Here is a 72,089-nt window from a genome sequence, read left to right as displayed (position 1 = left end):
CTGATGTGCCAAAGGACACTGAGATATGCTGAAGAACAGCAGCTTAAAAAGTGTGGATGGCCAAACTGATTGAGTTTTTCAAGGCAGCTGCAAATCATTATTTGAGATAATTCCCTTGCTCTATGTTTTTGTTATTGTCTTGGAGGCCCAAGAATTTACCAAGATGTTGGCTGTTGTGAACTCCTAGTAATTGTAATCATAAACTGAGATGCCACATGGCTCCAGACTTTTTCATAATTAAAGCAGAAGCTTTTTTAAGCTCCCTGGCATTTAATTGAACAGGTGAGAATATTGTTAAAAGTTCAAATAAAGTTTAAAGGTGTGTACTAATACTGGATTGTGTGTTAGTTTCCAATTCCTACCTTCATTGTTGGCCTTCAGACACATCAGGAGGGATGGGGTTTACATCTTAGGCACTATTGTGCTCCTTTCTTTGCTGGCTGGGGCCAAGGCTTGCAGCACAGTGGGCAATAGTATTGAAAGTATTTACATTTCTAAATCAGGTGTCTGAAAGCTCTGATATGAACTCTATAAGCAATGAGGTTTGTAGGGCTCTCCTACAGCTGCTGACTGGACACTAAAAGCAGTGGAGGTGATGACATCCATCCAGTTCATCACGTGTTTGTTGTGTCCATGAGTAGCTGAAAGTGTTAACCTAACTTTTGTTAACAAGCAGCATGGTGAGAGAAAAATACACTTGGGCTGTTAGCACTGTTCTCTGCAAAGTGCTTCTTAATCTCCAGAAATACTGGAAACTTGGCTTAATGGGATCATTTGATAGCAGAGCACTGAGGAGGAGAGGAGTTTTGAAGTCATACAGGTAAGTTACTTAATTGAAGGCAGTGGGGGAGAAGATTGTGAAGGCTGGTTCCTTTCTGTTAACACCAGTGAAAGGATGCAATTTCAAGACAAAGTGGGACCTAATTTGTCTCCATTTGCATGCAGTAACTTGATACAGCCTTTACAGGCCAAGAGGTTTGTAATTGTTGCTGCTAATTGGTTACCTTGGTGTAGAAAAAGGGGAACCTGCCAGTAACTGCATTAAAAATCAGAAGCTAGGGGATAGACCAGACTCTGTGTGGAAAAAAACTTCAGCTGGGCAAACTAAATATTTTGTTGCAGTACTGGTAAAGCCTTATTTTTGTTTTGTAAGTAACTGGTGTCTGTCTCAGCTTAATGTGATACAGGGGATGCTTTAGCCTATCTTAACTAACAACTTAAGTACTAAAATTTACAAAGTGAGCTTTTCAAACAATAACTTCAAGTCTGCAATCTTTCTTGTTTATCCAGGCACTGTAACAGCTGCTGTCTAAAATGAAGTTCTATAATGTGATGTACCAATATTGCCTCTGGTACTATGGCTGCTCAGTATCTTGTTTTCTACTAGAGCACAAGTAAACCCCAGCTGAAAGTGATAAACTTAACTTGGTGTTTGACTTCACTTGCTTGTCCTTCATACCATTAAAAAGTAATGTAGGTGAAAAACTTTTGTGTATACAATAATAGGATTTTACACAGGATCAAATGGGTTTTGGCAGTGGGTTGGGTTTTTTAAGTTGCTGAGTGCTAGCAGGCTGAAGTGTGGGGTAGGTGTAAATTTTATATTGGTCCAGAGGGCATGGGTAATACACCTGCTGACTCAGAAAAAAGACACCTACTCAGTCCAATTGCATTTGGTACACTTAAAATTACCTTAAAGCAGCAAATGTCTGGGAACTTCCCAGCGTTCCCATGTTGGTATCTGGGTTACTTCTGAACAGCCAGGTTTGACCAGCATTATTTCCTTCTTGGTGCCCACAGGCCTGCATAAAGGCACAGCACTACCACTGCCTCTGTTTGATTTTATTTTATATTGGGTTTCTAAAGACTGAGTGGGAATAAGGAAACACTGATCTACTGGCCCTACTTTCATTAAGCCTGACTATTTCTTCTCCACCAAGCTCCTTGCCTTATTTCTGACAAGCTGCATCAATTTATGGAGCAATCTCAGAATTTCCCATTGCTTTGACCACCAGCTGCTCTGCTTTACATCTGCTGCATCAATGGCTCATTCCAAGTAATGGCTTTTGATTTTGTTCCACTATATTCCTCTATAAAGCATTGTCTCCTCATGTGTAAATGTCAGCAGGGTACTGGGTGTTCTCCTCTGTTGTTGGGCATATTTTACTTCTGCCTGGCTATTTCAATAAATTCTTGTTGTGTTTGAATCAATAGCAGGCTATTGATGCTGCTGCTAACAGATTAATTGAGTGATCTCAAACATGTATCTCCAGTACAGGTGGCTGGCTGCCTTTAATGGAAGAATTGGAGGTGAGAGCTGGTCTCTCCAAATTGCTGAAGTGACAGGCATTATGCCCTGGGGAATAATTAGTGTCTTTATAGCAATAGTAATATTCAGTTCCTTGAATTTAATGAAAACTTTTCTACTGACCTCTGAAGGGTTTAGATTAGACTGTTGGGAGGGGACTTTTTAAAAAAATATTTTTCCCCAACTATTTTAAGTGACAACCAATTGAATTATTAAAAAAGCCTGCATGCAACTTACAAAATACCTGGCCAAATGCAAGGCCAAGTGTTTGACTGAGAGCCAAACGCAGGGATCTGGGTAATTTCCAGCATGGACCCTTGGGCCCGAGGAATGTGATTTTTCCATGACAGCTTGGACTTGCTGAGCAAGGCCCATGGGCCCTGCTAACCCAGTGGTGCTAAAACACCTTCCCTCCTTTTCATTTGCTCTCCATCTTCTGCTTTTCTTTGCACAAGACACATTACCCATCACTTTTCCTGCCAATTGCTGGTCTTTCAGAAGCAGGTGGGGTTTTTTGTGTAAAAAAGGAGAGATTTTGTGCCTTTATCCTCAACAGTCCTCATGGCCATTTCCAGTTACCCTTCAGTGCTATTTTTCTCCTCTCTTATCTCATCTATTACCATAAGAGGCATCACAGATGAACTTTTTTAAGGCCATTCCCCTTGCCAGTGGTTAGAGGAAGAACATCACAGCCCAGCCAAGGGCTGGCTCTGCATGTCTTGCATTCCAGGAGGATGATCCAACACCTGAGGGGGTCCCATCCTGACTCCTTCACACAGGAGCAGGGCTCTGAGATGCTCCCAGTCGCTGGCATGGGGGGATGGCAGGAGAGCTCAGTCCTTTCCCCTGCAGGTTCTCTCAGTGGATGTGCTGTGAGCAGCTCCCTGCTGGGCCTGGCACTCCTCAGACCCCTGTGGGGATCAGGCAGGATTTAACTGGTTAAACTAGTCAGGGAAAGGACTGGGACTTTTGGTGTCCCTCCTGGTGGGACATCTTTGGTAGCTCCCCACAGGATCTCAGCCTTTCTTGTGTGATCTCCGAACTCACTCAGAGCAAGCCCAGTCCTTGACTTTCTGTGCTTCACTTCAGCCCTCTGCCATGTAAACTGTGGACAGGAGTGTAAATATTTCACAGCTGTTTGCTGGACTGTGTTTGATTTGAGCAAACTGTGTTTGATATGCTCTGAGCATATATAACATTTTGTATTACAAATGTGCCTGAGACCTATCAATTTTTCTCCCCCCAATCCAAATATGTTTCTGAAATATCCATTAACTCACTGGCTCCAAGAAAGGAGAGGGGGCTCTCTTCTCTTAGATTTTTCTTGATATTTTTTTTTTTATTTTAAAACTATCATCTGAGGATGAGGAATTACAACTTCTATTAATTACCTCACCCAGCTCAGAATCTTCCTGAGGTGTACTGGAACTACTGAATTCCTGGAAAACTACTCAGCATCCTTTGGTGACAGGCAAAAGGATAAAAAGATGAACCCAAAGAGTGTAGAACACATAAAATTGGCAGATGGATAAGAAAGCTTAAATTATTTTGTGTTTCTATAAGGAAAAAAGTATTTCTTAAAAGTTGTCAGAGAAATTATCATCAATACTATAATACTATGTAAAAGACTTCAGAAAAGCGTATTTTTTTTTAAATTTAAAATCTCATGGTATAAATCTGGTACTTTTCCCTAAATCAGTAATTAAACAAATTTTATTTTCTTTCTTAGTATTTGGGGCTTGTAGGAAAATAAAAACAATGGAACTGTAGCAAAGATTATTTCTGAAGAGCTGCAACAAGATATGTGCAGTCCTGATGTGTGTTTGGGGTAAAAGTTCCATTTTCTTGTTATCCCTGAAGTTTGTGTCGCCTCTCCCTTGGCCACGCGGTGTCACTCTGGCACCTCGGTACCGGCAGCCAGGCAGGGGGCAGGGAAGAGCAGGAAAACTGCCTCAGATTCTCCTGGCTCCATGAAAAATTGAAGGGTATTTATTTTCTGGTAGGCAGCCAGGCTGAAAATAATATCTGAATTGAAAGCCTTTCATGAAACATCTGGGCAGTTAAATTTTGCAAACTTCAAAGATGTCCAGTACCGTACTGACATACTGATTTCTCTCTTTAGTGAAGAATCACTTAGGCTAATGCACAAAAGCCTCTGTAAAAACCATTTCATGCTGAAATTAATGATCAAAATGACAATGCTTAATAAAGCAACTACCACAGGAGTGCCAGTCAATATAGTTAAACTACAACAGGCTCATAATCAGTCTCTCAAATCGCTATCAATTGTCCACAGTGGCCAGTTTTGCAGTGATTTTTTTGAGGTCTGCATGCTTAATCTCCAGATTTTCCATTTTGGATTTGATACGTGTGTGCAAAATTGCGCCTGTGGTTTTCTTCTGCAGGCTGTCATTTTTGAAGTACCTTTCATAAGCTTGACTAGATTCTCTGCTGGTAAATAATAGTAATAATAATAATAAAATCACATTTATAGCAGTTGAGAAGCTGGTCCCCAACACTGATTTCAAATATAAGGTCTTATTTTTACTTGTTGATATGTGTTCCCCTAAATGCAAAAGCTAAAAGCAGAACTATGTCAAATACTTCCTAGATGACTTGATCTGCTCTTAGAGCCATGGGATTATACAGTCACATGCCTGGTAAAATTCACCCCAGTGCTGGTACATGAAGCATTAGGATTTTCTTCTCTCCTCTCAATGCACAGAGTGATGTACAGCTAAATAACCACCATAAGTTTATACTAATAATTCTGTTCACTGAGCTGCTTGAGGCAGAAATGCAAGTGCTAATGTGTAGGAGCTGTACTTTGATAGTTATTTTTGGGAATGAAAAAACACACTAATAATTTCCCAGTTCTCATTCAAGTGCTTATGATATGGTCTAGGTAAAATGGCATTTTTACACATAGTAAAAGATGATTAATAAATGTAAATACACAGCAGGTGCCCGTCTGCTATGCCATGTGGACCTGTCAGAGTACTTGTTCTGGTAAGTAGGGAAAAAATACTAAAGCAGCTGTTTTATACTACAGCATTTTCAAAGAGAAGTAAAAATCACACATAGCATACCCATTTCCATAAGTAACATTAATTTTATAGACAGAGATTGAGCACAAAGTAAAAGAAAGTCTTTAGCAGAATCTGTCATTGACTTAACTCTGAGAGTCCCCATACATCATTGTTCCATCCTGCAAAGCCCAGCCAGGGACTGACTGTGGTTTAACTCTTCCTGCACACCTCCAGCACCCCAGACTGTGCCCCTGTGCACCAGGAATGCCAAAGCTCATGGTCAGGAGGTTCAGCATGCCTTGCAGTGCAGCACACACACTGGGGGCTGCAGGAGAGGCACCAGCAAGCGCTGCAGTGCTTCAATCACCTGTGCTGGGGGAGCTTGACACAGCACTCAGCTTCCTCCTGAAAAGCTACAGGAAAGAAATCCATGGAAGATGCTATTTTTTTTCCTTTAAAATAATTAATTTTTAATTATTACTGTATTAATAATTTTTCCTTAAAAATTATTAAATGTATCCTAACTAGAGTCATAAGATGGCTATTGCCATGTGCAATTAAAACTAAACCCGTCCCCTTGAAGAAAAAGACTAGAGAAATAAGGTAGAGTTTAATTTGCTCTCATGTCAGTAAAAATAAGAAAAAAATAGCTCTAACATTACAGTTTGCTGCAATGAAAAAATTATACATAACATTTTATTCATCTATGTAAAATAATTTTTTCATGTAATGTTTTCTTAGTCAAGAACAACCCTGACTTAGGAAAAGACAAGTTTATGGATAACAAAAAGCGGTGCTTGTCCAGGTTTTCCCTTCTTCAAGCTTTGAACAAGTATCAACTGTTTTAATTAGCTCTCAACACCTTTATATTGTCACATGAACTGGGAGTACTCTGCACACATGGAACAGTTACTTTAAACAGGGACCATTTGCAAAGCAAATGATTGTGCTTGACAATCTCTCTGCAGCCAAGCAGCATTAAAAATGGTTTTGCTTTGGTTCCATTGCTTGTTTGATTTGATTTCTTTAATTTCTTAGGATAGGAGTAAATGGCCTTAAAATCCATTTGGTATTTTGCAATATGGAGAGTATCTCCCAGCTGATGAAGCCAAAAGGCTCAGCAGATTGCCTTTGTGTCTAGGGAGGATGGACATGGCTGGGAATTTGAACTTTGGTGTTTCCAGCCCCATTTCTGCAATGAGTTTTGTGGGAATGTGGCTGTTTGCCTGGGAGAAGCTAAAGCAAAGTTGCAGGTTCTGGGCCTTCCATTTGTAGATCTCAGATACCAATTTTCCTCCTGAATGCAATTATTACATTTGCAACACAACACTCGGCTGAAACTTCAAGAAAACTGGAAACAAGTGTTGCCTCCAGCAGAGAGCAAAATAAACACATTCCTGCAGTGTGTTTTTCCATGGCCAGACTCAAATTTCACATCAAACAAATCTAGCAAGTGACAGGTCACAACACATGCCTTTAAAATACCAGAGGAAGGAAAGCTTCTTCAGCAGCAACCAGATAAACAAAACCAAACCCCCAGAAATTTGAACAGCCTCAGAGCATGTTAAAGGCATACCCCAGGCAGTTTTCACTTCAGTAGCCAGCCCACAACCAGCACTAGTTATTCTGCAGTCATTCCTTGTGTTAGGACAGGGATTGTCCTGCTGTCTGGATCTTAAGCCCTGCACTGAAAGTATTCTGTTACTTCAGGCCTCCTGGGGGAAAAAACAACCAAAGCAAGCAGAACTAACATGCCACTGCATTACAATTGTGGCTTGCTAAGACTGAGGAGGAGCACACACAAGGAATAGGCTCACAGGCTTCCTTGATTTACCAAAGGCATGGCCAAAATGGAAAGGTTATTCTGGGACATGACATTACCTCAAGCAGCTGGCCTATACCAGGTGATATGTGCTGTTAGCCCATGACAAATGAGGGGTAATCCAAATTTAGGTCTTACAGAAAACATACTTAAAAAAACACCCCAAAACCAGTCATGTCTAAGTAACTGAGCATTCAGAAAGTTCTCTGACCAGCAGAAAAAATTCTCACCATCTGGCCCTACAATTTCAAAGTGACAGGCTTGATTTTGACAGTGCTTGACTTTGCCATTTTAATAAACTGGCTTCCAAAGGAAAGATTTTTCTGTTCAGTGAATTCTCTTATAAGGGCCCAGAAAGACTTTCACCTATTGAGGAGTTCAAGTATCTATTCAGATTTTACCCTTGGGACTGTGGAACAAGAGCATGGGACTCACACAGAAGAGTTTCAGGCCATGGGAGTTATCTGCAAGCTGGAGGAATTGGCAGTCATAAAGATTTGTCATTAAAGTAAGTGAAGGTTTATTATTATTACCTTATTGTTATTATTTTAATAATTTCTGGCTATAAAATAATGAGCTATGTGATCTCAATTGGCCCCATAAGACTTTCTGACCAGATAAATGAGTCAAAGTGAGACATCAATACTGGAGGTTTAATGTCCTGTGGCTATGTGGGATTATCAGTGTCTGCTCTCATTTAAAAGGCTTCTTGTTTCAGAGAAGTGGCTGCTGCACCAAGCCTGACAGAGCTCAAGAAGCATTTGGATAATATTCTTGGGCACTTTGTGTGGTTCTTTGGGGATGGTGCTGTGCAGGGCCAGCAGCTGGGCTTGATGACCCTTGTGCATCCCTTCCAACTCAGCATATTCTGTGATCTGTGATTATAAAGTCTCTAAGCCTCACAGAGGGACTGCAAGATAAATAGCCCCACTGTTATAGGGACTAGCTGTACTTGACTGTGGCTTGTCAGCCTGCATCTGAAGAACACAACCACTGCCTTGTGCAAAGCACCCCAAAAAATTCCACATCCCCACACCAGCCTCCTGCAAGGGCCCAGAGGGGAGGGTGTGAGGCTTGGCTCAGCTGTCCCCACCTGTGTGCAGGGACTGGTGCCCCAGAGCTCTCTGTTGATGGGAGCAGGTCCATCCCAGGGCCCTCCTGGGCCTGTCCCATGTCCAACAACCACACTGGGCTCAGGAGGTCACTGCCCCAAGCAGCAGTAACAGGGCTGGCAGGAGCAGGTGAAGGGAACACACCCACATCTCTTCTATAAAGCACCCGTCACTTTCCTGGCAGGAGGAATCTCCCCTACAGCAGGTAAAATTGCAGCACTAGGAGTGTTTACCTGAAGAGATTGGCAGAGCATCCCCAAGAGCTTCATCATGCTGAAGAACACACACTAATACACTGAGAAAAACATACTAATAACATCTGAGAGCTCCAGAGACTCTCTGGTGGACACATCCAAAGCATGTGAGTATCCCCGGTAATTTCTTCATACATTTAGTCACATGCACCTGTTCCCTGCAAACCCCCAGGCTGCCACCAAATGCAGGGTGTGTGACATGGGCAGGTACAGCATCAAAGAAAGGCTGCTCCAAGGGAGGGGTGAACCTCTCACTCCTGTGGGGGGTCAGGGAGCAGACACAGAGGAGTGTTTGCCTTCTGCTGTGCAAAGGACAACAACACTGAAACACTGAAATCCTTCCTCAGGCCTTGCTGCCCGATGGAGCCGAGGAAGAAAGGTTACATGTGAATCATTTCAGGAAAATTTCAGCTGCAGACTGAAAGTGAAGCCACAGCACACACAAAAGCATTAAACACCACTATCTTTCTCTCTGGATCAGCAGAATTCTCTAACCTTTCTTCCTCAAGATCCTCTGAGGAGATGCCCTCTTTGAGATCCAAGCTCCAGATTTCAGGCAGGGCTGTGGCAGATGACTCCACAACAGAAGAACACGTCAAAGTGCATGAGTAGGTTTACACTATGGTGTAAAAATATTTCTCATTAAAAATCTTTTCCTTCCAAAACAAAAGCAAGAAGGCATTATTGCACTTCGTAGACCACAATTTCAGCAGGAAAAGATGGATATAACAATTAAAACCTGTGCTGAACTTTGTAGGTTAAAGCCCACTGAAATAAAGCCCAGGGGAGGAGGAAGAGGAGGGGAGGGGCTGCAAAGGCTTCTGGGGAACAGGAGGGCTATAAAAACTGAAGGTGCTCATTCAGAGTTTGTTGCTGGTGGGCAAGAGAAGAGTGCTTAGAGCTAAAGGAAGGAGAAGGTAAATGTTTCACACTTGGGCTTAAATGGATCTTTTTATTCTATTATATATGAAGTGTAAACTGGAAAAGGAGATTTTTATATTCCAAAACCTATAGAGACCCTTTGCATGAAACCTCCCATCCCATGGCACTTCGATGGTTGCCTGCTCTCCGCAGTATAGGTCTGTTTGTTTAACCTGTATGTTTGCTTCTAGACTGAAGTAAGGGCTCCTTACAGCTTCCTCTGTCTAGTTCTGGCATCCAGGACCTCAGCTGGCTATGAGCCTTCTTCTGCTGGTTTCACTGGAGTTGGCTTGTGCTAGTTCATGACACTGCTGGATGCCTCTGGTAAGAAAACAGTTGTAAATTCCCATCATCTTTGGACTTCACTCACTGCTCCCTGCTGCTACACTACACTACTGTGCTAAAGAAAGAGGTGTTTAATTAAGGAATAAGTAGTAAAACATCTAATAACTGTAGGGATGAGCTGCCATGTGGGAGATCTTGACCACAAATCCCAGCTGGTCACTAATAGCAGGGCAAATGCTTTGCTCCAAACTCAGAGGGAATTGTTGTTTTAGCTTTATACAAGTATAAAGCTACAAGTAGGTGTGGGGCTCTGTGCAGCTGATGCACTTCCAATTAACTTCCAGAGTACTTTTCTATTACTCTCTCCCTATTCAGGGAGGTAATCCACCTACTTAAAAGAGGTGTTGTGGTGCTAAATTAAGTCATCTTAGTAATATGCTTTTATAGCACTGCCTGCTCTACCAAGGAAAAGTTAATGATCAGCTACTGCTATTGCTTGAGTTAAGCTCCCAGCAGCCCATTCAGATTTTAACTTACCTTCTTCAGATGATGTAATGCATTTTGTGTTTGATGTGATTTCCTCTTCTCCTGGCAATCCTCAAAACCCTTACAACAAGCAGGTAAGGGAGCCTCCTGTTTCTGAGGGAATATGATGCTCTTCACAACCAGCCACACAGCTCTGCTCTAGCTAGCAATGCAAAGACAGATTTGATGTGAGGCAGGCTCCAGCACCTACAATTCAGCAGAAAGCAGAGCCAAGAGGAAGCCATCTGTGCAGGTGGCACTCATCCAAAGGGAAGGGTGGGAAGGTTGTCCTGAGGACTCACCTGTGGCCCTGCCTAATGAGTTGCTCCAGTGCTTCCCTGCAGCTGGAGGTCAGAGGGTGATAGACAAGGGGGAGCACCTGGAGCTGAGTATGTGCATGAGGCTTGCAGAGATGATTCTGCATCTACTAGCAAGGCCTGGTTTCTTCTTCTGTTCCCTACCGTGGACACTTCAGCCTCCTCTAAATATTCTTTTCCCTTTTATTCCTACCAGTCCAAAATGCCAAGAAGTGTCACAGTACTGCCCAGCAGGATGCCAGTGAAGCAGGGCAAGGTCAGAAGGTGCTATCCTCCCTGAACTTTAAATCCTTTGAATCTGTCTTTAGGAAAAGCTGTGGGTTTTGTTAACCAGATTAGTTTAATGACAATAGGCTCCATATATACTCCATTGACAAATATAGGTGTTCTCTCTAAGGTTTGGGTCTCTGTTTAAAAATCCTGGTCCTAAGCCCCAACATGGCTCTAAGCTGAACCTGGGCACTTCCCAAAAGGCATTTGTGGCAGATCAAGTCATGTGCTGTGTTTATCAGCATATCTGGGAGAAGTGTGTTGCCTCTTCATCCTTTCACAAAAAGTAGTGAGGATGGGCAGTGTCTGATGGCTCTCACTGTGCCTTGTTCTGTCCTACCTGAGGTGCTGCACAAGCTCTCAGCCACTGATGGCATTTGCACAAAAACAAGTGTAACTTTAGCTCTGTTGTGAGCACACCCACAGCTTGTTGCCCACACCTTACAGTTTACAAAAACCTTGAGTTCCAAGAGGGAGAAGAATGTCTACTTTTGCCTTTAAAACTGAAGTGGTTCTTTCCTATCCATACAGAGCCTAAACTTTTGAATCTCTATGTAAGAAATACATGGAATAACATATGTAACTTAAACTAAGGGCACAAAGCCAGAAAACCCAAGGACAGCACCTCAGAGGGACAGCTGCAGTTTGCTGTTTAAAGGGTCCCCAGCCACTCTGGACAATAGTGAGAAGCTCCCACTACAGGGAAGGTGCCAGGCTCTACTGTGTCTGCTGGAGTTGAGAATTGAACTGGTGTGAAGTGGCAGAAGTCAGCAGGTCTGGAGTCTCATTTTTAGGTGAAAAATTGCACTGTGAAAGCAGAAAGCTACAGTAAAAAAAAAACCCACAGCACTGATCCACTAGCCAGGAAAGAACTCATCAGAGACACATAAATACAACTTCACACACTTCAATGTGTAAACCACTCAACAAAATAAATTATGCTATGCTGGCAAAGTAGTAAAAGGCCTTAAGAAAATTGAAAAAGCTTATAGCAATGAAGGATTATTCCCAGTGCAATAGAAGGAATGTGTATCACACTAAGTGATGGTGCTTTGTCTGTGAAAATCAGCCAAGTGAGGGAGCAGCAAGGCTGAGGGCAGGCTGGACACATATTTACCTTGGCTCTCTGCAGTCAGCAACAGGCTCAGGGCCATACTTAAGGCAAGACCTATCTCCCTCTTTCCCTACTATCACTGCTCACAGCAGGGATTTCTTTTGTTAATATGCTACTGTGCAACTCTAGAGTTGGAAACTGATTAATTCCCAACAGGCAGAAGGGATTCCTAGAGAGCAGGGCAGTGTAGGTGAGCCCAGGGATCAGAAGAGCTGAATCTACAGCATCACTTAGGGTGCTTGGTTAGGGCAAAATGATTCCAGATTATTTAAAATCCCTGGCAGACACTATTTGTGCTGTGGATCCTCATATGATTTAGCATCAAAAACCAGCATTCACGGAAGGTGAGAGCAGATTTCATCATTAGGAATATTGGGCAGGACCAGAACATGTCACTCCCAGGAGGTGGTGTAGCTCCTGTGCCCAGAGGGGTGTCTGCTTTGCAGTCCTTCACCCCACAGTCACTTCATGGATCTGACCTCCTCTTTGGCACAAAACAGTGCAGGAACACTACAACATTCCAGGAATGGATAGAAGGATAAATCCCTTTGCTTTCCCTCCTCCCCTTTCATGGACTGAACCTGTACTTGCCATGAGACAAGCGATGAGCTCCTGAACTGACACCCAGTAGAAGCCCAACCTGTACAAGCACAAGGGACTCTGCTGCAGCACAGGGAGGGGAACAGCAGGTTTGGCTCTTTGTAGTGAGGCAGGGGAGTCCTTAATCCCAATCTCAGCAACAGCCACAAGCAGATGACCAAAGGTCTGCTCTGCCCTGGTTCCTGCTTCTGACAGTGGCCAACAGCAGATGCTCCAGGAAATATAAAAAAAAGGTAGGCACAAAATTACATTTGGTAGTATATTCCAAACTTCCAATGCCTTGGCCTCAAGTTCTGAAGTAGAGGTGGTGATCTGTATTTGATAGGTTTCTTTTGGGAGCTGTGTAAGCTTCCAGCCTGTGTTCTCTGGCAAGAAATTTTGCAGCTCAGCTAACACTGGTGTGAAGAAGAGCTCTTGGTTGTGAATCTGCCTCATGCTAGTTTCATTTGATGCCATCCAACTTTCATGCTAATGGAATGCTTAGTTACTCCCTGAGAGCCTTTCCACCTTCCATAGGTTTGGGGTTCTCTGGTTTCCAGCTCAGGCTGCAGACAGCCCTCCATGCACTACAGATGCCTGATTTCTTGGCTGGCTGGAAGGGCTAACTCTTTGCTGGGAGACTGCTGGCTTCCTACAGCGTGCCAGTGCACAGAGACCTCAGAACTAATACAGACATGGTGCCAGTCTGCCCTCCCTGTGCCCACCTAAAGCCTTGTCAAGGAATGAGGATGCTCAGGAAATGCCAAGGGCCCGTGTCAAATGGTTTTGACTTGGTTAGTGCTTCACTCAGCTGATGCTAAACCAGAGGATGATGGTGTAGCTGAGTGCTGAAGGGACAAGGGGAAAATGTGGTGGCTGGGTTTTATTCACTAGCTATTGCAATTGAGGCAAAAAGGGAATCTAAAGAGATCTGTCATATGCTTATGTGTCCTTGAAAGAAAACAGCTGATGCAGAGTTACAGAGAGAGCATTGAGCCTGTAGCTTACACCTGACAGTCCACTGAGCATTGATTATGATCAGCTGTGCACCTGAAGGAGAGGAGAGACTCCCCTCTCCTCCCCAAGACCAGGGGCAGGTCTGGATCATTTGCATGACCCTGGCCAAACCATTTCTGTTTCAATTGTGCTGAACAATAGAGATACAAACCCTGAGAGCAGCCTGGTACAAATTTTGGATAAACCTCCAGGTGGTGCAAAGTGTGCTAGAGTGGTTGTGGGTGCTTGTGGGTGCTGGCCAGCCTGCCAAGGTGTGGCTTAGTGGATGGGCAGTAATTCCATTCAGTGCAGGTGGTGCAGTGAAAGCACACTGCAGTGCTGTGTGTTAACCTGCTGCCATCAGTGTCACCTGGATTTACTATTAGCAGTTACAACAATAGCATTAGAGGATCACGAGAACTTTCAATAGTGGAAGGTGATCAGCCAAAGGGCATGGAAAGAACCCTGCTGGATAGGGTTCTTAGGTAGGCTCCTTGCAAAGCAGCACATGGTTAGGTGGGAAGAACCTCCTTCTTGCATTGAATTCTTCATCCCAGCACTTCTGGAGCGAAGAGATGAGCACTACTGGGTCACACCAAGGATTTGTCTGTCCCTTACACTGAGTCTGACAGTGGCCAAAACCTGATGTCCAGAGAAACAAAGAACAGCATGACCAGGTAGCAACAGCTCTTCTGCAGACCCCCAGCTATTTGTTCAGCTTTGGAAATTGCTCAGTCAGGCATGTTTTTCTATACATTTATTAACTCCCAGTAAAGTTCTCATCCATGAACCTTTCCAGGTTACCTGGGAACTCAAAGCTCTTCACACCCCCAGTGTCATGAGGCAAGTTCTGCAGCTTGACTGCTCTGCATGGGAAGTCTGACAGGGACTGAAAAACAGCTTAGAAGGGCTGAAAGCACAGTAGGTAAGATTTCTGGATTTCTGTTCAGTGTCTGGGTACCAGATTTAAGGAAACAACTTTTTGAAGCCCAAGGGTAGAACGTGGTTCTAGGATGACGTTCTCTGGCCCAAGTCTCTGAGTTAATGGGCTGGGCAGGTGTGCAATGTCAAAACAAAGCCATGGATCCAGAAGAGCACAGCAAGGCCACTAAATCCTACCCCTACAGCTGCAGCGTCTGCCTTTTACAGATGTGTGGCACATGTGCTCCCTGTACCCCCACTCCGTGCAGGGCACAGAACACTTCCTGGAGCCCTACAGCACCTACTGTAGTGCCTTGCCAATTAGGTAGCAGAAAAAATTAAAGGTGAATAATTTCTTGGATTCTAACAAACTCCCAGGCACCAGCCTCCTTGCCCCTCTGTTCAGCTACAGAGGAGCAATCTCTTCTCTTAACAGGAAAATTCTGCCCAGCAATGCCTGCTCTGACCTTCAGTCACCTCCTCACCTTCAGACATACTGGAGGCCTAAGCAGAAAGGAAAGCAAGTCTTTAACCTAATTACCCAATTATCTTGAGGTAATCACCCAATAATCTTTGGATACAGTAATTTTTTATTTCTTATTCCTCCTATCTTCTTAACAAACAGCTTCCAGAAAACAAACCAAAGAAACAAACAGACCCACATAGCAGATAAAACACCCATTAAGGGCAGACATCAGTCTACAGCTCGTTACCTTTCCTACCCCAGGGAGCTGGGCAGGGCTGTGCAGCTGTGGGAGCTGCCAGAGCTGCACTGTGCTCAGCAGGCCAAAAATCACCTCTGCATGCTCAGACCTTGCTGTCCTTGGCAGCCAAAAGGAAGGGGGAGCAAAGCTGGGGAGGGCCTGCCTCAAGAGAACAGCCTGAGGGAGTCCTTGTGGGATGAGCAGCAAATGTGTGAGTGCTCACACCTGGCTGAGGCTGTTCCAGAGTGCTGTGGGATGGCTTACAGACTGCAGGACTGCTGACACTTGATCACATCCCCTGCAAGATGATGCAGCTCTTCCTGTGGCAGGGAGAGCTGTCCTGTTCCTGCAAGAGCAGAAGGGACTCACAGAGATTTCCCACCCCAGAGAGTCCCCAGGGACTCCTCAGAAACCCCCTGTCTTTAGACTGCTTGTGGGAAAAGGCACCATCATCTGATTTTCAACACATGATGAGATCTGCCCATTATTTAGAAACTCACCCTACACACTCCATAACTGAAAAATGTAAATGTGATACAAAGAGCACAGGGATCCACAAAATTTTACAAGTAGCTGTAATTAAGGACCCAAGAGAAATATGTAAGGAACTTTCTTTGTAATATGTAGTGCATAACTAATATTTAAAATACTGAGTGGTGGAGGCAATCACATCTGATCATGAAGTCAGAATGACCAGCTTATATTTAATAACTAAGATGGAAATTTAATCATATACTCATAAACTGCTAATTATAGGGGGTTTTTTATAGCCTGTGAGGATAATTTGAATACTCAGTTCTAATACCTGGAATGCCATGTAATCCTTATTATAGAGCCATAAATTGAAAAAAATATTAATCCCAGTGGGGACTAAAGAATCTCTTCTTTTTAATGTCAAAGGTAAGAAAATTTCTTATGAAAATCTTTACACGAAGTGCCATCCCTTGGCTGCTTATCTAAAACTTCAGATGAGTGTGAGGGTGGAGGGTGAGGGAGCTCTCCATGGCCTCAGACCTGTGCAATACAGAGGGATGGCACCCAGCTTGCTAATTCTGTCTAAAGGTGAAGCTGCTTTTCTTTAAAGTTGAAAATCAGAGCTGCTATCTCCAGGGCATATCCCCCTCCCAGTTTAGCATCTTCTGATGGTACCTGAAATACTCCATGCAGGCACACAGCTCATCCATCCCTCTGTTCAGTCACTCAGTCTCTGACTTTGGGTGTTTTGCAAATTTGTTAATTTATATTACTCTTATCTTGAAATCCCTAGACAGGCCAATGCCTGGCTGCCACAGAGCTTGATTGCAGTATCTGCTGCCACTTGGGAGGAAACTGGCTGGAGATCCTTCCTGTGTTGGGGTAAGGTCCTTGTTGCTCTGGAATATCCTTCAAGATGTTACAAAAACATACACAGACACAACATATACAAAACAGATCTATGATGTCCAGGACAGCTCTGCAGGCCAAAGGACACACTGTGAGGTACCAGAGTACAGGAAAGGACTTGATATGAGTTAGCAATGTACTGTAATGTTTTCACTGTTACCTGGGCCCCCCTGTGGGGGTGGGATGCAGGACCTGCCTCTTGGGAATGTTTGCTGCTGCAGAACATCCCAGTGATAGATGCTGTAGATATGGCCTGCTTACAAACCAGCTGGTGAGGCTGAACAATTATAAAGGAGCCATCACACAAGTCTGTTGTCCCATGCCAGGCTCACCCTGAATCACAGCTATACCTTTTCAGTTTGATCTTCTCTAGAGCTGGGATACATTAGCATAACCATTCTTGCATCTTCTAATGTTCAAATTTCCATCTTAGCCTCCTGCAGCCTTGATCCAAAAGCTTTTCATACTTATACCAGAAATGAAGGTTTTTATGTAAGCAGCAATGAGGGATTTGGTTTGCATATATAAATATACAACAGTCTCACTACTCTGGCTGCTAGTGCAAAGTGAATCCATGACACGGGTTGTGTTCTCTTAGCTAAAGGCAAAGGCATAAGTTAACTGACAATGAATTATCCTATTGTAGAGCCTTCAGGATGGGGATTATCACTGCTAACACACTGTCTTATCCTGCATGCAGTACACAGAGCTGACTTCTTTGGGAGATTTGGAACACAGGCAAATGATAATGTGGAAATTCATTAGGCAGCACCTCAAAGCCCCAAGTGTGTGTGTAGTATCTCATCCATTTCAATGGGAATCTTGCCTGCAGGAGAAGTAAACTCATGCAAATGCTGTTAGATCATTTTAATAGACCAAAAATCTAAGGGGATTCAGGAGTGGCAAGCATCCCCCTTAAAGACATCTCACTGCATAGTACGTACTTTGGAATCCAACCCAGAGTAAATTAATGTTGGCCTATCCAGTGACAAGAGTAGCAAGACTGTGATTTAAAAAAAGGGGACAGAATAGGGACAAAACTGTAGTTTCATCTGACAAAGCAAATCTCTTCACCAGACTTTAGGATTAAAGTCTGTTAAGAATTGAAATATGTCACCATCCCGGAGTTTGCGTACCAAAATTAATCCTATTTAGTACATTAGATCTTTATCTAAACCTCTTTGTCCAGAGGATGAGAGGTCTGACCCTGAGAGAAGGATTTCCAAATGCCTTCAGCTGCTCTATCAGTGCTTGTTATTTGAACATGGAAGAAAGAAATCACCCAGTTTTACAAATCAAACACTTCTAGGCATAAGCTGTTCTTGAGGGCTATCTGTAGGCAAGCTGCTGAAGAATTAGGGCAATAAATCACTGTGCTGCTTTTCCTTACTCCCTCTGTTAGAACCATGCTTTCAGTGCTCAGAAGGCATTTCCAGACTACTCTTTTCTACCAGGCAACCCTTCTTAACATAACAAATGTTATGTTAGCACATTTTTAGTGTTGTCTAGCTTACCTTTGCTTTGTTAACACATTTTTCGTGTTGTCTAGCTTACCTCTGCTCACTTTGAGGCCTGATCTGACTAAAGGACTGTGAAGATCTTCAGTGAATGAAATCAGGGGTTGTGGCTGAAGTCTGGCCACTCCCATCTTACACAACACCTGGCTATTTCTGGCTTTGGTGGGCTACTTGCAGGTAGGAAGCCACAGAAACTTTTCTGTTGTGGTGCAGAAAAACTTGCTGGCAGAAATTCTGTCTTAAAGAACAAATAGGAAAACATTGTTTCTAAGAGGTAAGATGAATGAGACTCCCCAGAAGCAAAGACTTCTTAATATTGGTCTTAATATTTCAAACAGAATACCCTGGAGAGCAATGCTTCTGATTTGCTCCTTCCTCCTATGCTACTGCTTTTATCATAAACAAGAGAAACATTTTTACACCTGACATCACCACTCTCTCTTTTGAGCCCATTACCATTTTTTACTAATGGTAAGTTCAAAGAACTAAAATTTTGCTTCCAAAAGTAAATTAAATATGTAACATTTTCATAAATTAGCACTTGAAAAGCAAACACTGTACTGAATGTACTTACTTTCAATGTCATTGCCATTGCTTTGTGATTTTTTTCAAAGCTCTTAACATGGCATTCTTTGCATGATATCTTGCAAAAATTGTCTAGAAAAGTACCAGCTTTACACATCTATCAATTAAATAAGCTGTATTCAGGAAGCTGAGGGTTTGCTAATAGGTAATGAGGAATTCTGTAAGATGGTTGACAACTAAGGCAGTGAGAAAGTGGGGAAAACAGTGTTTATACATATTTTAGAGCACACTGAAAACCTTACAGACATCCTGCTGTTTACCTACATTTTTCCTCCCTGTGTCTGTCATGACCAATTAGTTTCATGTCCCTTGGGTAATATCATGCTAATTAAATATTAGAAACCATGGGGAAAAGTGGCAAGAGGTTTGTTTTTCTTTTGCTGTGCAGTTTAACAGTAACTGACAAGCACCAACCTTCCAATATCATATGCAAACTGTAGGATTTTCTTGTGACATTCCCAACCATAAATCCTAATGTGCTATGCAAATATGCAAAATTTCAGTAAAATTCAATGAATGGCAGCACAACTGAATGCTTACAAGCAGCATTAAAAAGGGAAGGATGCAAGGCAAAATTAAGGAAGTTTCTTCAAAGAGCTAGGAGACAATTTGTAACTAAACAGTTTTATTTACTTTTTTTTCCAAAATAAAAAACACAAAATAACCACCAAGATTAAAGGCCATAGACAGCATTAACCAAATGAACCAGCCACTTGGTTATAGTAGCTGATAACTAGAATAACTGGATATTATTGCATATACCTCAGGTTCATTTATATATCCATTACAGTTTGGCAAGATTACAATCATACAGTAGCTTTGGTTGTGTAAAACCTAGTAGCAATACTTACTTAAAATGTGACTGCTTAACATTTTATGACAACAGCTATTATTCTGTCTTGACATACCTTCTCTCACTCCATGTTCTTGTCCACTTTGCCACTGACCCAGAATTAAGGAGACATATTTGCAACCATCGTTTATAGCCCTTCTTTATCACCACGTGGTGATGGATCTCAGAGGGGCAGGAATCTCTCCCTTGCTCTCCTCATGCAGGTTTGTAGAGCAGCCTCTCCTCCATGCTGGTGGCTCCCACCACCCAGCTGTGGCAGCCTCAGCCTGGCCATGAGTCCGTGCAGAATGCAAATATGTCGAGGTGTTTATGGCTTTCAGGCCAAAGCCTTCCTGACCTACAGTGCTGGGGGGTGACTGTACTGCCTTGCCTTTGGATACAGAGAAAAAACCACAAACAAACAGACAGCTTTTCACATTGGTGTGCTGAGCTGCCAGCACTGAACAGTATTAACAAACCTAATACACATTACTACCTTGGTTACAGAGTTGTGCCTGAGACACTGCACAGGATTGCATGTGTATGTTCTACAGTCTATGTATTTTAGTTTTGGTCTTTTAAAAAAATGCTCTCATCCTTATGTAATCCTAGTGTAACACTGCAGCTTTAGAGTAATGGTTGATAAAAAGTCATAAACACACAGGCTATTTGGAAACACTGGAAGCTTTTGCTTGTCCTGCACCACTTGTGCAGAATTCCTGCCTTTCTGTCATCAGTCTGCCCCCAGCATTCTGGGAACATTTGCTTCCACAGGAAATATATCACCTACTTAAAAATAACCTAAAATTCTCAGTTCTACCTGGGAAAGCTATAAAATAATTTGGATCAAACTGAAGTAATCTTGTTTGTGAAGACCCTTCTTCACTTACAAAATGCTGGAACACTAGATAACTAGATCTACTTGTTTGTGCAGCCCTTTCATTTGCTTGCACTGAAGCAAAAAGGAATTCAGCATGAGGATCGGCTGCATGGTGAAGATCCTGCAGAACAAGGTAACTGCCATGCAGTAATTCAAATGCAAGCAGTGTGACTGCTTTTTGCATTCAGATCCATACTTGTATAAGGATATAAATTAATAAGCCCTTCTAAATGATTTTAGAAATATCCTCTTTGATCTAGACATATAAAACCTCTGAATACTTAGAATCACTAGATTTCACATGGCCCACATATTCATAATTATTTGCACTTACATGGCAAATATTAGAAATACATTTGCCTGCAGTTGAACAGGTAATTATACTGTCTATTATTCAGCTGAGCAAAGATCAAGCACTCTATATCTTGCAGTTATTGGATCTTATTCTAACCCTTTGCTTTAGAAAGAGGAAATAACCATCTAATTATATTACCAGTGCACAGTACTTAGTTTGAAAAAGACAACCTATAGTAGACAGCTAGATTTTTTTCCTAAGATGACTTTTTATGAGATACTCTAAAAGCAGTCTCTTATGACTGAAGATTGTCTATTTCACTGTACTCGCATAGTAAAAATAGTTAAAATCTAATTACAAAGCTGCTACATGGTTATTTTGTGGTCTGTAAAACAAAACAGTATCCAGAATTTTATCTGAACAAAATACACCAGACAGTATAAAAATATTTCCCAACTGGAGATTGACATATTAATGCTGGATTTGGTTTTTTTGTATAAAAAGTAATGTAATAATGGTTGACATTTATCTGCTTACCAGTCAAAAATATACATATGACTTCAAGGAGCTGTTCCAGGCTCATTTTCAGTGAGCTTGTGCTTTTGACCCTAGAAGTAATAAATGCACAAGTGGAACACAGTTTCCTGAAAACCTGAACTTTATCTTATTTCTAACAATAAGAGTAACTTCTGGCTATGGATTTCCACTTATTTGCTTTGTTCAGGCAACTACAGCAGAGGAATTCCAGAAGCACCACTTCCGCTTTGAATGATGTTTGTTCAGTGCAACATCTTCCTTTTCCCTCTCCTTTTTAACTCGCTGGTAGTGATCTTCTTCCTTCAAATACCACACGGGCGGCCACCGATGCCTCTCAAAATATTCTTGATTATCTGATGGAAAAAAACCAATTAAAAATCCCCAAAGATGCCAGTAAGATACACAAATGCCAGAAATGTCTTGCAAAAAGCTATGCAGGTAATCATTGATACATTTTCTATGCTGGCTTGCTTATCAAGGATTCACCCAGTTTCCTCAAATGCCTTATGTGTGAAAAGACTTTGAAAGTGGTTACACACAAGAGGCATTGGTTCACCAAAGCTATAAAAAAGCAAGGCCTTTATAGAGTGTATTTTTCATTGCAGAGCCTGAAAAGAGCTCTGTTCCTTTTAGCATCACTGAATTAGGTAAAGAACATGATGCTTGCCCAGCAATCAGGCTAATGATTATGACCTTTCTTTGCAGATAAGAATTTATGAATGCTGTTCAAGATAGCACAGAGGCTCAGTCTCATGGCTTAGCTACATGAGTTCATCTTTGTCTTTATGTTTAATCAACTGGGTGGGGAGAAAGAAGGGGAAACTTGATGAAAACTGGCAGGGAAGTTGCCCATACCTGAAGATTTAGCTTTGATTTCCTTGCGGAACTTGGAGCAAACGCTGTTGTAATTGGTGCAGATGTAGTGCAAGCACCAAGCTGCCAGCTGGTTAGCATTGTGAAACTGTGAAGAAAAACAAAGAGCTCATTCCATTTCCTGGGGTTATCATTCATTTTGCAGCCCCTATTAACAACTAAAGCTAGAATGGTCCCAGCAGATGGTACCTGGCTGTACTGTCCCAGGTGATCATTCTGACTGCCAGCTCTGATCTCAGAGTATAAACATGAGCGAGGTGCTGGCCACAGAGGATATTCTAACAGCATAAGAGATATTGCTTCTGTCTCCAACCAGGAGAAGGAAATACAAGAAAGATTTCTCTTCTTAAGATAAAAATGAAATGAAGTGAGCTGCTTTCTCTTGGGAGGGGCTCAGTTCTGGTTTTGCAACAAGATTACAGGTATTGTACAGAGGGTCTCAAAAACAGCTGCAGGGTATCTTGCATGGTGGCCAGTGTTCTAGTGCTACTTTTGTGCAGTGTTTTAGTGCTACTTCAAGCTAAGCTGCAGCTGACTCATTGTTAGTGTGAAATCAGGAATAATAAAATTTAAACAATATTTCAGCTTGTTCCACTGTAGCTGAGAGTCTGCTGCATTTTGGGAAACAGTTGTGCAGTTTAGCTGTGAGCTAAGAGCTCTCTCTTTTAATTATTTATAGGACTCAAGAAATACTGAAATGCACTTGAACATAAAGATTTGCACATACACTGAACTATCAGGTGATTGACTTTAAGTAGCCAGTTTAAGGATTCAAGAAATCTTTTCTTTGCAGTACAGGTCTAAATATATCTCCAAGAACTGAATTGAAAGGAATGCAAGAATCAATCCCCATTACAAAGCTGACCAGCTTAATTACATTGCTTTTCATGTTAGTTAGTGCACCATGGTCATGAGAACATGGAGCTTGGAAGTTCCACAATCAACACAAAGTAAAATATATATTTGGATGACAACTCCTCTGAGGTTACTTAAAGGGATATTTTACCTTTGAACTAATGAAAAAAAACCTCCTTTAAAATAGACAACAGAGCTAAGTTTTTATTGTCAGTCAGTCTCAGAAGTGCAGGCTCTGAGCCACTTGGAAGCAATGCTCAGAACCAGTAGGGAGCTAAAAGCAAGTCCAGCAGCTGACCAGAATCTCTCCAGAAGGCTGTGAACACTGACCTGTGCCAGTTCCAAATAGGAGAGGACTTCTCCATCTATTGCAACGCCGCTCATGGAGGCCTTTGTCAGCTCTTGCACGGCATGCTGCTCTGTTAGGGGAGAAAGCTCATCACTCACAGGGCAAGCAGCCACACTGCAAGGTCACACCATGGTCACAAGGAACCCAGGCAGCATGTGCTCCCTCCTCCTGGTGGCAACCAGCATTATGCAGGGGCCATGTTCACACAGGTATCCTTAGCAAGCTGAGGTCTGGGCAAGCCAAATCCTGACCTTTAGAGCTGTGGCTGAAATGTGGCTCATAACCACTTATGGAAGCACAAAGTTCAGCAGCCACTGGTCTTTCTCTGGCATGGGTGCAATATTCAATTTAAATTAGAAATATGGATCAGCTGTCTCCTTTCAGTCATACAAAGTTTTTAATCAACAGTGCCACTGAATTATTTATTAATGAGTATTCACACAGCACAGATAGAGAAAAGGTCACTTCAAGCCCTCTTTAAGTTTTCAGATTGGCTGTTCCTAGGGATTCAGATGAAGGCTGACCAGCCCCCCCTCAACAATCACCTCAGTTCAAGATTCTCCTTAACCCCTTCCTAGAATCTTAAAAGTCTGAGTGTTTTTTGGGAAACATTGGCAGTTGGTTTGATTCTGCTGGGTTTAGTTGTTGGCAGTAGCCTTTGGACTCAAAATTATTTCACCAAGAATTACATGGAATGAAATATTCGTAATAATGAATGTATGTTTATACTGCAGTTACCTTAAAAACTACCCAAAACTTAAGCCAAAGTGTGCAAATAAAATCTGGCAATAAAGATTTGGTCTATCAGAAGCAGTAAAGACAACAGACACAGTCCTGATGCACAGCTGAAGGACAGCCAGGGTTTGGTATTTGATTAAATTTTGCCTAAATGTAGTCCTGTAGGTAGGTGTAGCTTTGTTTCAGCTTTCTCTGAGTTTTGGTCTTGGTCATGTCTCCAGAACAATGCCAAATTACTGACACAGAGAGAGACAAATTAAACACAACACTACCCAAACAATCCCAGAGGGTGGGGTTGTGTATGGATTTATTTTTAAAACTGTAGTGGTATTCCAACCTGTATTTTTTCTTTAAATATGGGATTGAAAAGGTTTTCTTCCTGAAATGAGGGTCGAATCCCCATGGATATACCAAAATAGCCAATTCTCATCTAGTGAAAAGGGACCTAGACAGCATTTCTAAAAACATGATCATCTAGGTAAGTTTTGAATTGGCTAGGTAAGTTTTGAATTGGCTCAGTTACTCTCCTTGAACACAAATATAAAGTGGAGCACTTCATTCATTACTTAATGGAAAACCCAACATCCTTCCTGGTTTTAGGTAAATTATCAACAACAGAATGGATATTACAATCCACAGACATTATCCTCAATGCTAAAGAGAAGGTTTACTCTTTCTGTTTTTAAAGCACAGAAAACTTCAGTGTTCTGAGCTGGATTATCACGAAACTAAAAAAGGCAAGAGAGAGGCAAATACATTTCTCTGTGTGAAAATATCAATTTGCATTACAATACCCCTCTCAGAAAAAAAAAATTCTCTGACATTTGAGAAAATGTGATGTGTTCCAAAAACCATTAAAGCAAATTTCAGCTGTTGCAGAAGATACTGGCCAAAAAATTGTTACCTGCTAGAGCAATCAGGTGAGGAAGGCAAAACCTATTTGCCAATGCAATTAACTCAAGGGTGTCCAGTTCCTGACTGGAGGACAGTTGCTTGGTATACAAGTAATCTAAAACTGCTTGCATGGAGGTCTTGTTTATGTTGGGCAGAGCTACCTGGAAAAGATATTTAAGAAGAGAATTAGTAATTATTAAGGGATTTTCAGATAGCAGCTACATTTCACTTCTCTCACTTTGCCTGTCTCCTTTTTCTCTTCAAGGCATTTCAGAAATGCAGAGAAAACATTTTTCAAAGCAGAAATTTCCCATTCAAGTTCAAGACTGCCAACAGGTAAGCACTGCTCCAGAGTCAGATCCTTTGCCAGGTTATATCCAAGCTGGAATTGGATCCACATCAAACAGTGACTCTGTTCAATGCTCTCCAGCCTGCAAATTGACAGCTACACATAACAGCCACTGAGCACTTCCCATGCCAAACCTCCCTTGGTGGACTCCTTGAGGAATGCAGTCTATCTGCTCCTGGCAAGGGATTTCCTCTGGATTTTGAGAATAACAGAAAACAAAGGATAACAGTAAAACCACCCCTCTGTCTTTTGGGAAATAACCAAATTGTCCAGGTAAACAAGGTTGAGAAGGAACTGAGAACTGAAGAAATGAGGAAAAAAAAAGTAAGCCCTGTCTGCCCCACACATGTAGTGAGTGTAACCAGCATGGAATGAAGCTGCCAGGACTAGGATAAAAATTGTCTAATTTCTCATGCTAAAGCATAAACCTTTCATGCATATCAGCCACTCTGGGAAACAGCTCAGTTCTCCAAGTGAGAGCAGCTAGCTGTGAAACTCATTCATTATTGATATATTTTTGTTAATGCAGAGAACTGTAAATTTAATGAATGAGTTTATAAAATTTGCCCCAAATACATAAAAGGTAGTATGTAAAAATAGATGGGTTTTATTATTTCTAAACCATTCAATTAATATCTACCTATATTTTAAAACTTCCAAAAGGATTACTGAATGCTTTAAACTCTACAAAATGGAAGCTAAATATTTTAAATTGGAATGATGAGCTAAGACTGTGAAGCTAATAATTAAAAATAGGCTGGTAGAAAATAAATGCACATTCTTCATTGCCAAATGCTGCATACTAGAATCAAATGATTTGTTTTTATTGAACCACTTGTTGAGTGTGCCTCTGGGAAAGGAATTATGTTTACAGCTGTATTAGAAGAAGCCAGAAAAATCTAAGTAGAAAAATATCTATCAGGATATTAAACACAAAAAACTTTAACACTTCATATGAGCATAACTGGAAAGTAACAAGAAAAACAAACAAAAACAACTGGGTATGGCACAAGAAAAAATATTAGCAACATGTCTGGAATTTGAAAAACAGACCATGAAGGCATGAAATGACCATGAAAATACAGGGTTTCTTCTGCAAAATCTTATTCAAAGCATTGAGATCTTTTGAACTGTATTGCATACCTGCTTTAGTCCAGAGGACAAGATGATGCATTATGGAATCTAGGCTGAGTTTCTACTAAAGTTAGTAGAATTTCTCCTAAAATTAGCTCAGTTTCTACTGTGAAAACAGCTTCCTTTTCTAGTTTAACACTCATATGTCTTTAACCCTTTTTTATCTTTAATTTCTTTATCAATGTCCCTACCCCAAGTATTCTTTGTAGTGATTTTGATTTTATAAATATATATTCACAAAATCTAAAAAAATATTTTAAAGAAATTCACAAATTCCTACTTAATTTCCTTCCCCACATTTAATATTTGACAGGACTTTGTGTTTAAACACAGTCCAGTGCTGGAGGAAGACTAGTGCATTGGAGAAAGTATGTTGTGTCCTGGGCAGTCTTATTTAATGCCTTAAGAAGAAAAGAACCCCAGGTTTGCAAAGAAGAATAAATCCCTGATTTTAGGGATTGTTGCAACCTTTCAAATAAATGATGCTTCCATCATCCTAAATCCATCAGACATTGTAAACAAAAGAGACAAAAATAGGCAAATACCTCACTGTTGGAGCTTTCAATAAATGATCCTCCAAACATAGCAGACATCCACTCACAGCTGCAGATCAGCAGTGGCTTGTGGGCCTTGATGCTTCCATCGTCCAATTTAAATGTCACATCTGCCAAGGGAACAAAGGCACAGCAGGGCTGCAAGTCTGTGCTTAGGGTGCAACCTGTTCTCAAGAATGTGTTTCACCTGCATGCTGTTAACCAAGGACTTCCTTCATGTCCCATGACCTCCACCTCAAAAATAACTCTTACATTTTAAATAGTTAATAAAAAGCTTTAATTGTAAAGGGGGATATTGAATGTTCAACATTTCTGGTAATTGGGTTTCTTATTTAAAAGCTGTGAGTAGATTTTGAGAAATGAGACTACAGAATCCCAGGCTGGAACAGTTGGCCTGGGTAACACCACAATTTTGGGGTCATCCCTCCTCTCAGAACAATGTAAGCTGTCACACTGTTTGAAGTCTATGAAGTGACAGTAACATGGATGAGAAAAAAAAAATAGTTCTCTTCCTGCTTAAGCATGTATTTACTTACCAGAAAATGTGCCTTTGCAAAGGCACTCTTTTATCCGATTAGCTTTCCTGACATGAAATGCTTTAGTAATCTCTTGATTCATGAAGGCTTCTTTATTCATAATATTCTCCACCATCATTCTCAAGTCAAAGACTTCCAAGATTTCAGCAATCTGAGCCAGTCTGGTGAGGTCTTTTTCATTTTCATCCAGTTGGCCTGTGTATAAAAACTGCAAAACAGTTTTAAAAGGTGCAGCCTGCACAGAGGAATCCATTTTTACCACAGTTACAGGACACGTCCTCTTTGAGACAGGATTCACTTGCATTTCCTTGTGCACACTAACAAACCCCTTACCCCAGCAGGACAGAGATCTTGCTGCAGAGTTTGTTTCACCACATTCAGATTCAAGCACGTTTAAAGACTCACTACTTTCTGGTGGGGGAATTTTAACATCAAGAGATTTCAGGGATGCCTCGTCACTGTCACTGTTTGTCTCAAGGTGACTTGTCAGAACATCCTTACTTGTATTTTCTTTATTACACTGTGTTTCATCCAAGTATGGACTTTCCTCACATTCCATTAAGAACAGGTCATAAAACTTTGAAGAGGAGGTAGCTAGGTAAATCTTGTGAGCAAAAATGCAGTCCTGCTCCTGAAGAACAAACATGACATCTGCACACAGCGGGCTGTCCAATAAATATCCAGCTTCATTCATGCTCAGCGTGGGACACTCAGGAATTTTGATAACTGGAGGAGGGGCTTTTGGAGGTAGGAATGGAGCCTGAAGCAAAGGTTTTTGGACCTTCTTCAAATGAGATTTCCAGAATTGCAGGTGTCTTCTGGAGATCAGGGCAGCTCTAATTGCATTGTCAAACACATCTTTAATTCCAAACTGGTCAAATACACTGGTTTCATAGTAGGGTATCCCGAGTTCCTTGGCAACCTCTCTCCCTCTCTCTGGTGGCAAAATGTCTCCCCTTTTTATTGGCCTAGGGTAAACAAAAAATGAACCTTGTCACACAAAGTTACACTAGAAAGCGTGGAATTTTACCAAATATTTTTTTAAAATTCAGCACTAAATCTGACATAACTATCATTCAAATGAAACAAAATATAAAACTAAGTGTACAAAGCCCTTCGGAAATCTACAATCATGACTCCACGAAGTTTTACAATAGCACATACTTCTATTTACATTTAAGTTTGGTGGTGTCTTTGCAATGTTACTAAACATATGTAGAAATCATTTAGGCAAAATGGAGCTGCCTCTTACTTAAAGTGAAATTTACAATAAAAAAATTTGATAGGATACTCGAGAGCTTTCATTATTTAAAATCCTTCTACCACCCCTTACTACTCAGATATTCTGTCACAACCATCATTTAAACAGAAATGGAAATTCTCATGACATAAAAAATGCCAGAAATACAGCTAAATATGAAATGGAAATATTCCTTAAGCTCATGCTTTTTAAAGAAAATCATAGTATCCTACAACAAAAGAGTAACAACACCCACTGCAAGAGATAGGCTTGTTTTGGCTGCAGGAGTATTATGTGGGAACTCATGAATTTCCAGAGCAGCTCTAGTACATGATACAGGGTAAACAAACCAGTAAAAAGTCTGGGCTAGGATCCATTTTCCCAGCAAAAAAAAAAAAAAAATCATCTCCCCAGAAGACACGACCCAAGAGTGTGTTCAGTGAGCCCACCATATTGGGCAGACAGGAGCTGGCACAGATGGAACACGCCCCAGACAACAGCTTGCTGAGTGCCAGCTAACAAATAACCAGTTCAGGAGGCAGGAGCCTGTGCCAGACACACAGAGCTCTGACTCAAACTTACTAATGGTGAAATCAGGGAGCAGGATTAGGGCAGAAGAGCAGTTTTGGAAAAACACAATTTCCTTTTAAAGAGTCAATCAAAAAGCCCACCCCACCCTCACAACAAAGAAATGTTTAATGAACAAACAGACCTATAAAAATCATATTGCTAAGTCAAGAGTTTGACTGCAATGCAATGCAAAGTTTTCTAAGGGCCCACAAAATATTAATTCAATCTCTTTACGGAAATTTGTTACAATACAGTCATTAATTACACAATCATGGATATTATTTCCGTGAATCTGGTCTCATTCAAATTCCCATAAAAGGAATAAATTAGAAGCAAGCCAGTTATTGTGGGACTGTTGTTGCCAAATATGTGAATGGTTGTATTTTGTATCTGGGAGAGACAAAGCTTCTCTAGAACAACCACCAAACTCTCTTTTAATCTCAGAACTTTTAGAAGTTTAATTTGCAACCATTTCATTTTCTGCTATGATCTAGGATTACATTTAGCAAAAAAAAAAACCCTGAGAATTAAGAAAATTTGAGTAGAATCTGCCAGTTTAAAATAGTACCTGACAATAGTGAGAGGGTAGGACAGGATACATATGTTCATGAGAAAAATACCTAAGAAAACATTCAATAATCATTACCATCTCTACCTTACCATAGTGTTCTGCCACCCAAACATGTTTAGATAGCCAATGTGCAAAACTTTTTTGGGAAACTTAATAACTGTGTGTGTTAAAGAAATAACCAACTCAGACAACAGAATTTAAAAAAGAAGGAAGCACATATATTCTCATTGCCAAAAAAAAGGAAACTAGGCTCTCCAGTTTCTCTTGTGCAAGTGTTGTACCTGACTACCAAGGTGATTTTTTTTTTAAATTCTCATTTTTGTTTAAACTTTACCTTGCCAGAGGCCGTCTGGCTCTGTTAACAGCCTCGAGGTCGGCGTAGCGGAGATCCAGCTGGCAGCCCACCAGGATGACAGGTGTGCGAGGACAGAAGTGCTTGATTTCTTGATACCACATTGTTTTCACATGATTCAGGGAATTAGGATTAGCAATTGAAAAGCACAGAACAACAACATCAGACCTAGAAGGGAACAAGAAAATACCTGATTAAAAACCCACAAATGATTTTTGCTGCAGTTTCACCTATTTCCATTACTCTGCTCTGCTCTTTGACAAACGTGCTGACACCCAGATGTCAGAGTAGATGTTGTTGGTGCAAAGGTGTGAGAGAAGCTACACATTTCACCACAAAAGCATGGGAGCACAAAGCCACATACCCAGGAAGCACTGCCCCTCCATGCTGAGATGATCCCAGCACGTGGGAGCGGAGCTCTAAGAAGAGAGGTAGGGCTTTCCATTCTCTACTTTTACACAGCAGTTACTCACAGGCTGCCACTGCTCCAGAAACAATTCTGCTGACTGGACACCTAAACTGCAGTTCAAAGGTCATTGGTGCTTAGGAATTAGAGAGGAGCTGTGCAAAACTTCAGAAGAGCCACGCAGACAGACAGATCACTTGTGAACTTGGCATGGAGAAATACCTTTACTGCACTGTTTGAAGTACTGAGGAGGTTGCTTTTGCAATGTGCTTTGCACAGCAATTCCGCAATGTCTTTAATAAATAACCTGTTAGAAGGGCAAACTACTGCAGAACGACCACTTCTACAATATCAGCAAAAATAAACATTACAGTGAAAATAAGGTCAGTAAACTGTACAATAGGACAGTGGCCTAAATTAGACTAAGCATGGCAATATTTGCAGGCTTTTAAAGGTTTCTGAAAACAGAAACTACTTCACTAAATGAACTTGCTATATAAATTATAAGGATTAAGGTTGACAGTTCATCCACTGAACCACAGCCTAACTCTTGTCAGAGCTGGCACCCAAAGGCAGAGAAATGATTGAATGCTTGTCTCAGGGCATATCTAACTAGGGGCAATTTCATTATTTATAAACAAGCAGTTCTCAAGCTCTTGGGTCTTATGGGGAAAAAAACAGAAAGAAAAGAAAGAAAAAAAAAGTTGATTTAAACTCATAAGAAAAATTGGGGAGAAGGGACATTTTGAGGAAGCTACAGAATTGTCAGCAGGATAAGCTCGGCAATGCCATCTCTATCTCAGTTCTATTATTCTTTAATTTAGCACCAATATGTTGTATCTGCAGTTTGTGTCATGTACAGAGCATCAGCAGCAGTGAATTTTAACATTCACCTTTTAAATAATGAAATACCTCCTCAGTAGTGCTGCTTTCTACATTTCACTGAGGGCATAGATATATCCAGCTATTTCTAAAGATAGCTGCACACAATATGGAGGCTGCTGTGAGCATCAATTTAATGCAAGAGAAATGCTCCTGCTCCAAATTTCTGTCTTATATAAACTGCAACACATCTGTCATATCCAGGAACAAGGCCTTTTCAAACTGGAAAGTTCTCTAGTAAATAGGGAAGGGCTAAGCAGCCAACACAATGGTCTGCTGCACAGCTGAGGCAAACATGCTTTAAACTCAAACTTGCTCTATTCAAGGTCAGGTAGGAGTAAAACCTAAACTCCAGCAGACATTTGCTCAGATCCCAGACAGAGCAATCAATGTACAGCTAAAGTACAAAAAACTCTGTGTTACATGTACTCTAATAGGGTCAATTGTTGTTTAATTCAAGGCCATCATAACTGCTGGAGTGGCAAGCACTGGCTGCCTGGCTGCTCCTAACTACAGCTAAGCATCTTACAGAGACAGCCTGTCAGCATCCTGCAGAAATTAATACCTAAGCCCAGTAATTGCAGTCACGAGGACCCAACCCTCCTGACCTTACAAGCCACAAGACACACATCACATCTCCCAGCAAACCAAAAGGAAACAACTCCAGCAGGTGTTCACAGGCAGGACACACCAGTCCCCAGGTGCACAGGGCTGGGCACAGCCTGTGCTCAGGAGGGAGCCAGGAGTGAGCTGTGTCCCTGGGCAGGGCAGGCTGCCCCAGCACAGCCCTGCATGTCTTACAGCCCTTGCCAAGGCAGTATCATGTTTTTGCCACCGTGGTCCTTGAGCAGCTCTTGCCTCTGACCTTTGCTGGGAAACTGTAAAACAGAGAGGAGCAAAGCTGGGTTCTTCCAGAACTCACTGCACTGCACTAACAGGACACTGTCCCCTTACTGCTTTCCACATGGAAAGAATAACAGAGTAAAGAGGTAAAAAAAAGTGACTTGCAAATTATTTAACTTGTATTTATCCTATTATTTATCCTGTATTTATCCTATTATTTATCCTTTCCCCATCAAACAAAGATTCCTGAGAGTTCTGCTCTGGACAGAGAGAAATTAATGGTTCTGTGCCAGGAACAGGACGGATGGGAAAGCACTGGGTAGTGGCAGAGTTCACACACTGAACCAGCACCACAGCTGCCTCTGCTAGCTCACAAAATACAGCCACTCCATCATCATAAATTAAGTTTTCATTCAAGTCATAAGCACAATTTGCACTCAGTACCAACTGGAGACAGAAATGGATGAGGAAGATTAACCAGCTACATAGAACTGTGAGCATTTCAGAAAAGGTGTCCTTTGGAAACTTTAATTAAAGTACCTACAATTCCTATTAATGTCAAAGGCACATTTACAACTTGCTAACACTGCAGTATAAAGTTTGGTTCGACATTTGTTCATAAAAAAGCAGACCCTGTCAGGTTAAAATATGCATGAATATTTCCTAAACATTAAAAATTTACCAATGTTATTTTAATATTCTCAGGGAATGTAAAAGGGTATGATTTTTTCAAATGCCTATTCTACTGCTGTTTTTGTGCAGTTACTTTTTGTGTTGGTTACCCAGAGAATGAGAAAGAAGAAAAAAGAAGTAAACCTGATTTGTCCTTTCTCTCTGCAGCAACATATTCACAAATACAAGCTGCACTTATTCTAAAAACAAATTTCATAGCCATTTCCCAGTAAAATTCAGGAATAATTCAAGAAACATTTTTATAAACCTGAACACCAAGAAGTGCTTTATAGAATCATTGAACAGTTTGGGTTGGAACAGACCTTAAAGACCAACATTTTCCACCCCCCTGCCATGGAAAACCAGGAAACCCAGACTGAGATCCTGAGACCCTGGGAGTGGAAAACAGCACAAGAAATCCACCTAATACCTATTCACAAAGAAATAATTCACTAAGATCAAGATTTTGACAAAAAGTAGCTTCCCACACTTATCATTTCCAAAAGATTTTGATGTTGCCTTGCAGCCTTTCAGTGTAGAGCCCAAATGCCACCTTTCCACCCAGTCTCTGACTTAGGAAGGCAAGGCAAAATATGAAATTATGCAATACCACAAATAACAACTGCCACTTACTTTTTTACTCCTTAAGGAAGGATTAAAGCATTGGAAGTGTCCTTCTATTATAGATAAATTATGTATACATCAAGTTGAGCCTCAGGCTCACTAACAGCCCCATTTGGCACACACCTTTCTAAAGAAGGAAGGATTCCTAACAGAAATTCCATAGCAACCTCTTTCTACTCACAGTATGGAACCATGGTGGGATGCAGAGGAGAGAAGCAGGTCTGCATTAATTTCAGTGGCCCAAGTATATAAAGCCTTTACTTCCCTATCAGCTGAATGAAAGAGCCTCAAATGTTCACACAGGTAACAGAAGAAGAAAAAAAACAGTGCATACACATAGCCTATCAAAATAAAGTTATTGCAGAAAGCTGTCTATGTGACCCTCTCTCATTATCACAGTCTTTCTTGGGCCTAAGTCATACTCAAAAGAGAAAAAAATCATGACAAATATACATATATGTTGTAAAAATGGTTTTTCACAGTTCTTCATGATCATATGATGAACCTAAATGGTTATAAACTACTGTAAAGTAGAAGGGGAGGCTCACAAATTTGGGTAGCTGAAGATGATTTGAAGATACTGCCTATTGCTTTTTTGTGGCAGAAAATGTGACAAGAGGAAGCAGCAGAGCTGAAGACACCTGAAATAACTGGATTCCCCATCAGCTGAGCCCCTGCTAGTGAGCAAGAGACTGCCCTGTGTCTGTTCAGTACCTCTGCTCTAGAGAGACATCTCTGAGGACCACTTCCATCCCAGGCCAGCAATGGCTTGAGAGGCACAGGGAATGTGTGAGCTTTCATTCACAAGGCACTTCTGAAACCCCAGACCTTCTCTGGAGAAAGGAGGGGAGCTGCTGGCCCAGCCTCAGTTCAGGCACCAGCTGCTCCATGACAGAGGGCACTGATCTAACTAAAGGCAGACCAACTCTGTGAAGCCACAAACCTCATCCTAATCTCACTGAATTTGATGAATGCAAGTACCATTTTATATCAAAGCTACCTTGGTTTTGTTCTTACAGAAACAGGATCATCATTGTCCCTTGAGGAAAAAAAATTAGACAGAGGTTGGTGGAAGTCTTCAGATATCAGTGATAAAGCTCTGTTCTCATGGACTCCTTTCAGCAGCATTCCAAAGCTGTATTTTTAGGGATTCAATTACATTGGAGTAACTGGTAAAGGGAATTGTAATCACACAGAAAGCTGAATGCATGTGTTCCTCTGCATGCATACAATACCCACAAGGCTTACAAAATCCATTCACAAGAGAGGAAATATTCTAAACCTATTTTAAGAGACTCTCTCAGCAGTCTAACAGCAAGACTCATTCACATTTGTAAGTCATGAGGAAAAAGCTGTTTTCTGTCCATGCTGCATGAACAGATTTTGTTTGGTCTACAGCTCATATTTAAGTTGCAAGTAAATAAGTCATCCTGGCTGAATTAGCTAACAACCCCCATTCACGGTATTGAGAATAAATATTTGATTGAATTAACTCTTTGCAGGTTTGTGCTTATGTTTACACATACTAGAGCTGCATGTTAAAAACCCCCAGGATACAGAGGCTATTTATCAAATTAGCTAAACATGTTCACCTGAGGGAGGAAAAAAAAAAAAAAAAAAGAAAGGATGCAAAAAGGGAGAAAAATAACTACAAGCCAGCTTCTAGGATTAGCTTGAACATGATGATATGTTGACAGTCTCATTCAAAACCAGATTGGACAAGAGAATGGGAGATAGTGAATCCTGACAAGTTGAAATGTAAATTAAGATGTTTTGTCTTTACACTTGCCTCCCAGAGAAACTGCTACAGAATAACAACTCGGGCTTTAAATGAAGTTCACACCTCATCTGCAGACTTAGAGAATACAATAGCACCCAGGGTAGGTTGTTATTAAACAAAGAGGTGGCTGGGAGCTGGAAATCAATACACTAAATCATAACCAAGGCATTATCATTTTACAGCATTTTGGGATGATTGTGCACCAGATGAAACCCTACAGGAGATTATTAATAATTGGCTGTTTGGCATCACATACTCCTTAAGCTGAACTGAACAGGATATTTCCAAAACTAAAGCACACACTTTAGTCTAAGCGGGTGAAAAATGTCATTCTGCAAACTGCAGCAAATATTTCCACAAGTCTCTGCAGCCACATCCCCCTCACTCCCTTAAGCTGTCAGGAACTGTTTCCCAAAGCTCCCAGAGGAGTGTGATTATTAAACTAAACACCACAGAGCAGAATGCAAGCTGATCTCACTCTCCATACTCCCATTAAGGGATGGCAGAGAAACATTAACTATTCCATCCCCAGTGGCATTCAAATGTTTCTCTAGTCCTGTCACACAAAAATAGTGGAAAATAGATTCCTTTTCCCCTCCTTTCATGTTTCTATCTGTGAAAAATAAAGTTAAGAAGGATTTATCTGTGCTACAAGCCCGATTAACTGTTCACCCAGTCATCTATAGCATAATCTATTTATGTAACATTTTCTAGAACTGTATGGAGCAAACTTTTCCAAGGAGCAGCAGGCGAGTTAATGACTTGCTGGTTCTTGTTACACAGGTTTAGGACAATTAGAGGTCTTGGCTGAATGTTTGCTGGAGTAAGCCTTCCCCTGCATGAGGTACAGAATTTTTTTAAGAGAACCAAAGGATTATATTATTATATGATCCTTCAGACAATCAAAACACAGGGCACTTGCAGGTGTAACCTTGAACAGTTTTCCATGAAATTGGCCTTTCACTGAATTGCAAGACTTGACACAGCTGACTAGACTACAGCTCAATGTATAGACGTGATTTAAAATAAATTCCTAGAAATATGAACATTCAGCATTGAAAAACTAGTTTTAAAATGCCAGCCCAGATGAAATACTAAACAGCCTGCTTTGACTGCAGCATTAACATTCTTAAAACAAGCAAGTACCTAAGTGCTTACAATCACAACATTTTAAAACTGAAATTCTATTTATAAAGTATTTCTGTAGAGCTTCCAGTTACTTTCTTCATTAATAGACTTGCAGAAAAACCACTAACAGGAGAGCAGGCTTCCAGAACAGCCTTTTAAAGCTAATTAGGATACAGCAAACCTCATTCTACACAAGTTCAGTTCTGCAAACCTCACAAATGAATCACTGTGTTCATATGCTTAATCCTCGAGATCTCAAGTTATTCACGTCCTCCTTGGCGTTTGCAGGATTAGAATCTAAGTATGTTGTTTCCTCCCTCTCCCATCCTGTCAGTAAATGTGGGATCAGGGTTCAGAACATGCCTGATTCTGCTCTCCTAATCTCCAGTAATCTTCTCAGTGACACAGTATCTGTTGCAGAATATCGGGAGGCCACATCAAAGCAGAGCAGTGAGTGGAAACATGAAGTTACATCCAAATTTATCAATGCAGGCTCCACGTGCTGCCAAAAGGTAAAAAGGTATCCATGGACATCTTCCAGTAGCACTAAATATTAAGGTAAACATTACCTTAAAGTCTGTAACTTCTCTCACAGAGATTATTTACAAATGGTACAGGTTGTGCAGCCCAGATGTGTTGTTGTTTCCCAACAGAAAATTCCAGGTAATTCATGACTGTGAAAACTCAACTAACAGTGCTGTACACAAAGGAGTGTTGTACAAACATACAGAGTTCTGAAACCTGAAAATTTAATGGGTGGATTCAACCAGCAGAACCCTCTCCAGCATTTCTAAGAGGTAGAGAATAGAAAAGACCATCCTCCTTCAAAGTCACTTGTGTCATCAGGCAGCACAGAGAGAAGAAAAACAGCAAGACAGTACAGTTTGGCCACATGCAATAGAAAGCTGGGGCTGACACTCTACAAAGGGCATTCATTCCCAGCTGGAAAAAAAATGTGTCTGTCTGTGAAGGTCTGATCAACTGCAGTGACTGAAGCAGATATGAAAAGGTTATGAAAAAGTTCAACAAGGTGAAAAAAATGTGTGAGGACTGAGACCTCTCAAAAGTGAGTTATGAAAATACATGTCCAAAACCCACCTTCAGCTCAGTATTTGCCTAATACAGCTGTTCTGCTGTCTGTACTGCCACAAGGTCAGATCTAATTAAACAAACCAGAAAGACTATCACTGGCTTCAGTCCTTGCTGAAACTATGCTGAACTTTTACAAACATATGTTTATACACGCACATATATAATACACACTGGAAAAATCTAGATCACATTCATTTAAATATATATTTATTATACATGTATTTTTGGAATTTCCAGGGTTAACTGATTCACTAACAGACATTTTATATTCATAGAAGGAAAACCTTAGCTTTAATTAAGGATATACAGAAGAGCCTCATCTTTCATGAATCTAGCTCTGCTCTCAAGAGGTTAGCTGCCCATTCAACATCACAGGTTTTAATAAAATAAATATTTCATTGAGTGAGAGTGATATTTCCCAACATCTCTCCTTGTTTGTTGCTTGTTAGGCAATTATATCAAACACTGCTTGTACAGGCAGAGAATGCTCATATTCAATTTTCTGAAGCTACGATCTTATTTTGGAGAATGTACTTTAAAATTCAAAATAGGACAACAGTTGTTGACAGAGCTTAGCAGGCTGTTCAAGGAAATGTAGCATAGTAAAACTATGCTGCTTTTTAAATATTTATATCTTTTTAATCCTTACAGCAGATAATCCTCTTTGCAGTGCGCAGGAGCATGAATACCCGTGATTGCTAAGTCCTTGCTTTTCAAAATTTAGATTTGCAATTTATTTCCACCAAGTTTGAATGCAAGTATTTCTTAAAATTTTACTTGGATCAATTTACCTTCCATAAGCAAAGCGCCTGTCTTTGTGGTGGTCCCCAAAAGTGTCCCACAGCCTGAGAGAAACACTCACTTCATCCACAACATCTCTTGAGCGTTCAAGGACCTAGAAGAGAACACACAAAACATTCTCTTTCCCTCCATCAGACAGTTACTTTGTAATTCACCCCATCAAAAGGTCCAAAACATACTAGGTCAAGGGTCTACCTCATGCAGTTTTTACCAAAAGATGTATCTTATAAATCAGGCAGAATATTTATATCCCTAAAAACAGGTTTGATAAAGAAATTACTTTAGAACGAGAGGTGTATCAGAGCATGGCTGCAGTAGAGGTCACTCATAAAATACTTGTGAGCTCATTGCTGCATCCTGGCAGGGTGGGGCTTGCCAAGAAACAGCAGCAGCACCTCGCAGCATGTGCTGCACACCTCGCACACCTGCAGCCCTTACCTCCTGGCAGACACGGTACTGATCGATGGCCCAGACGGTCGGGACGTGCGTGGCCAGCAGCTGATACTGAGTCAAGGTTGTGTTGCAGGCTCTGGCACAGATCAGACGAGTCTTTCCCACTGCGTTATCTCCAACCACCACACACTTGATAGTTTCAACGTTGGGTCTTTCGTAGTCCATGTCAATGTCCATTTACCAAAAACTGGAACAAGAGAGTTAAAGTCGTTTTCTACTTCTGTGTGAAAACAGTGCTGTTTAGAATCAGAGCCTTTTACTTCCTCTTCTTGAGAGATGCCTGGAGACAACAAACTCTTAAGGAAAAGTGTGTGGTGAACTGTCCCAAAGTAGGCCAGCCAGTCCTTTAAATACTGCTCAGTTATGCAAATACACAACTATTTGGACCGCAGTGCCTTTATGCTGCTCACATGCTATTTTCACTTTGGTTTCTGTAAACACAAGCCTGTTTGCAGAAGATAGATCTTGGTGAAACAAGGACAGCTAGCATAAACTTACCTCTTGCTAATACTTTTTATGCCAGGAGGAAAAAAAGCCTGGGCATCAGTGGGTTTAACCTGAAGGATACCAGTATAAACCTGCCTTCTGCAGTCCTGCCCATTCAGGATTTGATTTAGGGCTGCCCAGACAATATTGCTAACAGCAACTCACACAGATGGCTTTAGCACACAATAAAACTTGTACGACAACTCCAGAGACTGTTCACTACAAAACCACAATTCCCATTACACCCTGCATGTATCACACATTCTTCATTGTCCAAGGAAAAGTTTTTACAGATCATGGACTAACATGAAACCAAAGAGCCAAGCAGGAACTTGCAAATATACTTCTCTATACATAGAAATTCTTTTTGATGTAAAATGGAAAGTGAAGAGAAGAAGTTTTTTGAAGATACTGTCCTCATGGAAAGATATTATTGAAAGTATTTTCTTAAATATTCTATGGCAATGTATTGAACAAATGCCTGGATACAAAGGCAAGCTGGAAAAAATGGATATTTGAAAGACTAAAACCAACTCAAGCATGTTTGCTACAGTCTGTCATTTTCATATGTGGGATCATAGTTTGATATATCTGAATTTGATTTTCTAATGTCTAGCAGTCTGCTGAGCAATCTGGACTCTGCCAGGGAATTGTAATTAAGGAGGGAGTACAGGGAAAATGCAAGTCACAAACCTTTTCAGGAAGGCTTGCCTAATAATTATTTCAGCAAGGAACCTACAGCACTTTAATTGACAAAACACAGGTCATCATCTGGAGTGGTGGTGTCCTCTTTTCTGAGAAGAAAGCACTACAGATAAAGAAATCCAATGACTTATTTTAATGCCGTTTTTAATATTCACATCTCATTCACACTTAGATATAGACTATATATTAGCTGTCAGGCTGTTTAAAATAACAGATTCAAGCTATTTTGGTGCCCATTTTTCACTGTCAGAGGCACTATGTTCTTATTTAAGTAAAAATCATGTTTAGTAACTACTAGTCAAACACTGATTTTAACCGTATTCTTTTTCATTATTTAAACTGATGTACACCAAGAAAGAAAAGTCTTTGTAAGAACTCAAGGTTACCCATTTAGATAAAATTTTGACTATGGGCTATGTGCTAATAACTATAATGGCTAAGGCACATTTGTAATCTTCATTTATGTGTGGAGGGAGGAGTTAGGGACGACACAGATAAGGTGCAAGAGTGATTTTTGCCACTACTGTGTCACACTGATGTTTCTACAGACACTGAATGCTTCTGGAAATGCTGCAGCACAGACCCTCAAAATAAGAATACATTTTGAAGTTATCCTACCCGGGACTGAAACAGCCCAGACACTTGGCACCCTGGCCCAAGTGCATGGTTGCACAAGCAGAGCTCTGCAATGTGCCAGATGCAGAGCAGAGAACACTCTTTGGACACACACAAACACACAAAGAGCACTGGGCACACGTGAGCCCTCAGCACCTCATGACTCCAGCACCGAGGTTTGGGCTGGTGAGGACACAAACATGTTAGAGACAGCCTCCATCCATTCACCTGGCCTGTAACCTGCATCCTGAGAGGTTCCTGCCCTGGAGGTAGAGCACTCCAGAGGCTCCCAGTTCCCTCCTGTGATCCAGCCCCAGCTGCCTGCTGGATGGAAGCTCCATGAGGCTGGTACCTGGGATGGCCACGGGCTCTGTCCCCTCTCTGTGATTCCAAACACGGGAGGAGAACCCAGAGCTAACTCCTTGTTCCTCCTCAGTCACAATATGAGTAAAAGTACAAAAAAACCCTCTTTTTTGTCTCCACGCTACAGAGAACATGGCACGTTCATACACCACAGCCTCACAGGCAGGGCCCCAAATGAGTAGCAAAACCCCGAGAGCTTTCAGCACGTGATCTTAAAAAGTTTCAAGTCTGAGAATAAACAGCAACCCCCTTGACATATTATGTGGGGGTATTAAATTACTTCATATTTTATTCATGCATGGACTAGACATCACAGATGGAATGTGGAAATGTTTACAAGGCTAGAAAGCAAAATGAAGGAGCATGGCTAGCCAGTGTGTCTGGTTGGTTTTAAACTACCAAGCAGAGATGCCAAATCAATTTTTCTTCCAACCCAATATTCCATTAAAAAGCTGTTACAGAGATTAGCTGTCGTATTATATAACAATTTGATTTAAAAATTCTTCCAAAGTTCTTAAATGGTAGTTCTACATAAAATGTTCTGCTTCAGTCAGTCACAAAATATGTATTAAGTACAAAGTCTGGAATCTTAAAAAATTACCAAGAGGATAACAAAGGCAGCTTAAAATTAACAGGCAAATCTAAAGAAAAGTAACTAGATAAATCAATGCAAGTATCTGAGAATCCTAGAAAAGGATCACATGAAAAAAAATTAAAATTACTAGGGTTTTAATTTTCCAATATACCTAATAACCTAATTAAAGCAAAGTTATCACAGGACTCAGTCGCAGCATGCCTGAATGCCCTGCCATAGATCAATGGCAATCTAATGAAGATATTTTTAGCATGACTCAATACTGCACAGGACACAGATTAAAATAAACTGGCAATAAAAACAAAAGTAGAGCTCTGTGGCTATGTTAAGGAAAGTTCTTAAATATCCTCCAGTATCTATAATGTAACTATGTGTTAAAAATCCAGACCATTTTAATATTCTTCACTAGTTTCCAGGAAGGGATTAAAGCAGAAATAGCTCCTGAAGAGACTGACAGACAGAAGCCCGGACAGATATTTAGACACCTCAAGTAAAACCAGATGCTAACAACAAATTCCAGTATAAACAATTAGCAAAACAAGTTGATTAAATGCTTACAAATGTAGCCAGATGCCTTCTGGCTACTGGAATGATTAAAGCCAGGAATACATGCAAGATCTAAAGAACACAGACACAGTTAGTTTTTTTAAGGTAGCCTCTAGGTTAAGCTGGTGCTAAACCTATTATATAATCACACTGATTAAAAATGCTGAACATGTATTTACAAAACTAGAATTAAAAAAAAAAAAAAAAAAGACAACTAGATTTGAGCTCTGAAAGTCTGGTAATATCCAGGAAGACCAACTAGAACTGAAACTGAACTGGTTAGACAAGAACAAAGCAGCATATATGAAGATTTAGATAAAGGCATAACATTCTAAGATCAATGAAAAACTTGCTAAAACCAACCTACACCCAGAAACAGCTCAGTTTACTAGAAAAACATAGCAGGGTAAAACTATGAGGAAAGTTACTGGAAGTGTGACCAGTCTCAGAAAGGGCACTGGCAAAAAAGCTAGATAAAGACAGAAAGGCCAGCAAAGAACCTACCAGAGAAGTCTGATCAGAAATCACGGTTTCCAAAAGAAAGGAGCACAAAATTCAGCTGCTTAAACCAGTTCTAAAGAAAGATGAGCAGATGGATGGAAATGGAAAAAAGATACCCGTAAGAATAACACAGGATCTCAAAAATCTCTTAGGATGTTCTATTTTTACATTGTCACCTGTGATTGTTTGCAGATGAAGAGAAGACAGAGGCAGCCAAAAAAGCAGGAGATGTGAGCAGACTCAAGATCTAACATAAAGCCATTTAATTCATTCACTTGATTAGCAGTTAAATATTCCAAATAAAGCTGATTTATTTCCAAAGAAATATAAGGCTACTGTTCTGAACCACAGCTTTCAGATGGTTATAGTTGCCAATTTCTTTTTTTCTTGCCTCACCTCCAATTGCCATGGGGTGCTTGGTTTTTCATTTAGTTTTTCCTCATTGCTAAATGAGTTGTTACTATAATCACCATAAAACGGTTGTGGTTGCCATAGCATGTGAGTTGGTCAGCCTCAATAATGAAACACTCCCTTTCTGGAGAAATTTTCCAAAAGATCTGCAGAAGCACATCACCTGATTATCAAGTCCACTGGTACACAAACACAACAGACACACACAATCCCTCTAACTCTCTGTATCAGTGTAGATGTATCAATACACAATAGATAACCAGATCATAACCATGAACTTGTTTTAAGAATGCAGCTTATATATAAAGTTATGATTACATTTTTCTCTGCTAGAAACAAGGTGGATGAAGATCCAAACCCAATAGCGAGTTGCCTGTGGAGAATCAGGAATCCACCCCTGTGGATCTCTAAATGTCCACTTGAAATGTCCAGATGTCTAAAATCCTCACTTGGCATATACAAAACGTAACCAAGATTTTTTTTTCAAAGAACAGTAGCTAATTATCCAACCCTTTTCTCTTCAGCACAAACAAATCACAAAGAGTGTCTACATTAATCAGTGATTATGGGGTGATCCTGGAGCCATTCACTTCTTAGCTGTGTACTTACAGGACCCCTCAAAGCAAGCATTTTACTTAGCTCTTCTGCTAAGAGCAAACTCTTCAGATGACAGCTCAGAATGACAGCATATAAGAACCTTGCCTGCTCAGTGGAGTTTTACTTCAAGCTATTCCATGAAAAAAAAAATTAATAATTTCAACCTGTGTCAAGTAATCTGACCAAACATGCAAACCAGGAACTCCTTCAAACAAAGGGGGTGCCCAACCACAATTAAAATGTCACCATTTTACTAAAGAAATATAATGGAAAGAGACACCAAAGTCTAACATGACTTAATATGAATGGTGGGCATTGGAATTATCTGAAAAACTAAAGCTACCAGTAAGTCAATAAGATAATCAACAATTATCCCCAAAAACCACACTTCCCTGAAACTATATGAAGTGCATTTGTAGCTCCTCCATATTTCAATCTATTCTGGAGATGTATTTTTTAGTATAGCTTTGCAGTGACTCTTTCAGAGAGCTATTAGGCAATAACATGTCAAAAAGAATATAAAAAAATTTACAAGACCGTGCAACACTTTTGCCTCCATCCCCAAGTTGCAAAATTACTGCTTGCAACCATGGAAACTGGAAAAGGAGATACAAAATGCCAAGTCCTTCAGGCACTGCAATCACTACCTTGCAGTGCAGAATCCCAAGGCACCAGCACGCTGGCAGGGACCAATGTGCACATGAGCCAGAAGAAGTGTGTGAAATGTTCCTTCTCAATATAAAACCCACCATGTGGTGTTTCAGAATCTTCAGTGGATTAACACAGATATGCCAGGGGACAAAGCAGGAGGAACTCAGTGTTCACCTGTGCAAGAGTGTAGAATTCACAGACAGCTCTGATTTGGGGAAAGGTTAAGGGCCAGAAGGCTGTTTTGTGGTTTGCCTCAATTTAATCAATGCATTTAGGGCACCACCAAGTATATTTGGGAAGTTAATCACAACATGGAATCAAGCAACAGATAAACTACCAGCAGTTGAAAGAGCATCACAAAACATTTTTTACAAGGTGTACATTAATATTAGTATTTTACTAAATCATAGGAGGCCTGTAGGGGACACTAGTTTCAAAAGGAAAACTATTCCTGGTCAGCATCAAAGAACTAGCTGGGCACAAAGGGTAGTAAGACACAAGGTGGGATCAGATCACTAGGCCACCAGGGGACAAAGGTGGGCATGATGCATATCAGGGTGGATTCTTGTCCAGGATGAAGCAGCATTACCCTTTTGCCATTATTTAAAGTTCTGGCAGTTTACATGGAAAGACTGAAGAGACAACCTCAGAAGGAAGAAATTCAGGATTAACTCTGGAATTTATCACCTACTTGCCCTACCTGGCCCATCAGCAGAAGAAAACAGATATACCAATGACTGGGGAAGGAGAAAAACCCTTACATTGTAAAGCTGACCTGATTGAAAATGTGAGACCCTGGGCTCTCCCATGGGTGGGAAGAGAAGGGCAGCTGATGGAAACGTTTCACTGCACAAGGTGATAAATGAGACAACCCTGGCTGTTGCTGCCACAAGAGCACAGCTCAACAGAACCACCTTTATCTTCCACACTGGCAGAACCTGGTTCTACCCTTTTTCTTCTGTCCTGGGATAGCTTAGGGCAAGTGTCAACAAAGAAATAAATCCCTCAAAATGCTGCTAAAATTTGCTACAGCTGGAGAAGTTAAACACTGAGGCTGTCATCAAGAGAGACTCTATTTGGCTTGCCTGAACCAACTTCTTGCATGTCAGCTTTTGATCAATAAGCATCAGATTCATTTCTGGATGCTGCCTCTTACTTTGTAAAGACAGAAGTTTTCAGAAGCTTCCATTCAGCTGCCATAATCCTCAAGTTCTATCCCTCACGTTTTAAAGGGAGGAAAAATTGACCATGGCTTCACACAGAAATGAAAGGAGCAGCCCCTAATGTCGATGTAAAGTTGAAGACAGAACAGATGTCTCTAAGATTGCTAGGGAACTTCTCAATAAAATGATCACCACAACCCTCACAGAAATTGCAGACAGGGAATAATAATTCCTGGTTTGCTGCATCAGATGCCTGTCATTCTGCTCTTTCTCTGCCTGCATGACTCCAGATTTGTTTACATCTGTTAATTATTAGGATCCTCTGTCAAGTCCAACTTACCTCTGTGATGACACAAAAACTTCTGATCAGTAAGAATGAGCATTTCCTCAGATGCCCAAAAATCAGAGATACTAGTAAAACACAAATTCTTCCCCCATAACAATGTGTAAAACAGACTGCCCTCTGCTGAGGGCAGACAGCTCAATAGCTGAGAATGAAAACATTCAATTTTAGGTACAATGACAGATTCTTCTGAGCCTCCTCAAAAAAAAAAAAAAAAAAAAAAATTGCACCTCACAAGGACCAATTTTTGTGTTATACACACTCAGTCTATCAGACCAAATAGAGACCCAAATGAGAGTTCAGCATTAGACTTGAGCTACGTCAAGTATCTGGTAAGTTCTTCAGGAAGACCTGAAGGGCAGAAATCAACAAGCTGATTACACTGAGCAGCTTACATATTATTTTGACCTGTGACATACCTTGGGATATCCTCTGAGATGAGATCAGTGCCCTAGAAATTAACCCACATGGCAGGTGAAGGACATTTAACCATTTCAGAAACCTCATGTGTGGGAATCTGGGATGAGATTTTTACGTGGTGGCAGAGCCTGCAGCACTGCCATTCCTCCCTTTACCAGTTTTCCAGACACTACTACACAAGGCAGTCCCTTGTGCCTCCTTTTGCTTCTCCTTTCTTGGTGTGCACAGAGATGTGGAAAACAGTGCCCATAGTGGACCTACTCCTGGAAAGGGGGAACATCCCTACAGCTGGCACATCACCAATTTAAGGCTGGCACTTCAGCTTTGCCTGTGCATCTTGTGAGGATTCCAGATATACCTGGCTACAACTGACTGTTCATTCCACTCACCAGAGATAATCCCAGCAGACACAAGGGACTAGGCAGTGACCAAGATCTGGCATTGCTGTGGGTCATAATCTGTCACATCATCACAAACTGAAATTAACTGTGGCTGATGTGAATAAAAGTGGCTGAGAACCAAGTACCTGAAGAATGGACAATACCCATTGATGCTGATAACCATCACCAAACAGCTGGCACTTTTTAAAGCAGCCACCCATAAAATCCTCAGATCAGTCCTCCTTCTGCAACAGAAAATTATGCCGTAAGAGCTGAAAAAGGGTACACTGCTAACAGCATGTTAATTCAGCTGAAGAATACATTTTTTTAAGCAAATATTCCATGGTTTGGTTCACATCAGGTGCAGCCAGAGTGCATAAACTGAATTTTGACAGGGAATGTGTGCCACCCACCAGTGACAAGCACTCGGTCCATGGGACCAGATTAAAGGCAGTCTGAAGTACTGCCCTCCGTCCCTGAGCAGTGTGCAGTGTGGACACTGGGTCCTCAGCACCAATATTTTCATTCACAAATCCCCTGCTACTGCACCACATGATGCATCAGTGTAGCTAGAGCATCAGGTGCTCTGATTCCCTCTTTGGTACTTGGATTAACATAACTGGGTAAAGCTGCAGCTGAATCCTTAATGACTGTTGTGCCCAAGAGTACCTGGGATAACATATAAAACTCAAAGCTTAAAGGGAGATGGGTCCCTGGAAAAGTCTCACTCAGTACCAGGTTTCATCATAATAAACTCCATGAAATGCCTGATTTTGCTCTTATGTAATGAAGATGCTTGTGCAGTATTAAACTACTGCTACTTTAGCAGAGGTTGTTAGTGACTGTACACACACATGAAAGAGGTGCTGACACTGTAGCTGTTCCCAAGCAGAGCTCCCAAAAGTACTGAAAGAATAACAACAATCACCACCAAATAAGGGATTCTCACAACTTTTGTTCATTTCTGTAGGGAAAATGTTTATCAGGCTTCACTAGAGCTACAAACACAGAATATTCCAGAGACACTGGTGACCTTCTAGCACAGAGAGCTGTTGAATTCACTTTCTGTACTTGTTCTCATTCCAAAAGATAGAATCAGGCTCTTGCTTTTTGAACTTTATGTAACATTTCTCATGCATTCTCTTCTTTGTTAATCAGTGATCTTAGAAAGACATTATATGTGCTTTTATTCATTCCCAGACAATATTACCACTAGGAAACTACCAAAGGAGAGCGAGACCTCATAATGACAGCAAGAAAAACCCACCCAAGGACCTAAACACTCACTGGAACAGCAAACATTTCAGGATGGCAGACTTCAGGTAAATGTTATTTTCAGATCATGGGTCAAGTTCTGCACTTATGTCTCAAATGCAAATCCAACAACATTAATGGAGCAGTGCAGGAGACACAGAGATGGAGGGTTTACTTGTGATGTCTAGTGCCACACAGAGCAAAGAAAAAAAATAATTTAAAAAGAAGAAAGAAATTGCTGTCTTATGTTTCATGTGAGACAGAAAGGAGAGAAAAACAGAAAAGTAGAATAGTGTTGGATGGGAGGCAGAGGGAATCCATATTTTTATTTCATGACCTGTCTGTAATGCCAAAGAGCCCCAGCTATGACCACACACACTGCAGGTGACCAATTATAGCTCATGCACCACTCACTCCTTCAGCACAAAGTTTTGAGCTCTTTTATGGAAACCCAATCAGTGATCCAAGGATACAATCACCCTGTCTCTTAGCTGCTCTGCAAGTCTGCTGCATGCAGCAAGGACACCTGAGCATTTCCTTTTCCCCTCCCCAAGCACATACTTTGCTCTACAATGTTTGTACACTTTTCTGGCAGGAAGGAAGGGAGCAAGGGAGGAACATGTCAAACACCTGTTGCTCCTTTGCTTCTCCTCTTCTGTCCTTTCGTCCCCTTCAGCACAGGGTAACATCTGGATAAAGGACTTAGGTATTTTTCCAGCAAATAAAATGTATTAACAAAGAATCAAACATCAGGATTTACTGGTCAAGTGATCAGTTCTTCCTCTCAGCCTAATGCTTTACAGTATTTATGAAGCTTGGAGTTTTAAAAGGGCAGGAGTTTTAGAAAGCTTCCCAGAGCTAAAATTGATGTTTATTTCTTCTTGGATAAAAATACTTCTGTGTATCTGAGCCTGCCCCAGATCTTATGCTCATTAAGTATTATGTCACTTAGATAAAGAATCCTAGTAGAAATACTGAAATCACTTTTTTTTTCTTTAATAGTGTGTAGATGCACTGTATATCTGAGACATAGAATCAGGTGTGCAAATGCAACATACACAGAAAGAAAAGCATAACCTAATGGAAGAGGACCTCAGAAAAATACTGAAAAGAAATGAAGCCATTCTGTTTCCATGAGGTGTGACTCCTGTTTCTGAAATACAGCCCGTACTGAAATATTACTACTTACACTGAGCAGTCATGACAACTCTTCAGCATGATCCTATTGATGGTGGGTTTCTCCCCACATGCATTATTTTTGCCTAGAAAGACCAGCAGCTGAAGGACTCCCCTTAAGCACACTGGAAAAGCTAATTTCCACCTCAGCTTCCAGTAGAGCTCAAGCTATTACAGCTCAAGCTGAACATTTGGCTTCAAGTCAGCTGTGTGTCCTGAAATAGTACACAAACTGAGGATGAACAAAGTCATTGAGACTATTCTGGCATCACTTCCTTGCTCTTGCTGTGACCATATGCAGAACCTCAAGGGCTTTCTTTTATTATTATAATTTTTTTAACAAGTATATTGTTGCCTTCAGAGTAGTGTCTTGACCAATGGACGGCAACTCCTCCACCTAGTCTGCCTCGGTACATCCAGTGACTGATTTCTCTTTGCTCTAGATGTCAGATGCCACAATACCTACTAAAGGTAGACTACACAGACTAAAAGTCTACTACTGTTTGTCTCTACAGCCCCTTTCTATGGCCCACAGAAAGGTCCCGACATAAACACCTGATAATCTGTGCCACAAGAGCCCTCAACAGCCTCCTGCTGTTGTCACAGCAGCTCACAGTAGCCTCCACAGACAAAGCAGGGGAAAGAATGGGGAGGGGAAAAAGATATCCCTCGGGTTTTCACTAAGTGACACTCAGAGGTACCAAGCGCCAGGAGGTTTGTGCTTCCCGTGCACATCACACCCGTCTATTTTTGCCTTGCACCTCGTGGCCTCTCTGCAAAAGGAAGCCAGGCAGATCTGCTTCACCAAGGACTCGGCCCTCTCTGTCCTCGGAGGAGGGGAGGATGCCACCACCTCCTGCTCTCTCCCGACGAGCCGGGAGAGCACCTGCGGGCAAACGGGACGCGCGGGCGCCGCCCCCCGCCCCCTGCGGACCCGCGGCGGCCCCTGCCCGCACACCGGCACTCGGAGCACGATCGCGCCCGGGCGACGCGGCACCTACCCGGGAGGGCGGGCTGGCTACGGCGGGGCTGCCCGGCCCCGCGGGGGTGGCGCCGCCGCCGCGCCCCCTTCCCGCTGCTCCTCACGGCGGCGGGGCCGCGCCCGGAGCCGCCGCGCCTCGGCGGGGAGGCGGCATCGCCCCCGCTGCTGCTCCGCCCGACCGGCCCGGCCCGGCCCGGCCCGGCCTGCGGCGCTGCCTGGGGCGGCGGAGCCGTGACGTGCCAGCCCCCGGTCTATCTTTAGCGCGGCGATTGGATTTCATTCATGAAACCGCGGCCGCGCGTAAAGGGGCGGAGGATGGAGCCGCCCCCGCATCCCGCCCGACGGAGCGAGCCACGGCCCGCAGCGGGGATGGCGGGGAGCATCCTGCCCCACGGCCCGCAGCGGGGATGGCGGGGAGCATCCTGCCCCACGGCCCGCAGCGGGGATGGCGGGGAGCATCCCACCCCTGCCCCACGGCCCGCAGCCGGGATCACCGAGCGCATCCCACCCCTGCCCCACGGCCCGCAGCCGAGATTACCGGGAGCATCCCGTCCCTGCCCCACGGCCCGCAGCCGGGATCACCGGGAGCATCCCGTCCCTGCCCCACGGCCCGCAGCCGGGATCACCGGGAGCATCCCGCCCCTGCCCCACGGCCCGCAGCCGGGATCACCGGGAGCATTCCACCCCTGCCCCACGGCCCGCAGCCGGGATCACCGGGAGCATCCCGCCCCTGCCCCACGGCCCGCAGCCGGGATCACCGGGAGCATCCCGCTCCTGCCCCACGGCCCGCAGCGGGGATCACCGGGAGCATCCCGTCCCTGCCCCACGGCCCTCAGCCGGGATCACCGGGAACATCCCGCTCCTGCCCCACCGGCCGCAGCCGGGATCACCGGGAGCATCCCGTCCCTGCCCCACGGCCCGCAGCCGGGATCACCGGGAACATCCCGCTCCTGCCCTGCCCGCAGCGGGGATCACCGGGAGCATCCCACCCCTGCCCCACGGGCCGCAGCCGGGATCACCGGGAGCATCCCGCTCCTGCCCTGCCCGCAGCCGGGATCACCGGGAGCATCCCGTCCCTGCCCGCAGCTCAGGCTTTCTGCCATGGCCTCGTACGGTAAAGCTCGGACACGAAACAACTTGAAATCAAAGCAACACCCCGCACAAGCAGACGTCTTTATACGTATACACTGTAAATACTGTTAATACAGTCACAGTGCAAAGGTCCTGAAAGCCTCCCTGGATGATGCCCAAAGTTGGGTATGTGATTTCTTACTGCAGGTGCTGCTGATAGCTTTTGAAATCACTTCTCTCCAGTCTCACTAGTTTTTGAAGCCTTCATGTAAAATACATACATCACAACTAAACCACAACCTCCCTTTGTCTTACAGTGACAATCTAGACTTGAAAGCAGCAGTGAAAGCAGCTCCAAGCCCCTGTGTGTTACATTCCACACCTGGCCCCCTGCTAAAATTGCAGTCTCTGGCTCTGTGTTTACCACTTGACATCAACAAATCTGTCACTAACCAGTAAGAGGCATGGGCACAATTGCACAGCTAAGGACAGTTTTTGACATAGCTGTGACTATTCAAAAAGTAGTCACTATTCAAAAAATACTCTCTTACAGCAACCTAGTCTCACACATTGCACAGTCTCGTAGCATTAAAACCATAATTTGTTAGAAAACATTATAAAGTTGTTTAAAACCCCACTTACAAGAATACTTATCCGTACCAGTAACAGGTTAACAGTATCCAAATGCATTTGGTTATACTCAATTACTTACATTTTTCAAATACCCAGAAGCCAAACTTACATTAACCAGGTCAGACTGCAACAATTTTCAGTTGAGTACATCTATGTCAGGACAAATTACAGTTTGCAACTTCCTATAAAAGGAGGCTATTAGGGGCAGGAGAACAACAGGAATCACGGCAAATATTATTTTCCTAGCTTTGCACAGTTTGGATGGATGAAAACAAATGCACCAGAAAGTAAAAGAACTCTCACTCAGACATCTACTTACAAGCAAAGAAATATCAGGTTGATAATGCAGGCAACAAAAAGTAAAAATAAAAGTAAACAGATTTAAAATGTGTGGTTTGATTACCTTCTGGTTTTTAAGTTTCAAGTTCTATGGGATTTTTTTCTTCTCCACAAATGAGAGTTAAATTTTTTCATTCTGTGCAAGAACAACAACCCCATGTATTCACTTGTCTCTCAGATACACAGTTTTTAGGAAAACACAAAAACTTCATGTTCATCCCACTCAATTCAGGAGGTTGGGCAAAGCATTGTTATATAAAAGGCATTCCTTTGACTGAACTGTTTCAGTATGTCAATTTTTAATACCTTATTGGTACCTACAGTCTAAATGATCACTTTTTTTTCCTACAGTCTAAATGATCACTTCCTGGAGAAAAATCAGAGCTAGAACCCATGTCTCTGTAAAAAATACCTAGACTATTACTGCTGCAAACAGTGATGCTAATGTGAGAACAGGTAAGTTAGCATCATGTCAGAGAAAACTGACACAAAGCAACCAGACTTGCCATGATACTGACTCAAGAAGTGTTGGACTGCAATTCAAAAAAAATTCCAAACCAAGCTAATAAAAATCCCACAAACCTTTAGATCTGATTCCCAGCTCTTTACAGAGCTTTTCTACAGGGAAAAAAAAAAAAAAAAAAAAAAAAAAAAAAAAAAGGGAAGAGGACAGGAAGAAAGTGTTATTTTTAGTGCACAATAGTAAATTTAGCAAAATACAGCAATGACAAAGATTAGTCAGGTGGTTAAAATGGGAGAAAGAGAAAGAGGGCATTGCTTTTGATGGGGATAAAGAAATGGTCTCAAGTTTCTCTCTTTTTCCCTGTTTCATCAAAGGGTGATAAAGGCTTCTACTGCTGTGGAAATAGGTACATGCTACTATATAATTTCTATTTTAATGACTATCTACAGCAATTTTTACCACTCAGTGCTTTCCTACCACAAATGTAAAACTTCTTACATAATTCAGATTGCAGCTTTTCTAGTATAAAATAAAGTATAAAATAAAACTCCAGGACAACCAGAAATTCTCTGTTCTCTGAGACATAATCCTGTAGGGAAGCATATTTACATTCTCCCCAACTTTTAAAACAAACAGTTTAGTTTTGACCATAAACTTGACTGACACATTGAGAAGTGGTTGGAATGCATCTCTAATAGGGTGTGGAGCAACTGACAGCTTCTAGGCTTTGGTACAAGAAAGCACAGTAATAAACCACAAATATTCCCACTGACTTTGCATAAGCATTAAAAATACATGAATGGTAAAGTTTTACTCATTTGGATGTTCAAGTATTCCAGGTAGCCAGCTTGGATTTTTCATTTTCATTTGTTTGTTTTCAGGGAGGAATAACAGCTAGAGGGAAAGGGAGAAGGGAATAAGCTCTGTCTTTGCAAGCAATCCTAAAGGACATGGCATTGGACCACGGCAGCATTTAACTAGAGTCTGCTTTTGCCAAGTCAATACAGCTTTCCAAAACATGTTTATGGGCTGCCAAGCGAGCTCCGTCACTGCAGCAGTTATGTGCCTTAAACACTATCTCACAACTGAGAGAACAACTGGATAAAAAAACCTAAAATAATAATTTAAAAATGTATTAACTCCCATGGAGAATTCTACTTAGAATTATCTTAGTTTTGCTAAATTATAAAATGCATTTGAAAGCACAAATGTAAATCCACATCCCCATATGCTCCAATGTATTATTTTTTACTCTGGGGCTAAACTAACCTTTTGGTTTTGAGACTATATTTCTCAGATGATTTAAAAACATCAGGAGAGAGCATCAGTTGTGCAGAGACTGTAACTGAGTTTACAAATAACCTTTCTACTCCTGGATCTTGAGAGTCAGTTTAATTCCAGACGCTGCTCCAACCTGCAGTGTTAGCAGAACTCCTTAAGGAACTTTCTACCAGCTCAGAAACACTGAAGCTCAGTGCCCACAGGCCCTTCCATCCTCTGCACTTCTGAGAAACCAGAGAAAGGCTCAGGAGGAGACAGGCTGAAAAAACACCACTCAAGGATAACAGGAAGTGCAGGAAGAAGGGACTACAAGCACTTGGTTTGGCTTCTTTGACAAACTCTTCTGGAAGGGGAACCTAGGCTTCTCACCATCCCATCATAATCTAAGTCTGCTGCATCAGCAGAGGATTGATAGTCTAAGCATGGTAAATCTGGGGTTTAGATTTTACATTTCTGTTTATCAGCATGCTGAGAAAGTCTACATCCCAGACCCAAGGGTCATGTGGAAGCAAGAGGCTCTTCCCTGTATTAGACATCTAGGTACAGTCTGCTTAAAAAAAATGTAAAACTGTGGTGACGTGGCTCTTTGCACCCTCTGAGGACCCACTCAAGCTTTTCATTCAGGACAACTGAGATTATTTCCCTTCTGCTTTAGGTTGCAACACCCAAGCACAAATGCAGTTTCCTATGACAAGCCACACCAACAACACTCAGTAGGGACAGTTACAGACCTGAGCTCGTTCACTGAAAGAGGGCAGGTGTGACATTGCAGAGACTGCCTGGGACTGTCCAAACCCAAAACCAAATAGTATATATCAAATACTCCTAGAGTTTCTCTCTCTCCCTTACCCTTGAATGCAGGGCCTTTCATATTAGAAGACTTTAGGAGCATGTTTGGATTAAAAAAATGTTAGTGGAAATAATTTAAATGCACAAGGAATTAAGTAAAACAAAGTAAGTCAAATTGTCCTGTATGGGTTCCACATAGCATATGGCAATCCCACAGGGACAGAAGTGCTCTCTTCAGTCCATGAAATTTGCTTTCAACAATACAAAGAGAACACGAGTAAATGTTGTACAACCAAAATAAGGAAATGTGGTACTTCAGTCATGGACTTCACCATCCACCCATTGCATGTGGTATGTGTAGTCTCAGCCAGCTGGCAGCATGTGAATTAAAACATCAGAATTACCCAGCTCCTGTCATTGTAGTCTACTTTTCCCCCACAATTAGGCTTAGAGACTTCAATGACGTGGGTAGATCAAAATAATTTCTAACTACTTTTGTAATGGTTTAGAATATATTTCATTAGATTTTATCCATAAAAAGTTCATAAAGAGAACAAATGGCTTGAATAAAACTATGTAAGAATATACTCTGTAAACATTAAAATAAAATTCAACTCATTTCCTGTCAATACAATTTTTGTATTAAAAGGTTTGCATTCAGGGCTGCAATGTACCCTTGCCAAATGCTCATGCATTCCTAATTAGCTTTCTTTTCAAAACTATTGCACATTGTACCCAGTCTGTTCTTCTCTTTGCTTTGCATTTGACGTAAGGTGTCTCTATTTAGTGACATCAACATCTGCTCTCAGCCAGCTATGCAAATTGATTAGGCCAGTTGCATCCCTTTTTCTACAATCCCACATTTGTCTTAATTCTCAGAGATGGGAACATATAACACACCCAATGATACCTTCCTTCACTGTTTTCATCAGACACCAACATAGAGCACTATACATTTATTTGTTACGGTTTTTTTCAGTTCTTCATTGACTGCTAAATATAGTGCAAGACCATCGTTTCTTAAGAAGCCCGCAGTGCACCAGATTTTGTTAGAGCATTCTGTGAATGATATATAGCACCAGTGGTTTGCCTTATGAACTATATTTCCCCATTCTTTTTCACTAGAAAAGGGATATAGAAGGCTTAATATCAGCATGCATTTTGAACAGCCAAGTAAACAGGAAAGAAACCATCTACAGAAGGAAAATGCCAATACTTATAATTTGGAATAAAAATTAAATATCTACATTTTTTTCAGAGGGTTATATTTCGACAATGCTTTAGTTTTCAATCTAATTATGTGTAGGATATTGGCTTTTGCATTTCCCTGCTTCCATATTTAATCTTGTTAATTACAAGACCCTAATTTTCTCCACCTCACTCCAAAACAGAATATCAATTTAGGTGGGAAGAGTCCTCCAGAGGTCATCTAGTCCAACCTCCTCCTCAATGCACAGCTAACTTCAAAGTTTGATCTGGTTAAGGACAATCACTCCACAACCTCCAATCCATGTGTTTCATTGCTTAGCCACTCGCTATGCAAATGGCTTTTTTTACAACAGTGAGAAATTTTTTTCTTTACACCCTCCCTGCTGCTACTTGTGACTGCTGCCTTTTGTCCTTTTGCTGCACAGAGAAGACCTGGTTTCCCCATAACCCCTTGTGACTACATGAGGTAGTAATGAGATTCCCTCTTAACCTTCTCTTCGCCAGGTTAGATAAGCAGCTCGCTCAGTGTGTCTGTGCGTATCTCATGTTTCCTATTCCCCACGGTATCAGAAGCCCTTGGTTCAGGGCACTATTATCATTAGCAGCACTGTCTTCAGTTGGTCAAAACTGAGCAGAGTTTCTCAGCAGCCACCCCACAAGTGCCCAGCAGAGGGGAAGGAGCCCTGCCCTCGCCCTCCTCGCTGCTCTCAGCCTCAGGCATCTCCAGATGTGGCTGTCCCGCTGATGGAAAGGCACTCAGCTGAGCCAGGTATGTCCCAGCCTGTTCACCGGTGCTGTTACAGTCTCTCTGATGGTCCCTTAAACTCTGATAAACTGCCTTTGCTGCCATCCTTCTCTTTCTACAGACTGTGGGGTCTGGTCTTAATAGGGAGTGGATCCACTTTGAACAGTTCCAGTCTGCAGAGTTAGGTGTACCAGGACACAATTAAGCAAAACAAAATTTTGGCTTAATAAGAAGAACAGCAAGAGAAACAGCTGAGCAGTTATATAAGAGTCTCCCAAGGGAAGAAGTGGCAGGGTTATGGCTCACTGCACTCCCAACCCAGAGAGGATGAGGCTGTTTTAAGAATTGGTTCTATGGCAGAGTTTTGTATCACATGTGTAATGTCTTCTAATGGGAGCAATTTTGCAACAGCTTGTATTTGTTATATTCCACACTTCTCACTCCTCAGGACTACAACATGGATACAAAAGATTTAATCAACTTATAAAAACACATTAAAAAAAAAAACTCCACCTTAAATAGAAAAAACTGACTAGTAGGAGGATTTCTTCTTGACTGTGTCATTTTGCTGTTTGGCAAGGGAATGAATCTGGAAGTAATAGTGCTGGCATCTGCATAACTGTTCAGAGCTTCTTAAAATGTTTCTGCCATCTAATCAGATGTTAATGGAATGGAAAGAACTCCTTTGTGGAATGAAATAAGAGTCATAGCAAACAGTCAGCTGGGGAAGATTTTCTGTCTGTCTGTCTGACCTTGTGGCTAGCTGTCAGTCTCCATCTCTCCTCTATATAGATCCGTCAAAATTCACTTGTCCCTGAGAACTGAGTTTCCAAGAGACTTGAAACGTCTTTATACTACAACTACAGGAGGTTTTCAATGACATACACAGTCTTTGCTTCTTACTCTTGATCTAAGCTATTGAGCTTTAAAAACCGTTTATAAATGGATCAGCCCTTTTTCTTCCAAGCATTATAAATGCTCTCCCTGCCTTTTGAGGATTGCATAAATCACCTACTAAATGCCTAGTAGATTTATACACAGGAGGATACAAAATGCAGACCAAATTTTAGAAGCTAAAATAGTCATCAAAGATTTCAGAAATTCTACAGGAGCAATAAAAAAGTAGACATCTCTGCAACAATGTGCCACCCCTGCTTGGAATTCCTTCTGTTGGTGGTACAAAGAGATGATGAGGACAAGTCTTGAACACAGATCTCTAGTTACAGGAACTGGAAAACATGGGGTAGGGTGAGGGGAAGAGAAACAAAGTGGATTTTGTCGCCTTTTTCACAGTTGCCAAAGCCTAATGTTCCTGGTCTCGGAATCACTGCTTATATACAAGAACAGCAGCCAGCAGCCATACTCTGATCTTTATAGGCTGTCAAACCAACAGAGCAGGATTAAGTAGAAGAATCAAAGGCAGCTTAATCTCATCATCACTGATCTTAGAGAAACAGCCTTATTAGCTACAATTTACTCCTCTCTACCTCTGTCCCATAGTGAGCTAGACATGAAAGTAAGACCCAGTTATGGTTTTAAGAGCCTGATACAAATCCTTCTGAAAGAGTAGAGGAAAAGCTTCCAGGGACTCCTCTGGGCTTCAGTTCGGGGAGTAATTCAAGAAGAAAAAGTTCACAGAATCAGTTGCTACATGCCTGTCTTAGAAAGATAATAAAGCAGCTGAAAAAAACCAGAAATGAATGATGCACCTGTAACTTCAGTATTTTTTCACTAGGTTGTTCAAAGAGTGTGCTTATTTGGATTACAATCCCTCCCAAGATTACAGTACAATTCTACATTTATTTTGAACAGTGTGATTCCACACAGTAGCAACACTGTGGGATTTTATGAATTCAAGACCAAAATTCAAACTTTGTTATATTCTGTGTGTTTTATACCTTGGAACCACTCATTTTTTTGAAAGAGGAAGCTTTGCCAGGAAGGTAAGACCTTGTGCCTCTTACCACCACCTTACACCAGTTTACTGACATGATTTAGTCACACTAGCAAAGACTGCCTTGCAAAGCCTGCATTTTTGCAACACAACAAATTCAATAGGTGAAACTGGATTATATCAACACAAGATTCCTACTTGTGCATTTCTTCCAAATGCCACTCATGTATTTTAGAGGTTTACTTCAATATGCCTGAACAAATTTAATTCCTTTTTTTGTTGTTTCCCCAATGAGTTAAGACCATAAACCACATGCAAAAAGAATATTACCAGGGTTGGTTCTGATGGATATCTTTCACTCCCTGAAACACTTTCTATAAATTCTAGCAAAATGGTGTAGCTGAAGGATAATGGTAATTGCAGAAATTGCAGAAGAATGCACACAAGTGATCCATAGAAGAAATCACACACGAGTGATTCCAAGTCTAAGCAGCAGGCAATAAAGACAGTTTGCATGTTTCACCACAGGCTGCTTGATGAAACTTCCGTAATTATGTTTATTAGGAATAGCTTCCAAGAAGGATTTTGTTCTTTTAAATGCTACCACTCAAAAGCTATCAACCATGAAATCACATACTTCTTGCATATATTTGCAGTTTTCACAGAGGGTGTAGGACTACTTCCAGGATCTGCCTGAAAAGTATCACTGTTACACGTTTGAACTACAGATTAGGCACAAATCAGAGAACTTAAAGGAGTGTGTGTATACTGTGTAATTTGCAAAGTACTGAGTAAAAGACATCACCTTCCAATTACACTTACAACTGCAGCATTTAAATGTGTCAGGAACAGAATACACCTTTGTAAAATTAAAAACAAGCTAGAACCAGCAATAGCAGTGGTTTTGAAGCTAATCAGGCATTCAGGGAGCTTTAACAAAATCAAAGATATTCTAGTGCCTTGAAATTTCTCATCCACTCATTGCCTGAAAGTCATTGCCAAAGAAACATGAATTCTACTAGAAGGGGCTTTTTCTCTTTCAACAAAGCAGCAAGACATGTAGCTTTCTATTTTTAAACTTTTTAAAAGTCTTTTGTGAGTCAGGCAATAGTTCTTTTCATGGGTAATGGTAGAAGAGAAGAACTAAAAAGGTATTAATCTTATTTACCCCCATACATACATCCATCTCAAGTGTAAACTGTACCTGTTGCTCAGGACAATTACTGGGACACCTGCCCATGCTGAGCACATCTAGGAGGCCATGCAGAAGCAAATTCTACCACTGAGAAAGCAGCTGAAAACAAAAAGCAGCTAAAGCTCAGGTACTGGTACCATACCATGTTTTTGTTACTGCAAATCCTCATTTTGAGGGTGCTAGGCCCTTGCTTCCAGAGGTGAGAGAGACAGGTAATTCCAGCTGGCAAGACAATGTTCTGATGGAACAGCACTGATTTTATATCCCAGCTTTGATCTCTTATGTTGGGTACCTTGATGCTTAATCTCCCTGAATTAATGGACATTTCAGAACCCCATAATTTCTTTCTTCCTTTCCCACCTAACTGTAACAAATTGTTCTTGATTCTACATAGGTGTTGTGAAAAACAGTCATTCTTCTTAATGTAAAGCACAGCCAATCCCATGAAAAAGTCAGAAACATGGATTTCAACAGTATGATAAATAGTGCTAGAGAACATAAATTTAATTACAAAGATCAAAAGCAACAAACAGCAACACTGCCCTTCCTCTCACACCTGAACCACCCACACAAGGCAGTCCTTGTTTTCTAATCTAGTCATAAGCAGCCATAAGTCTGAGAAGAACTAGTTCAAGCAGCTTTAAAATTTAAAATTTCCTCCGACAAATTTAATTCTGCTGAAGGTTACTGTTGCACACACACCCCTCTGCTGGCTTTGCACAGTCCAGAACTTTGTATTTACCATTCTGAATTGTCAGATACATTCAAGTGCCAGATTGCACTGTAGAGGCAGTAGCTATTTTATTCCACTGACTGTGAAGACACTAATCTCTGAGAGAGCAGTAGCTTCTTTACCCAGACAGCTAAATTTACTACTACTTGTCTCATAATACCTCAAGTGACACAGAAGCCCAAAAGCAAATAAGCTTTGACTGGGATATTAAGGAGTAAATAACACCTCTACAAATACACACCTTTCAGAGAGGCAGCATTTTCTGATTCAAGCAAATACCCATCTACAAGTTAGCTTTTTTTCAGACCTGCAGATATATTCACTTTGAGAAGTGAAACCAAATAAGAGAAATAACAGGAACTGGTGTGGAAACAGCAAGTTTCTGAGAATATTGTTCTGTAATTTACCTACGTGAGCTATACATCTTACTCAGAAATTCATTTTAAAACAGACTGGGAAGCAAGGCTTGACACTGGGAGCAGAGGAGAAAAGAGAAATCTGGATTCTTGGGTGTGCCATTTCCCTCAATAGGTACTTTTTGATGGTGAGATCAGTCAATGCATATTAAATAATTCATAGCATCACTGTCCTGGGTTCAGCTGGACTAGAGTTAATTTTCCTCCTGGTTGCTGGTCAGAGCTGTGTTTCGGACTCACTGTGAGAGCGCTGATGACGCACGGGTGCTGTGGGTGTTGCTTGGTGGTGCTCACTCCAAACTGAGACATTTCAGTGAGCAGGTACACCAGAAGCTGAGGGGGAGCAGGGCAGGACAGGTGACCCAAACTGCCCAAAGGGACATTCCATACCCTAAAAGGTCATGCCCAGTGTAGAATCAACTGGGAGCTACCAACTGCTGCTCAGGGCTGGGCTGGGCCTCAGCCAGCACATGTGCATCACTTGTTTTTCTGGGGTTTTATTTCTCTCCCTTTCTTTTCTCTCCCTTCCAATTCAAATGATTATTCTATTTTATTTCAATTATTAAACAGTCCTTAGCCCACGGGTTTTACCTTTTTGTACACAAGCAAGCAGCTGCATGGTACTTAGCTTCTGTCTGGGGTTAAACCATGACAATCACAACTTGCATATGTGTAATACTGTATATTGGCTTTCAGGAACTGCATTGCCTGTAAAATGACTTCTATTTTTATTCACAAAGTATATGTCTGTCTTTGATGATGTCCTGAAAGGGGCTCATTAAATTACTAATGTAACTATTAAAGCTATTAAATTACCAATTTTGAGGGATCAATTCAAAGCACATAGAGATAAGCATAAATCCAAAGTAAACCAAGTGTCTCTTCACTTCATTGACCCTCCAATGAGGCTCTGAATGCTAAAATGTCTTTCTCCTGACAAGATTAACCCCTTCATTGTATAATCCTCCCTGGCCAAAACAGTGGAACTAGCTACTCCTAGGGCTCACAGAATGTTCTGCTTGGTAGTACACAATGATGGAGGGAGGAGAGATGCTTGGTTTGTGTTTACTTTTAGAGCCCAGGGGGGAGATTGCTCCCTAAGCTTCCTGACAAGATGTTTATTTTTATTCACATTGTCACTATGTTTTCCCATGAAAAAATATTTATACTTCAGAGGAAATGTTTCAGTAACGTGTTTCAGACAGGATAAGCAGTGTTCACTTCCCTTCCTTTTATTATGAGAAAGCAATTTTGCTTACAGGAGGAAGTAAATAAATCAATTCCCCAGAGATGCCTGGGAAGGGGTAATTCCTGCAGGGAACCCATCTTGAAAATACTGGCAGCATGACATTAGGTCAGTGTTAGTGGAGGTTTCATTTGCAATTGCAAGAAAACAACACATCAGAGATTTATTGTTTCCTTTGTTTAGAGAAATAGACCATTCCTGTGCAATCCTGTCTTAATTAAAACATTATCCCTTCTGGCAAATTTTAGTAGCATCTTATGTCCCTATCTGCACTATTATAATGTACATTTAATACATATGGAAAGCTATAAATCCATCTTTTGTCAATACTTCTGACATATAACAGACTGAGAAGGCCAGTGGATGAAAATGACCTACTTTCATTGACTACTCCAAATTGTGAGCAGAGGGTTTGACTCTATGATCTCCAGAGGTTCCTTAAAACCTGAATTTTCCCATGATCCAACATCAAGGACATGTATTTGGTTTAACTAACTTACATACTTACTGCAGGAACTGTGAAGATCTGGCTGTGATACTTGACAAAAGCAATATAAATATACATCTGTAACTCAGGCTGGCAAAAGCCCCACTTTTCCCAAGGCTGCCTAGAGCAGGAACTGAGAAAGCTGCCTGGATGCATGGAAAAGTACCTACATGTTTGTGGTGCAAACTCTTCCTTCATCCCAGGATCTCACTCTTTTCCTGCACCTGCAGTTAGTCTGTGTGAGAATTCACTCTTGAAAATCAGACTTTGCAGCTTCTGTTTCTTTGATGCTTGGAAAAAAGGCTGACATTGGGTCAAAAGCTACTCTGTGAAGAAGCTGCTCATTAGCAACCCTGCAACACCAACATTTGTTTTTATCTGCTGGAATACCAGAACAAAGCTGACTAATCCTGTAAATGAAACTGTTATTTGTAGGATTTTTCAGTTAAGACTTTTGGTAAAAAGTTTGCCAAGACACAGATGTTATAACTCTAAAATACTTGACCAAAAGCTGCTGGTCAGAAGAGCAGTGGTGACAGGCAACACTAAGTGAAACAACTCAGGGGTTTTTTTATTTCTCCCTGTCAATACTTACCTCACAGGAGAAAATGTTCACATCCATTTTTAGCAGCTTGATCAAAAGCAGAATTTCATTAAAAATACTTCATGTCTTTCTCTTAACGTGGCACTCCTAAGGAGGAAAGAAGGGGAAAAAAGAGAATAAACTTTACTATTTTCAACCTAAAATTACAATGCATGCAATAGCAACAACATCTTTTATGATGCATTTTATATTATAAAACAGGCCTGCTTGGTCAATAAAAGAGTCTTCTGAAGTTTCAAACAGGTAAACTGTGTATCTTTATTAAAACACTCTTTGCTCCAATGCAGTGAAGAAATCATGGGTAGCTTGATGAGCTTTTGGGTATAATTGGAGATTGACACAACTCTGTCAAATGAAGCTTTTTCATGAATAATTTCCTTCTGGATTTAGATTAAAAAAAAATACCCAAACCACCTTAGGTGTCAGAAGCTAACACTGCTGTATCCCAGTTAACCAGCTCCTCTCTCTTAGGCAACAGACTCTGAGGAGGGATTTTTTTGGCTACCTTCAAGGTGACAAGACTCTAAAATATGAGCTGACAGCCTGATGACACATGAACTGGGAATTCTGTGTTGCTTCCTCCCTTTGGTAACAAATGAAATTAACTATAAAAGTCCTTAATTTGGTTTGGTAAATGCCTACTTTATTGTGGCTTGGTTCCCATCCAGGAGCAAGGTGGAGGTTTTCCAAGAACCAAAGGTGGGAATAACATTGATTTCACCTCAGATGCTGCCCTAAAAGCAAAGCTTGGGGGCACAAGTAGGTTTCAGAGGTTCAGGCCAACTTAAATAGCAGCAGTGAAATGCAGAGTCTTCAAATGAACAGAGCAGTGGCCCACTGGGCACTTCTCCCTTCTTATCAGGATCATTTCAGAACTGAATTTAGGACTGAAGTTAATTTCTCACAGAAGTTACAACCTTCTGTAGATACCCAGCACAACACAAGGGAGAGAGAGAGCAAACAGAAAATGAAGTAACACTTTATTCCACCTTTGTGGAATAGACAAGCCACAAGAATTGACACTAGAGCTAGAGGGATGATGTTTATGTCCTCTAAGAGTCCTGTCCTTCCTTTTGCTACTTATCAAAGAGCATTTTAGTGGCAAAGACATATCAGTCTTCCTGAACTGCCATGTTTCATGCAGCTATTACTGTAGAGAATCTTCTCACCATCTTTTCTGCTGTGCTCACCCTTACTTCCTCCAAGGCAGGCCCACACAGCTCCCTTTGTAAGCCCTACAATAACAGCCTTAACCCACAATTAAACAGTTCCCCAAATTATTAATTATTAATTAATACTCAGGGCTCTAAAACTGTTTAAAAAGATACTTTATGTGATACTGTACCACTTGTAACTGTTTACTTGTTTCTTGAGTATTAATGGCAGATTTGAAGTTACTTGCAGCTTCTTTCAGAAAATTTCTTTTAAAAAACATCAAACTAAAAAAAGGGCATCTGGTTTATCTGATCATAAACCCAGAGCTTTCTATGTTTTTACATTACTGAGATCTCATTTGCTTTTAACAGCCTTTCTCTGCTTCACCCTCATTAAAATCTACAGACATGACCTCCAAGGATATATCAAGATCCTTCTTAATCTCAAACAGACATGCAAAGCCCTTCCACAAGCTCATTCACAATTCTTCTTCATCAATCATTAATCATTTACATTATTCTCCTATTAAAGGCCACATTAAGACTCTCTTGCTTGCTGGGATATTTTTTAAATTGTTATGCTGTAAAATGAGACCAGTTGTTTGAAGAATGTAAGCAGACAGAAATGTAGCTAAACCTGATTTTCATCATTACTAAAGCATAAGCCTAAAAGTTCCACTTCACAGATAAAAGTTTATGGCCTTCATCCCCCTGCCCTTCAGTCTTCCACTTTCTGGTTTTGAAGACAGCTGAGTTCTTAATTAGCACTGCTCTACCCTATTACAACTCCAAAATACAAACATCTCTCATACCGTGGTAGTGGAGGCAGATCTCTCTCTGTGATGATGAGCTGCGCTCAGAGGAACAGAGCAGCGGAACCTCACATGCACCTTCCTTCCCAGAGTCTGGAGGAGCTCACAGCTCAGGAGAGAGCTGCCTTGCTGTGACCCTCACCCTGTGTGCCTGCAGAGAAAGCATCAGCTCTGGCAGTGGCAGTGCCCTTCCCTCTCTCTCCCATCTCTCTGCACCCAGGCAGTACCCAGGCTAACGCTCACCCACAGCTACGAGCACACCGTGTGTGCAGGACACACAGCAAGGTCACCGTGGGCTGAGGGAAAATAAAACCTGCTGGAACACACAGTAATTCACTGAGGGATGTACTTGCATGGTGTAATTCTCCAAAGTGGGGGATTTCTTTTAAATAGGCAGGTGAGGAACAGGAACACCTGCTGCAGGTTGGCAAGTGGAGCATTTCCAGTGCAAACCAGACCCAGAAGGATCACAAGGGAGGCCAGGTGGAACACTGGGCGCCCTGGATGACTCCTTGTGGCCAAGTCACGTCTAATCTGGTTTAGAAGCCTCTTATGTGATGGACAAGACACTCCTCTTACACACTGACACTACAGAAAACTCAAGAAAACAGCCCAGTTTTTCCCTCAAATCCACCTCAGCTTCACCTTTGTGTTGTTCAGAAGCCTTAGCTGATCCAGTGTTTGCCCCACTCCTGTTTTGTTTGGTTTGTTGGGGATTTCTATTATTATTATTATTACGAAACTAACAATATTGCAGAATTTTATCCTCTCAAGTTTTTTTACAAGCTTCCTTTAACTGGCCCATCACCTCTGTGCATTGGTTTCAGTTTCTGTAACACCACAAATTCACAGTACATCTGCCTCAAGTCTCTTCAACAAACCATGAGGGATTACATGGAAGAAAAGTGCTTTTAAGCCTTATGTTTCTGACTTGCTTAACGTGGTCTCACTTCAAACTTTTGCCTTTAAAAGTTCAAATACTGGGAGAAATTTAAGTAGAAGAAAGAGCAGAACCTTAGTTCACTGTTGTAATCTTTACTATGACACACCTCACTTGCTCTACATTACATGGTTGAACAGACAGTAGAAATGTTACTTCCCATTGATACCTAAACCAACATTTCCTTTCAACATACATTCAAACCTTAAATGTCGGACACACAGCAAATGCAAGTGTTTTGCCCTTTCTATTTCAGTTTTGGTAACTATGTTTTTTTTTCTGGGATCTCTAAGAGAAACAGGAACTTTTTCCTGCATTGATTACACAGACAACAACATGATGAATGTGATACAAATATTTCCATTTGACTAAGTACAAATGACAACATTGGGTGAGAAGTTGACAATCAGGTTCTAAAAGAGGATGGGATATTATGACGGCCACTAGCCCTATCTTAAGAGCACCCCCAACAACTCAGTCAAACAGCTGCTAAACGAAAGTGCAAGTAACTAAAGCTCAGCTTTCCTATGCTCCCCAAATAGGGAAAAGGTTTTCCCTTTTGTCATTTCTTTTTCCCAAGAGCTACAGAAGAGTTGGGATAGTATGGCCTTCTGCTTCTCCCCAGAGGTGCTCAACAACTGTAAGCAAGGGAAAGAGCTCTTGAATGTCATTCTCATACAAGGCTTTTTAGGGAGGCACATCCTTTTTTATAACCAGCTCCTCTTGTATCCAGCTCTCTACATGCATTTGCACTCTGTACCAATTACAAATTTCATTCTTCCTATGCACAGAACCATTAATAATTTAAGATTAAAAAGGAACCTAAGGGCAGGAATATTCCATTTTTGCTCACGAGATAGACGGTACGCTGCTAGTATGTCAACTCAAGTTATCTTTGTGCATGCTACGTTAATTCAGCAAATTGCTTTTCAAACAAAGTGCATGCAGAAAGTGCCTAGAGATTCTACACGAGAAGAAAGTTTCATTTCTATGGCAAAGGTGCCAAACCCATACCCAGAAAGTGAAATACAAACAGAATTTAGTTTTGTCCATCTAGTTTTCACAAACAGGAGTTAGCCAAGATGAATGTTGTAAAGAAGCCCTCTGCAAGAGCACGTAAAAGTCAAGCCAGGTGTAGTGATAAATACCCAGCGCCCTGCGTGCACCGTGGGAAACCAGGGAATGAGCGCACACGTCTAACGGTATGGAACGGCTCGGGAGCGATGCAGCAGGACCGCCTGACACCCGAGCGAGCCGTCAGCATTTCTGACCTTACCGCGGAAGGGAACGGGACATCAGGGCGAGGGAACGGGACATCACGGCGAGGCGGGCAGGTGCGGAGTCCGTCCTGGAGCGGGAGCTGGGGGCTGCTCCTGTCAGGAGCCGGCCCGGAACGGGGAGCGCCCGCGGCCCGCCGGTCCCAGCCCCGCGGTGCCCGGCCGCCCGCCGCTCCTTCCTCCGCCGCAGCTCCCACGGCCCCGGCCCCGCTGGGTCACCCACAGCGACCGGCGGCAGCGGCGTCTGCCCGTCCCGCGCCTGCCCCGGGGCCGCAGCGTCTCACTCACCTGAGGGCGGAGCGGGACTGCCTGGGGACAGGACACCAGTGACGCTCGGCGGGGTGCGGAGGGCGGTGCGGTGTCTCGGGTGCGGTGCCGTCCCGCCCTGCTGTGCCGTGCCGTTCTGTGCCGTGCCGTACCGTGCCGTTCTGTTCTGTGCTGCTCTCTGCCGTGCCGTGCTGTTTTGTGCCGTGCCGTTCCGTGCCGTGCCCAGCGCGGAGCGGGCGCGCGCGTCCCAGCCAACCAGCGCCGTCACGTGAGCGCGCCCCGGCACGCGGCGCTGCTGCCGCGGCCGTTGCAGCGGCGCGCGCGCGGCGGCGGCGGGAAGGGCGCGCGCCGCTCCGCTCCGCTGCGCTCCGCTCTGAGGGGCCGGGGATCGCCGCGCCCCTCACGGGGCTCTGGGGCTGCCGGCGGCGGCGGCGCGCTCGCCCTTCCTGCCCTCGGGAGAGAGCGCTTCCAGGAATTGAGGGGCTGCGGAGGCAGGAAATCCTGCGGGGCCCCGTGCGGGGAGCGGCCGCAATGGCATCACCTCCGTGCGCGAGAGGGTGGGGTCCCCAGCCGCCTCCTCCCTGCTCCGTGTGAGCATCCGCACCACGAGATGTGGATCAAGGTGTGTGCGCCTCCCTGAACTGTGAATACTCTTGTGTTTAACATTGCTGACGAGTAAATCCCACCGCACTGCTCGCCTCAGATTCCCCACACAGAACTTTCGTGCTGAATCGTAGATTAAAAAAAACGTTAAGCCTGTTTTCCGCTCAGGATGCTTTCCCTTACACTGCCCTCAGGGTGTCTGACCTCTCTATCAATAATACGCTAAGAGAAGTCTTTAAAAAGAACAATAGCGGGACACCGTAAATAATCCAGCTCCATCAGGCATTTAAAACGGTTGTAGAACGTATTGCTGAAATACTTAGGTAAATTTGACGAACGGCCCATAGCCTGGTGTTAAAGGAATTTTCTGCTTACTCAGGGTCTTGGACTCAATGTTCCACCCTGGGTCATCCTGTGCTGTTGGGGAGGATTTGGGAGGACTGTGGGGCCCAGGCACTCGGCCCTTGTGCCGGTGCTTCTCGTCGGTGATGTTTGATGGTGGTCACGGGGAGTTCCTGGCAGCACAGCCCCTCTGGAAGGGGAAGGGCTGAGACACGGGGCCTAAGGACAGCGGGAGCCGGCAGCAATGCAGGTAGAGAGGCAGGCTGGGCTGGCAGCCAAGCTGCTCTCCTATCTCAATGGCAGAGATCAGGCAGTCTGTGCAGAACTAATGAACCTAGCCCCCATATCACAAAAAAAACATAAGAGAAGCAGGGTTCGTCGAATCTTCTCACTTCTTTTGATGATTTTCGTTTCATGTGCTTCCCTGTGGAGTCATGAAGGCTTGAAATATACCTGCTGTATACTGTATGAATAGTGAAATATACATGCATGCTGTATCAGGATGCTGAGCTGTGCAGCAGGGGGAATTAGCCTGTATAGAGCTCTGTGATGCCAGGGACAGACTGCTTTCAGCACATAAATCAGCTTTAGTCTACTATCAAACACTAGCACACCCTGTGTTTTACATTTGCAAAAGAAATGTGGGAGAATGATCATAGGATTTCAGGAGCTGAGCCTTTAAAACAAATGGCACTGGAATTCTGAAGCCCTCATTAAGTGGACAGAAACTGTTAGAAACCTGGCTAAATGTAAAGTTTAGAATAAATGACTGAAAGATAATGACCTTTGTTGCATATGTGGTACCAAGCACAAAGAAAGATTGCTAGGCCATAGTTACTCCCCAGAATTGGAAGGATTGTTTTATTTGGGAAGAATTTATACAGAGTCCTGGTAACTCATATTTAGAGCCCCAACGAGGAAGCCTCCACCATGCTTCCACAGTATTTGCGTGCAGAATTGTATAGTTGTGCAATTTCACTCTGTACAAACAAACTGTCTAAATTCCTGTAATTTGTGCTGGAAACACACTATCATTTGCAAGGCAATTGGAGCAGACAGCTGAGCTCACAAGGGTTATCATCTGCATCTGTTCAGAGGACAACCTCCAACCTTGTATTGGCTAATATTTTTAGCTTTGCTAACTAAACCGACATGAGATAAAAGTCCACCCACACAACAGGTTATACAGTTTGCTTTAAATCAGCTGTTTTGTGAACACTGAATGGCTTGATTCTGTTTCATGCATTTCCTTCAGCACTTCAAAATGGATTTAGGTTGTTTGAAAGGTTCTTGACTGACAATTTTAGAAATTGAGCTCTCGTGTTTAATCCCAGACTGAGTCCAACGCAAGGCAGCTTCTCAGCTGTATCAGAGAGGAAACATTGCTAGTCTGAGGGTAGTCTCACTTATTTACTTTCTCATGCCAGCAAAAGCAGGATTTCCTGTTTTATCACTGATCTATAGTGACTGGGTGTAGGATATTTTCATTACATTAAAATTATGCCTTCAATGCTAAGACTGTATGTTTCATTCAGGGAAAAATAAGCAAGTATTTAGTAAATCACCTCCCCTTTAAGGTATGATAATTCCATTTCAGCCTTAAATTAATTAGGCAGTAGTATGGAAAACTAATGATCTTACAGAACACTTGCTCCCTTTCCACCAACTTTCATTTATAGTCCATATTGATTTCTGAAAAATTAATTTATGCTTTTAATATTGTGCTTGTTTTTGTGCAAAATTACAGATGTTGCATCTATAAGCAGAGATGGAGTGCCATTATCCTTCAAAGTGCACATGGAATAGATGAGGAGAAGCTGTGTAAATTCTAGGCTGCCAGGAATAGAAGAAAAACAATTTATGAAATTTGCCGTTAAGAATAATTGTTGGCTGACAGTTGTGTAACTTTTATGACTTTATCTCTTGAACTTTTATGACTTTATCTCTTGAACCCAGACATAAGACAGACTGATACCAGTCATAATGGCAAGATGTGATTTCTCCTCATTCACAGGAGATACTGAGGTGACAAAAATGCTTATGATTGTGAGTCTTTTCATTGCTACACCATTACCAAGCTGCAGTTACATTAGTCTGACTAGAGTAGCTCAGGTGACTCATGGCTTTCATTATGTCTGGGTTCTTAAAGGGTAAAAGATTTGGGAGAGGTAAATTTTTTTCTGCAGAAAAATGAAACAAAATCTGTTTTGTGATAGTAAGTGCATTTGTACTCTTCAGCACTCACTACATAGGATGGAGGTAGATTGTGAGCTTTCTGGAAGTCTCCTCAGCTGTTTCCAACCAGTGCCTTGGAGCAATAGGAGTCCCTGGCAGTGAATGGAGCACAGACCTTTGTGCCATGGGAGAGCAGGGAGTGTTCATGTGTTCAGTTCTGCCACGTGAACTGTGGTGACACAGGAGGTCATATGGGACGTGGGGCTGAGCAAGTCCCAGGCTTTCCAGACAGGCTGGGAAGCCAATGGCTCATTATGCTACAATTTATTGGGATGTTTTTAATGTTTTATCCTCTATTGTCTTAGGGTTATGACTGTATTTACTGTATCCCTTTACTGCCACATTGGTCTGGAACAGACTTCTGACAGTGGCATCCTCTTGCTAAATATTCTCCTGCTCTGCCCAGAGTCCCCAGTCCGGCTTCCATTCCTATTCCCTCTCATTTGGTGTTAGGAGAGGTGGAGTTCCTGTTCTCCACATCTGTGTGTGGCAAAGATTGTACTGGCTTTGAAGCCTGCTTGTTTTTCCTAAGAGCCCTCACAATCACTGTCAGGAGCCTTCTTGAGGGCTTTCAGAGCCTTTCTTAGAAGGCCTTATTACAGCTTCAATACCACAAATCAGAGGAGTGAGAGGTTTTAGTTCTTCCCTATGAGGATTTGGCAAGTCCAAACCTAAAACATTATAAATAGTTCAGTGAGAGCTGTGAGCAGAACAAGAGTCAAATAAAACGTCAGGAGGTATGCTAGAACCTTCTGGTGGAAGTTTATCTCGTCCTTATAGAGTGTTATAAAAATAATCTTATAAACACTGAAGCAGTCACCACCATGAATCACATTGTGTTCATGCTAGACAAACCTACGTAAGACTGGCAGAGGTTTATCTGGGTAAAGATGCTGATTTGGAAACTGTGAGAGAAAAAAGATTTCACTGGCAGACTGTTGAAATAGTGAAATATTTTGTCCTGAGGAGAAATAGGTTGTGGAAATGTCGAATCTGTATTATACAAAAGTAATGCAGAGGGAATCCATTCCTGATTTTGGAAAACCTGAATCTCCCATTGCTTTGTGCTCATAAATATGTGTCACTTGTGCACATATTTATGAGCACAAAGCATAAGTGACAGCAGAGCTCCTGAGTTCTAGTGGTTCAAAGAAATAAACATTTATTAACTCTGGTTTGATGGACAGTTCCTGTTTATCCAGCATTGCTCAGAATCATGTCTTAATACAGTTCATTCTTTTAAAATAAAAATGCTTGTAACTAGCTTGGACAAGCCTTTGAGGA

General features: G+C 41.8%; 2 protein-coding genes across 4 annotated transcripts in view; one reads left to right on the top strand and one right to left on the bottom strand.

Moving 5' to 3' along the window:
- CDK1 (cyclin dependent kinase 1) overlaps positions 1-330 on the top strand; it is a 9,402-nt gene extending 9,072 nt beyond the window's left edge. Inside the window, exon 8 of the mRNA XM_058029189.1 lies at positions 1-330. This exon is cut by the window's left edge and continues 542 nt beyond it. The gene's annotated coding sequence lies outside the window, so the exon portion shown is untranslated.
- An 18,920-nt stretch (positions 331-19,250) lies between these two features.
- Positions 19,251-67,710, bottom strand: RHOBTB1 (Rho related BTB domain containing 1). 3 transcript variants are annotated; one of them, XM_058029089.1, is made up of 11 exons: positions 67,647-67,710; positions 63,167-63,262; positions 38,868-39,069; positions 38,420-38,523; positions 30,184-30,369; positions 27,469-28,436; positions 26,924-27,042; positions 24,906-25,056; positions 23,245-23,333; positions 22,042-22,147; positions 19,251-21,539 (listed from the first exon to the last, which is right to left on the bottom strand). In XM_058029089.1, exons 3-11 carry the CDS (start codon positions 39,057-39,059, stop codon positions 21,370-21,372), a joined length of 2,085 nt encoding a protein of 694 aa, XP_057885072.1. In that variant the 5' UTR covers positions 39,060-39,069; positions 63,167-63,262; positions 67,647-67,710; the 3' UTR covers positions 19,251-21,369. The 3 variants fall into 3 exon arrangements, with proteins under 3 accessions (XP_057885072.1, XP_057885073.1, XP_057885074.1); XM_058029090.1 differs by lacking the exons at positions 38,868-39,069; positions 63,167-63,262; positions 67,647-67,710 and adding an exon at positions 37,635-37,695 and having other exon boundaries at positions 38,420-38,508; XM_058029091.1 differs by lacking the exons at positions 38,868-39,069; positions 63,167-63,262; positions 67,647-67,710 and having other exon boundaries at positions 30,184-30,292; positions 38,420-38,456.
- Between the last annotated feature and the right edge of the window lie 4,379 nt (positions 67,711-72,089).

This window comes from Melospiza georgiana, chromosome 8 (genome assembly GCF_028018845.1).
Source record: "Melospiza georgiana isolate bMelGeo1 chromosome 8, bMelGeo1.pri, whole genome shotgun sequence".
NCBI classification, from domain to species: Eukaryota; Metazoa; Chordata; class Aves; order Passeriformes; family Passerellidae; genus Melospiza; species Melospiza georgiana.
Note: the sequence above shows the minus strand (reverse complement) of the source record. Positions and strands in the feature narration are given on the sequence as shown.

Coding starts and splice junctions, on each gene's coding strand:
- RHOBTB1 (XM_058029089.1), bottom strand. CDS start 39,059: ATGGACATTGACATGGACTACGAAAGACCCAACGTTGAAACTATCAAG. Junction 27,043..27,468: donor TTGCAAAGGCACATTTTCTG/GTAAGTAAATAC, acceptor TTCCCTTGGCAG/ATGTGACATTTAAATTGGAC. Junction 21,540..22,041: donor AATCAAAGCTAAATCTTCAG/GTATGGGCAACT, acceptor TTTTTCCATCAG/ATAATCAAGAATATTTTGAG.